We start from the raw sequence: 72,089 nt of genomic DNA on the forward strand, positions 1-72,089 counted from the left end.
CCAAGGGTTTTTCTTCGATGTGGCCGGGCAACATTATTCTGGCTGTAGCACAGGACTGCGCCGGGACGAGCGGCACCGAAGGTCTCATCACGCATCAGGCAGCGGTGGTGGCTCACGGGCGACACACATCGAAACCATTTGCATCAAAAAGCAAAGAAATATTTGGGACGTCCGCATTGTTGAGGCTCTTTCCTGCCCACTGAAGAAGAAGGATGAGAGCCCAGTCATTGAAGGCATCTGATGCGATTATATTAAGGACGATGGCGATGCTGAATCCATGGGAAGTGAGGGAATGTTCCAAAGGTTTTTCTTCGATGTGTCCGGGCAACATTGTTCGGGCTGTAGCATAGGACTGCGCAGGGACGAGCGGCACCGAAGTTCTGATAACACGTAAGGCTGCGGTGGTGGCTCACCGGTGGCGCACATCGTTGGCATTTGCATCGAGAGGCAAAGAAAGATTTCGGGACGTCAGCACTTTTGTTGCTATTTCGTGCCCACTGAAGAACGATGAGGGTCCAGTCTTTAAAGCCAGCTGAGCCAATGATGTCATGGACGATAGCCATGCTGAATCCATTGAAAGTTAGGGGACGTTCCAAAGGTTTTCCTTCGATGTGGCCCGGGCAACATTATTCTGGCTGTAGCACTGGACTGCGCAGGGGCGAGCGGCGTCAAAGGTCTGATCACGCATCAGGCTGCGTTGGTGGCTCACTAGTGCCGCACATCGATACCATTTGCATCGAAAAGCAAAGAAAGATTAGGGATGTCCGCATTGTAGTCGCTCTTTCCTGCCTACTGAAGAAGAACGATGAGGGTCTCATCTTTAAAGGTATCTCATCTAATGATGTCAGGGACGATGGCCATGCTGAATCCATGGGAAGTGAGGTGACGTTCCAAGGGTTGTCCATCGATGTGGGCGGACAACATTGTTCTGGCTTTAGCACTGGACTGCACAGTGGCGAACGGCACCAAAGGTCTAATGACGCATCAGGCTACGGTGGTGGCTCGCTGGTGTCGAACTTCGATACTATTTGCACCTAGAAGTACAGACAGATTTGTTACGTCTACACTGTAGCCGCTCTTTCCTGCGCACTGAAGAAGAACGATGAGAGCCCGGTCTTTAAAGGCAGCTCATTCGGTCATGTCATGCACGATGGCCATGCTGAATCCATAGGAAATGAGGGCACGTTTAAAGGATTTTCCTTCTTTGTGGCCGGGCCACATTTTTTCAGTTCATTTAATTTTATTGCCTTAAAGACCCACGAGGGTTATTACATAAGGGGTGGGTACATATATTTCGGTGAGCAAGTATTAACACGACACAACATGACTGGTAACATTACTGGCATAGTTGAATGAGCACGTGGCGGCTGCGATGTCATTGGGTAGGTTGTTCCAGTCTGCTGCTGTACGGGGGAAAAATGATGCGGCAAAGGTGGTAGTTCGGGGCCCGAGGTCGGGAAACTTGTAGCGGATAACGAGTGCGATGAGATATGCGGGCTGGAGGGACGATGTAGGGTGTGCGGCCTAGTGAACTATGGAAAAATTTATGAAACAAGCTAAGGCTGGCAATGCGGCGACGAAGTGATAAGGGCGATAAGTCGGATTCAGCTTTCAAAGCTGACACACTCATATCGTAAGAATATGAATAGATGAATCTGGCTGCTCTGTTTCGGACTGATTGTTGTGCATTTATAATGTAAGCTTGGTGCGAGTTCCAAATGGGTGGGGCATATTCTAATTTTGGTCCGACAAGGGATTTGTACGCTAATAACTTCACAGGTTTAGCGGCTTGGCGGAGATGAGGTCCTAAAGATCCAAGTGCTTTATTAGCGGGTGAAATGATGTTCGTAACGTGTGTACTCCAAGACAAGTCGCCACACAAGGTAGTGCCTAAGTACTTGTATGATAGAACCGGTTGTACAGGGACGTTAGCTATGACGTATGGGAAATGAAGTGGGTTGCGACGACGCAGGAAGGACAAGATTTTACATTTTTAGGGTTAAGTTCCATTAACCAATTGGCACACCATTCCTGAATGCGGTTAAGGTCGTCTTGAAAAGATGTTTGCTCAGAAGTGTTATTAACCTTGCGATAAATTACACAATCATCGGCGAACATTCCAATTTTACAAGAGACATGCGTTGGTAAATCGTTAATATAAATTAAAAACAGAAGCGGACCGAGGACAGACCCTTGCGGGACACCTGACGTTACTGGGATAGGATTGGAGTTGTGGTTGTTAACGGTGACGTACTGTGAGCGGTTATTCAAGAATTCTTCTATCCATTTAAAGATATTAGAGGGGAGGTTCAAATATGAAAGTTTTAGTAGTAAGCGTTTTCGAGGAACCTTGGCGAATGATTTTGCATAGTCCAGAAAAATATCATCGGTCTTTAGGTTAGAGTCAAGATTAGCATGCAAATGATGAATAAAAATGGCCAGCTGTGTTTCGCATGAGAAGCCTTTTCGAAAACCGTGTTGCGCAGAATGAAGGAAAGTTGTGTCAATCGAGGAAGCTTATGACATTGGAGTAGATGACGTGTTCCATGAGTTTGCAGGGTACACTGGTAAGGAAAACGGAACGGTAGTTGAGCGGTGAATCTTTTTTTTTTACCCGATTTGAAGACTGGAACGACCTTACCGCTTTTCAAATCGCGTGGTAGTTGACCTGATAACAGTGATTGTGAAAAAAGTAAGCATAAAAATTGCGCACAAATATCCTTGTTATTTTTCAAAATCTTTGAGTTAATATTGTCAATACCGGATAAAGATGAAATTTTCATGGTTTCAGTTAGGGACGAAATGCCAGATGACGTGAAGACAACTGGTGGCATATCATACTTTATCAGTGAGGGTGGTACTGAAAATGTGGCGGTATTTCAGTTTCTTTCGTAAATACGGTTAAGAAGGCAGAGTTAAACATAGTAGCGGACTCAGCATCAGTGAAAACTGTGCCTGACTCATCTGTGAGGGTTATTTCTGGTGCGTGATGCGGATTCATGACTTGCCACAACTTTCTGGGGTTACTAGTTAGCATATTCGGCAAGTCCCAGTGAAAAAAAGGTATGCTTGGCATTAGAAATAGCGGTGAGATATGATCTTTCAGCTTCGTGATATTTTACACATGCGCTATGCGTCCCCTGAGACTTGGCTGAACGGTAAAGATGCTTCTTTTTGTTCTCCAAACGTTTCAGTGTTTTAGTAAACCATGACTTTTATGAATTAGAGGGAAAACTAATTTGGGGGATGAATCTATTAGTTAGACTTTCTAGTTTGTCTTTGAACAGTAACCAATTTTCTTGAACACCGCGGGAATGAAAATGTGACGAGAAGACTTGAGAAAACGCGTTAAGCTCATCATTTATGGCGTTATAATTTCCTTTGTCATAAAGACGAATGGTTTTATGGTATTTACGGCGCCGGTTTGACGTAAGGAGAAGGTTAGCGTGAATTATTTTGTGGTCGCTTATTTATTGTAGGTATGTAATAGGCTGAATGCTGTCTGGGTGATTGGTTAATAAGAGATCTAAAATATTGGCACAGTTCTGTGTTACGCGGGTAGGTTCAAGTAAGGTTGAGGTTGTTGCAAAAATCTAGGAATTCTCTTGTTTCTCCATTGTTAGCTATAGATGCGGGCTGCTTATGCCAGTCAATATGCGGAAAATAAAAATTGCCGAAGAGGAAGATATGTGAATTAGGATGCTTTGTGCACAGTTGACTTAGTACGTTATGAAGCTGACGGGAAAAATCCTGGCTACTCTGTGGGTACCTATAACAAACGCCTAGTAAAACTGTGTTAGGTGCTGCGTGAAAGATTAGCTACAATATTTCTATGTCAGATGAATTTTATATTAGGGAATATGATAAATCTTCGCTGACGGCAATGAGTACGCCCCCTCCTCGTGAATCTTTACGGTCTTTCCGAAAAATTTGAAAGTTTGGTAGATCAGTCAGTATTTCGTTGTCTGTTATGTCAATGCACAGCCAAGCCTCAAATAGTATAAGTAGGTTGCTGCTTGATGACGAAACAAGGCTAGAAATAATTTCACGCTTAGGAATAGAACTACGAATATTAGTGTATATAACGGAGAGCGAGAGGCTAGACAAAGAAGCGTTCTTGGCACGGTTCCTAGACGGTTCACGATGAGGTGATTGCTAATCTGATTGTGAGGGCCGAGTAGCTATTTCCTTGACTGTTTGCGTGGTTTCATCGAACATGTAGCGCTTGGGACCAATATGTAATGTCTTAAAATTCAGAGCAAACATTGATGTCTTTTCTTTAGCGAACGCGACTAGGTGCTGTCGCGCGTTTCGTATTTTGAGGGAAAAGTCCTCGCCAACGCTGAAGTTAATTTCCTTAAACTGATGACCATTCGATAATATGGCATCTTTATTCTTAGATGAAGTAAACTTGACGATGATTGGACGAGTGCGGTTTGATTTGTAACGCCCAAGGCGATGGGCGCCTTCAATGTTCTCAGTGTTAATTGTTATACTCAAGTTCTGACAGCAATGGTTGATGACTGTTTCCTCAAAGCCTGTAAAATTTTCGGATGCTTTAGTATCGGGAATTCCATAGAATATAAGATTATTGTGGTGCGAACGATTTTCTGCATCCTCAATTCGCGCATCTAGAATGTCTAAATGTCCAGAAATCCAAGCACTCTTAGATTTCATTGCTTCGAAATCGGTTTGAAGATCTGAAAAAGCTTGGAAATGGGCCTCCTAGAGATGCAGAATTTCCGGAAATCTTGAGCAATCGGAAAAAAACCTGTTTTTTTCACGTTTTTTCCTGAAATTTCAGAAAAAATGGAAAAGAACAAATTTTCTTTAGCATACGGTAGTAGTTTATTGGCAAATGTCAAAAGCCATAACTCTCCTTATGTAAATAACAGGAGTGAAATGCTTTCTGCCTTTTCACAAAGGAATGCAGGGTTTAACAGATCGAAGGCAGACCAGAAGTATCACCGCGAACGCGTTCAGTTCTCTGTGAATCGGTGCGGCTTCCTAGGATTGTTACGGCACTTCAAACAAGGAACAAAGAACGCTGAAATGTCTCTTCTGTGGATATTTCGTCGTGGCTTCGACTATGGAAACATTGGTCGAGATGGTAAAACGATGAAGTTCTACCTCTTATTCAGAGTCAATATCACTGACTTCATCTGTAGCATTCTTCATTATGTTGAGATGTGCGTGTACAAAAACAAGCTTTTGCACCGTTTCATTACGCAGCCTGTTCCTACGCAGAGTATGAATGTTGGCCAAGTCGGACCAGTTCCGCTCACAAGCAGCTGATGATGGTGGAATCTGTAAAATGTTTCGAGTCAGAGGCATCACTGTTTTACTCGTGCAGATTCCCTCCCACCATGTTGAAGGAGGCACGTGGTTAGCCGAAGCCCATATTCCGGACCTTGACCATATGCTTGAATTCGTCCTGTATTCTGCCACATCGGAGTACACTTTTCCAACTTCGAGGTTCATGTGCGTACTGTGCTCCGAGATCCAGTGACAGCGGATCCCCGTATCCCGCCAACGGTCTCCCCGACCTTGAAGGGCATCCACACGTCGGAAATTGGCCGTACCATTGCAGAATTTGCTTCCACACGGCTTTATATGCGGACTTCCGCCACAGGTTCCACACGTGTACGGCGGAAAGTCAAGGTTGAACAATAACGGGAACCAAACCATGAGAAACCGCCCCCGAATGACGGAGCTACGCTAACGCTGGAGCTGACATTATGTGACGTCGATGGCGAGTGGCCAGCCGCCGTTTGGTGTTTCGGTATCATGTGCGACGTTTCGGTTTCGCGTTCAGTGTTTCCGTTTCACATTCAACGCTGGGTGTCGCCTAAGCTTTATTTCTGTACGTTTTCCCCGCGGAAATTTTGCCCAATTTTTCCAACTGCGCCGGAAAAAACGGGAAAAAACCTGTTTTTTTCCTGAATTTTCCCGTTTTTTTCCGCACTTCGCATCTCTAGGGCCTCCAGATTAGTCATTCGCTTAGCCAAGCCGGCTATGGCAACTTCAGTGGAATCGATCTGAGTTTTGAGGTCTTGTATTTCGAAAATGAGCTTGGTTTGAGCGGCGAATATATTTTTTAGTTCAGCGAGCACATCGTCGATAGTGTTAGGGCCTGGGTTAGATTCGACATCACCTGCCAAGAGCAGCAAGGCACAAAAAACATTGCCGCAATCAGCTGCAAGAAAAACGCAGCACTGCGGGTTCGGCAGCTGCGGTGGAACCTGCGTGCACCAGATGGGAGAACGTTTTGGATTTTGTGGCGAATGGACGTGCTTTTCGGTACTCCGTGGCGGCGACGAAATCATAAGTTTTTGTGGATGCTTTGAGCTTGCATCTGTTTTTTATTTGCTGATTTTTTGCCTTTAAATAGTAAGTGCGTGGTTTTCTTTTTCTTTCCTTTTTTTGTCTCGTATTTCGGGGGCGCGAGTGTGCTTCGTGTACATTTGATTTGCAGGATGGTTAGAGCGTCCTTTCGTGCCACGTGCTCCAACACGTGCAGCCGGATGGGACGTTGAGTGTTTGTAGTCTTTAAATGGTAGCTTGGAAGTGGCACGACAAAAAGCTATTAATGGTTTTACTGTGCGTGTTTTGGTAGGAAAGCGAGAGCGTGGCCGCGTGGTTGAGAGCGTGCGAGAGCGTGTCATACCTTCGGTCTCCGCGGCATTGATTGTTTTTTAAACAGTGGTTAGAGCTGCTTTGCGACATTTTGAGGATTTGGATCCTGTGCGTATCGGTCTTTGATAAGTGCACGTGCTCTGCATTGATATAGTATTATATTATTTGCATCAGTAGTAGCATTATTATAGGATTGCAGTATTTGCAAAAAGCCGTGCAATACATGGCGAGAAAGACGGGAAAGCAAGCAGTGCGCGGGGGGTCTCTCAAGGCAGATGAGGATACGGATGAGAATGGAGAGGGCATCGAATCAACCGCCACACAATGGGATGTCAATACTAGGCTGCATAAAATGGAGGCTTTCCAGGAAGAGCTTCTCAAACAGGTGCAAGAGCTCAAAAATGAGCTAAACAGGGAGCGTGATGCACAGAAGAGAGTTGAAAAGAGACTTGAAGCTGCCGAGGAAAACCTGAACAGGGCCAGGGGAGGTCCGCGAAATACGTGGAATGCATGCGGGGTGATGAAGGTTTAGCTGGAAAGAGCGGCACCTACCTTGAGGCCGCCACGCGGAAAGATTAGCAGGATGCGTTGTTGGGCAAGTTGGTTCATTGTAATAGGAAACATTGATTGCGCTTTCTAGACAATCACATGTAAGACGACAGGACAGGCGCAAACTAACAACTGAGGTTTATTCCAGAAAATACACTTATATATCACTTATAACACTTATATATGTTATGCTGCTGATACCCTGATGCGCCTGCGCTGGTATGGTCTGATATATAAGTGTTTTTTCTGGAATAAACCTCAGTTGTTAGTTTGCGCCTGTCCTGTCTTCTTACATGTGATTGTCTAGAAAGCGCAATCAATGTTTCCTATTACGCGGAAAGAGCAGGAGCCCAGGGGACAATGCCCCTTGTTGAGTCCGAATCACGCGGAAAAGGACAAAGGGAAGCAGAGCGAGGTAGGAGAATGTTTCATTAAAACTTCTTTCTGGGCGAGTTGGTGCATACTTGACATGAAAACTGTTTACAGCGCAAACACATGCAACCACAAAGTATAAGGGACAGGACACAAGCGCTGACTGTCAACTAACTTTTATTAACGAAAGACGGGTGCCTTATATAAGGGGAAAGGCAGAAGTGAAGGGGGAAGGGAGTGATACAATCGGGGAAAATGACGATGCGCATCGATGAACGAACGTGCCAGCATTCAACGCATTCAGACGCGAAGAAACAAGAAAACGAAAAAAAACGAAAAAAAGTAGACAAACACTAACAAAAGGCGAGGGATACTAAGATACAATGAAATCAGTAAGCAGCCGCTTCCAAAAAATTAAGCTCTGCCGCAAAAAGCGATACAGAAGGGGTGCTTACGCACTTGCTGCCATATTTGTGTATGTGGAACGCTTCCAAACTGACGCGCGCCGTCGCGTCGGCACTTTTGCAGAGAATCTTTGTCTCTCCCAAACGAGCCTCGCATCCTGTGCATCCAATCACATGCGCGACCAAATGTGCGTACTTGTCCTTTAAGTTGCTTAAATTTCGGGCATGTTCCCCCAAGCGTTCATTAATGCAGCGGCCGGTTTGGCCAACATAAGCCTTTCCACACTTCAAGGGAATGGCGTAGACCACTCCTGTGGCACACTTGATGAACGGCTTCTCATGTTTTAGCTGGCAACCTCTTTTTTTAGAGTTGCAGATGCGTGGGCACAACTGTGCCAGCTTGTTGGGTGCCGAAAAAACAAAGGAAACACCATGCCTGTTGGCTACCTTCTTAAGACTGTGCGAAGTCTTGTGCAGGTACGGCACAACCAAAGGCTTGTTGGTCTTCCGACGATCATCTTTTACTCGTGTTCCCAGTTTAGGCTTCTGGAAGAGGGTCTCAGCCACCGCAATCAAAACCGAATGGGGGAACCCCGCCGCCACAAGTCGGCTGGCCTGATTCTCAAAACTTGTCTGCATCAGGTGCGGGCACGACTTCTGAAGAGACGATTCCAAACAGTGCGACGCTATAGCTCTTTTTACAGTTTTGGAATGCGCTGAATCATATGGCAGCAAGTCCTTTTTTGCGCGAGGGAAGTAGCCCCAGCAAACGTGCTCTTCATCAAAGGTTAGTCTCAGGTCTAAAAACTGTAAGGCCTTTGCGTCAGGTAGTTCGTGGGTAAAATTTAGCCCAAGTGCATGCTTGTCAAATGCGTTTAAAACTTCACCTACTGTAGAGAGGTAGGTGAAGGCCGTCTGCTTTTTTTAAAAGCACTAAAAAGGTATCTACGTATCTAAAAACCTTTAAAACGAACCCCCCCAAAAAAGACCTACCTAAACATCTATCTACCTTTGCTAAAAAAGTATCGCAAAGAATTGGAGCCACGCAGGACCCAATGCAGATACCGTTGCGCTGCAAAAAAGGCAGGTTGTCATAAACAATAAAAGTAGATTTGAGGTAAAACTGCAATAACGATATAAAATTATCTACTGACAAGCCTGTTGAATTCCGGAATGACACTTCGCCGTTTGCTTCTACGCATTCTCTAACAGCCAACAAAAGCTGATCTTGAGGCACAGAATAAAACAAGTCCTGTACATCTACGGAAAAACCAAAGCCAATGTTGTCTGTGCTCTCAAGAAACAGCGCGACATCCGTAGATTTCTTTGTTAAGAACGGATCATCCAAAGCAAGCGTTTTGAGATGCTTTTGCAGAAACCGACTAACGTTAATTTGCCACGAACCTTCTTCACTAACGATAGTCCGGAATGGAATATCTGGTTTGTATCACTCCCTTCCCCCTTCACTTCTGCCTTTCCCCTTATATAAGGCACCCGTCTTCCGTTAATAAAAGTTAGTTGACAGTCAGCGCTTGTGTCCTGTCCCTTATACTTTGTGGTTGCATGTGTTTGCGCTGTAAACAGTTTTCATGTCAAGTATGCACCAACTCGCCCAGAAAGAAGTTTTAATGAAGTACCTTTCTTGTTCAGTGGGCCCTTCCTTCTGTGTCCTTCCCTCTTCTTGCATCACTGACCTTTTACTGACCCACATCGTGAACGCTACATGCCGGGCAAGGCGCTACGCCTTCTGTATCCGCAAGGGCCTCGTCCCAGATGAAGTAAGTGCTCTCTTTGGCCCTGTAAAACCGTCGTGGGGACACGTTAAAAGACTGTGCAGATTAATGCGGTCAGAACTGTGGCGGCAAGTTCGTCTGTTTCAAGATTGGCTTCGATTGCTTTGCTACGTTGACCACCCCGGATGGCTCGCCGCAAGAAAGCTAGCGTCACTGTTGAAAACAGCTGCTCAACTCACGGAGTACCATTGGAGGTGCCTTCTGAACATGTTGCTGTCTTGTCTAGGCAACAGGGACACTACACAAGGGAGTAAAAGAAGTGTAACCGTCCTTGGAAATGTTTCCCTGCCTGAGAATGTAACACGTCTCCTGCAGAAGGGCCCAAAATATGGTTTGGAGCCTGGTGTCTCAGCCCATGAGCTGATTGCAACGAACAGGAAATTGGCCATGAAAGCGAGAAATGAAGAGGACCGGGACCGCTGCCTTCTTGAGGGTGTAGACTGTCTGCGAAAGTGCTCACCAAACGTTCTTGACGCGCAGAATTATAGAAATGTGTTAAATGGTGTGGTTTCTTTGTTTAAAAGAAAGAACCTTATGCTTGTTCAAGCAGACAAAGAAACAGGGTTTGTTGTTCTACCAAAGGGAATGTTCAATGAAAAAGCGCAAGTGGCAATCAATAAGAATTTTGAGCCCATTAAGAAGAGTGCCGTTAGGGTCAAGACCAAGTTTATTAACTTCTGCAGGGAATTAAATCTTGACAAACTTGCGAGGGATATTGCTAATAGCAGAGGTAGTAGCCTAAACGCATTTTTTACAGCCAAGACCCACAAACCAGATATTCCATTCCGGACTAGCGTTAGTGAAGAAGGTTCGTGGCAAATTAACGTTAGTCGGTTTCTGCAAAAGCATCTCAAAACGCTTGCTTTGGATGATCCGTTCTTAACAAAGAAATCTACGGATGTCGCGCTGTTTCTTGAGAGCACAGACAACATTGGCTTTGGTTTTTCCGTAGATGTACAGGACTTGTTTTATTCTGTGCCTCAAGATCAGCTTTTGTTGGCTGTTAGAGAATGCGTAGAAGCAAACGGCGAAGTGTCATTCCGGAATTCAACAGGCTTGTCAGTAGATAATTTTATATCGTTATTGCAGTTTTACCTCAAATCTACTTTTATTGTTTATGACAACCTGCCTTTTTTGCAGCGCAACGGTATCTGCATTGGGTCCTGCGTGGCTCCAATTCTTTGCGATATTTTTTTAGCAAAGGTAGATAGATTTTTAGGTAGGTCTTTCTTGGGGGGGTTCGTTTTAAAGGTTTTTAGATACGTAGATGACGTTTTAGTGCTTTTAAAAAAGCAGACGGCCTTCACCTACCTCTCTACAGTAGGTGAAGTTTTAAACGCATTTGACAAGCATGCACTTGGGCTAAATTTTACCCACGAACTACCTGACGCAAACGCCTTACAGTTTTTAGACCTGAGACTAACCTTTGATGAAGAGCACGTTTGCTGGGGCTACTTCCCTCGCGCAAAAAAGGACTTGCTGCCATATGATTCAGCGCATTCCAAAACTGTAAAAAGAGCTATAGCGTCGCACTGTTTGGAATCGTCTCTTCAGAAGTCGTGCCCGCACCTGATGCAGACAAGTTTTGAGAATCAGGCCAGCCGACTTGTGGCGGCGGGGTTCCCCCATTCGGTTTTGATTGCGGTGGCTGAGACCCTCTTCCAGAAGCCTAAACTGGGAACACGAGTAAAAGATGACCGTCGGAAGACCGACAAGCCTTTGGTTGTGCCGTACCTGCACAAGACTTCGCACAGTCTTAAGAAGGTAGCCAACAGGCATGGTGTTTCCTTTGTTTTTTCGGCACCCAACAAGCTGGCACAGTTGTGCCCACGCATCTGCAACTCTAAAAAAAGAGGTTGCCAGCTAAAACATGAGAAGCCGTTCATCAAGTGTGCCACAGGAGTGGTCTACGCCATTCCCTTGAAGTGTGGAAAGCCTTATGTCGGCCAAACCGGCCGCTGCATTAATGGACGCTTGGGGGAACATGCCCGAAATTTAAGCAGCTTAAAGGACAAGTACGCACATTTGGTCGCGCATGTGATTGGATGCACAGGATGCGAGGCTCGTTTGGGAGAGACAAAGATTCTCTGCAAAAGTGCCGACGCGACGGCGCGCGTCAGTTTGGAAGCGTTCCACATACACAGATATGGCAGCAAGTGCGTAAGCACCCCTTCTGTATCGCTTTTTGCGGCAGAGCTTAATTTTTTGGAAGCGGCTGCTTACTGATTTCATTGTATCTTAGTATCCCTCGCCTTTTGTTAGTGTTTGTCTACTTTTTTTCGTTTTCTTGTTTCTTCGCGTCTGAATGCGTTGAATGCTGGCACGTTCGTTCATCGATGCGCATCGTCATTTTCCCCGATTGTATCACTCCCTTCCCCCTTCACTTCTGCCTTACCCCTTATATAAGGCACCCGTCTTCCGTTAATAAAAGTTAGTTGACAGTCAGCGCTTGTGTCCTGTCCCTTATACTTTGTGGTTGCATGTGTTTGCGCTGTAAACAGTTTTCATGTCAAGAAGGAGAGTGTGAAAGGGTGATTATCGCTGGTGACTCAAACCTGGCTTGGTGCTCAAAAGCAATTGTGGAAAGGGTGAAGGGCGACAAAAGAGTGGCGGTAGGGACATTTCCAGGGCAGACACTGGGTTCTGTCATGGAGCGAGCCAAAGAAAAGCTCGCGGAAAATGCCCACGTGCGCAACCTTGTCATAGTAGCAGGTGGGCTAAATGACGTCCTAAACAGGAAAGGGACTGGACTAGCCCAGCGCTTGGGGAAGGGGGTGGACGACTTGCGCGAGCTATCCCCTCAGGTGCAGATCGTGGTGTGCACGGCGCCGGAGGTGCCCGTACGTGACAGTCACGTACAAAGAGCCGTAAAGGCTGCTGAGGAGGCAGTATGAAAAATGAGCCGAGAGAAAGGCTTCGAGGTTGTCGAAGTAAACAGGGAAGTGAGAAGAAAAGTTGTGGTGGTTTTAAACTAGACGGTATCCACTTCAATTACAGGCTGGCACGAGAAGTGGGCTGGCGACTTGGTGGTCGCGCTGTTGCTTTTTAGGGGGCCCGCGGGCACTCAGGAGGTCATCATCATCATCATCAGCCTGGTTACGCCCACTGCAGGGCAAAGGCCTCTCCCACACTTCTCCAACTGCCCCGGTCATGTACTAATTGTGGCCATGTTGACCCTCCAAACTTCCTAATCTCATCTGCCCACCTAACTTTCTGTCGCCCCCTGCTACGCTTCCCTTCGCTCGGAATCCAGTCCGTAACCCTTAATGACCATCGGTTATCTTCCCTCCTCATTACATGTCCTGCCCATGCCCATTTCTTTTTCTTGATTTCAACTAAGATGTCATTAACGCGCGTTTGTTCCCTCACCCAATCTGCTCTTTTCTTATCACTTAATGTTACACCTATCATTCTTCTTTCCATAGCTCGTTGCGTCGTCCTCAATTTAAGTAGAACCCTTTTCGTAAGCCTCCAGGTTTCTGCCCCGTACGTGAGTACTGGTAAGACACAGCTGTTATAAACTTTTCTCTTGAGGGATAAGGGCAACCTGCTGTTCATGATCTCAGAATGCCTGCCAAACGCACCCCAGCCCATTCTTATTCTTCTGATTATTTCACTCTCATGATCCGGATCAGCAGTCACTACCTGTCCTAAGTAGATGTATTCCCTTACCACTTCCAGAGCCTCACTACCTATTGTAAACTGCTGTTCCCTTCCGAGACTGTTAAACAATACTTTAGTTTTCTGCAGATTAATTTTTAGACCCACCCTTCGGCTTTGCCTCTCCAGGTCAGTGAGCATGCATTGCAGTTGGTCCCCTGAGTTACTAAGCAAGACAATATCATCAGCGAAGCGCAAGTTACTAAGGTATTCTCCATTTACTCTTATCCCCAGTTTTTCCCAATCCAGGTCTCTGAATACCTCCTGTAAACATGCTGTGAATAGCATTGGAGAGATCGTATCTCCCTGCCTGACGCCTTTCTTTATAGGGATTTTGTTGCTTTCTTTATGGAGGACTACAGTGGCTGTGGAGCCGCTATAGATATCCTTCAGTATTTTTACGTATGGCTCATCTACACCCTGATTCCGCAATGCCTCCATGACTGCTGAGGCTTCGACTGAATCAAACGCTTTCTCATAATCAATGAAAGCAATATATAATGGTTGGTTATATTCCGCACATTTCTCTATCACCTGATTGATAGTGTGAATATTATCTATTGTTGAGTAGCCTTTACGGAATCCTGCCTGGTCCTTTGGTTGACGGAAGTCTAAGGTGTTCCTGATTCTATTTGCAATTACCTTAGTAAATACTTTGTAGGCAACGGACAGTAAGCTGATCGGCCTATAATTTTTCAAGTCTTTGGCGTCCCCTTTCTTATGGATTAGGATTATGTTAGCGTTCTTCCAAGATTCCGGTACGCTCGAGGTCATGAGGCATTGTGTATACAGGGTGGCCAGTTTTTCTAGAACAATCTGCCCACCGTCCTTCAACAAATCGGCTGTTACCTGATCCTCCCCAGCTGCCTTCCCTCTTTGCATAGCTCCCAAGGCTTTCCTTACTTCTTCCGGCGTTACTTGTGGGATTTCGAATTCCTCTAGACTATTCTCTCTTCCATTATCATCGTGGGCTCCACTCGTACTGTATAAATCTCTATAGAACTCCTCAGCCACTTGAACTATCTCATCCCTATTAGTAATGGTATTGCCGGCTTTGTCTCTTAACGCATACATCTGATTCTTGCCAATTCCTAGTTTCTTCTCTGCTTTTAGGCTTCCTCCGTTCCTGAGAGCTTGTTCAATTCTATCCATATTATACTTCCTTATGTCAGCTGTCTTACGCTTGTTGATTAACTTCGAAAGTTCTGCCAGTTCTATTCTAGCTGTAGGGTTAGAGGCTTTCATACATTGGCGTTTCTTGATCAGATCTTTCGTCTCCTCCGATAGCTTACTGGTATCCTGTCTAACAGAGTTACCGCCGACTTCTATTGCACACTCCTTAATGATGCCCACAAGATTGTCGTTCATTGCTTCATTACTAAGGTCCTCTTCCGGAGTTAAAGCCGAATACCTGTTCTGTAGTTTGATCTGGAATTCCTCTATTTTCCCTCTTACAGCTAACTCATTGATCGGCTTCTTATGTATCAGTTTCTTCCGTTCCCTCCTCAAGTCTAGGCTAATTCGAGTTCTTGCCATGCTGTGGTCACTGCAGCGCACCTTACCGAGCACGTCCACATCTTGTATGATGCCAGGGATAGCACAGAGTATTAGGTCTATTTCATTTCTAGTCTCGCCGTTCGGGCTCCTCCACGTCCACTTTCGGCTATCCCGCTTGCGGAAGAAGGTATTCATTATCCGCATATTATTCTGTTCCGCAAACTCTACTAATAACTCTCCCCTGCTATTCCTAGTGCCTATGCCGTATTCCCCCACTGCCTTGTCTCCAGCCTGCTTCTTGCCTACCTTGGCATTGAAATCGCCCATCAGTATAGTGTATTTTGTTTTCACGTCTTCATAGAAGCTTTCGACTTCCTGGTCATCATGACTGGATGTAGGAGACCTGTACAACCTTCATTTTGTACCTCTTATTAAGTTTCAGAACAAGACATGCCACCCTCTCGTTAATGCTATAGAATTCCTGTATGTTACCAGCTATATTCTTATTAATCAGGAATCCGACTCCTAGTTCTCGTCTCTCCGCTAAGCCCCGGTAGCACAGGACGTGCCCGCTTCTGAGCACTGTATAAGCTTCTTTTGGCCTCCTAACTTCACTGAGCGCTATTATATCCCATTTACTGCCCTCTAATTCTTCCAATAGCACTGCTAGACTCGCCTCACTAGATAACGTTCTAGGGTTAAGCGTTGCCAGGTTCATATTCCAATGGCGGCCTGTCCGGAGCCAGGTATTCTTAGCACCCTCTGCAGCGTCGCAGGTCTGACCGCCCCCGTGGTCAGTTGCTTCGCAGCTGCTGGGGACTGAGGGCCGGGGTTTGATTGTTGTGTTCATATCGGAGGCTGAGGCCAGGTTCTGCACCAGGGTGGCCAATCCTGCTCTGGTGAGGGAGTGCGTTACCGGTTCTGGTCACCGGGATCAGGCCACACTCCAGGCCTGTTTATGCAATTTTATCAACACGCGGATTTTTTTTTTAATCCGGTGGAAAATTGCGCGGAACCGGGATTCGAACCACGGACCTCTTGCACGCGAGGCGGGTGTTCTACCTCTACGCCACCGCTGCACAGTTCAGAGTAGATAGAAATGAAGAAGGTCCCCTAGGGGAGCATCAAAGGAGCATCGCCGTCGATAACAGAAAAAGGAGGAAAGCAAGAAAAAGAGCTCGCCATGCAATAGGCTACATAAACATGCAGGGCGCCAGAGGAAAGGAAAAGTGGGCAGAGATTGAGGAGAAGTTACATAGAGAACAAATAGGGGTATAGGCGGTTACAGAAACGCACCTTAGAGACTCAGAAGAGCCGCCAGTTATTGAGAATTATGTTTGAGAAGGGTGCAACAGAACTAAGTCGGAAAGAAATGGAGGGGGAGTCGGAATGCTCATCCTTCAGGGAGCCAAAGGGAAAGGAGTAAATTCCCAATGTCAAGAGCATCTTTGGTTATCAGGTACAATGAGTGGGAAAGAAACTTGGCTGGGCGTTACGTATTTGTGGACCGGAAAAAGTTGCACAGAGAAGAATAAAGAGTTAGTGGAATGCATAAGCGCTGATATTAAGGGTTGCGGGAATGGTGCTTAAATTGTCCTATTAGGTGACATGAATGCGCACATACAGGATTTAGATGGCTATACCGACAATAACGGGAAGTCAATGCCAGACCTTTGTGAGCAACGTAACTTCGTTATCGTGAATATAGGGCCAAAGTGTTAAGGACAGATTAGATTATGGGGTTTTACGTGCCAAAACCACTTTCTGATTATGAGGCACGCCGTAGTGGAGGAATTCGGAAATTTCGACCACCTGGGGTTCTTTAACGTGCACCTAAATCTAAGCACACGGGTGTTTTCGCATTTCGCCCCCATCGAAATGCGGCCGCCGTGGCCGGGATTCGATCCCGCGACCTCGTGCTCAGCAGCCCAGCACCATAGCCACTGAGCAACCACGGCGGGTATGTTAAGGACAGATCACGTGGGAAGTGGGAAACCGGCAATCGACCATTTATTACTGTCTGATGACACAAGGAATTCATGATAAGTTGAGAGAAATGGTTGTCGATGAGGAAGGGTTTAGCAGCATAAGGAGTGACCATAAACGCATCATTTTGAAAATGGGATATGTTGTTGGGAAAGAGAGCAAGGAGAGCAAAATGGCCCGTCCAAATTTTAGCGCTGAACAAATAGCAAATATAGTCACTAGAGTTGAGGAAGAACTTGGCAAATAGCCAAGTAAAAAGTGGGAATATGGTGAGCTTCTAAGTGTAATAACGACAGAAATACGGAAAGAGAAACAACATGTTCGTTGGAAAGGAAAAAGAGAAACCGAAAAGCTGGTGGAACATGGAGATACGAGAAGCGATCGCCGAACGGCAGAAAGAATCTCGAGAGCACAGGCAGGCAAAGAAGGCGCAGTTGCCACAGGATGAAGTAACTAGTAAATGGGAAGTATACCGGGACAAAAAGTCTATCGTTCAAATACTGGTGCAAGCAAAGTTAAAAAGGTGAAAGCGAACGTTGGTTGTCAGAAATACGTGAGAAAAAGAAGGCCGCACCTAGAATATTTTGGAACCACATAAAATTATTAGCCAGGAAGTCAACAACAATACAACAACATATCCTAGACGAAGATGAAAACAGACTGGAAGGACAAGCGGCAATAAATTACATGCTAAAAGTACCAGCTGAATCTTTCCAAGCCAATGCCGAGGTTGTATTTGAAGAAAAAAAGAGCATGAAGGAGACCCGGAAAGTAGCTGGTGCTGAGAAATTTAAACTGGAAGAAAGCGGAAGCGAAAATTCCTAAGCGCGCAGCCACAGAGCTAGACGAGGCTACCGTTAGGCTGATAAATGAACTAGGACCAAAAAGTAAGGTTGCTCTGGTGAAAGCAGTGGAAAAAACTTTAAAAGGTAGACGAATGCCAGACAGTTGGCAACAAAATAGAATGAATTTAATTTATGAAGGTAAAGTGAACAAAGACAGAATTCACTCGTGTGGACCGTTGACCATTACATCGGTAATATACAGGCTAGCAATGCAGGCAATCAAATTAAAGCTTCAGGCATGGGCAGAGAATAATCGCATTTTTGGAGAGCTACAGAATGGCTTCAGTATAGGTAGGCGTTTGGATGATAACTTGTTTGTTCTTACTCAGTGTATTCAAATATCAAAAGCAGGAAGCAGACCGTGGTATGTGGCTTTTTTAGACATTACAGGAGCCTACGACAACGTAGACCGCAACATTTTGTGGAATGTTCTGGAAGGGGAAGGCTTAGGTAACGAGTGTCTACAGCTTTTGAAAGAGATTTACCTAGAAAATGCCGTTTGCGTTGAATGGGAAGAGATGAGGAGCGAGGAGAAAGTTCATATCAACAAGGGACTGAGGCAGGGGTGCCCTTTATCCCCGCTGCTGTTTCTGATGTACATGGTGAGGATGGAGAGGGCGCTAGAAGAAAGTAATATCGGCTTCTATCTTTCATACAAACAGGCGGGTACAGTAGTAAAGCAGCAGCGTCCAGGTTTATTTTTTGTGGACGACATTGTGTTTCTAGGTGACAAGCAAAGTGATTTGCAACGTCTGGCTAATATCTGTGGACAGGAAGGCAACAATTCGGGTTGCAAATTTAGTGTTAGAAAATCAGGTGTTATGGTATTCAGTGAAAGCAGTGGACAGTGGAGATACAGGGCCAAGAAATACCTCGGGTAACTGAATATGAATACCTTGGTATATGGATAAACGAAGGCAATATATATATGGAAACACAGGAAAAAAACCATAACAGTAAAGGGGAAGAGAAATGCAGCCATAATGAAGAACAGAGCGCTATGGGGATACAATAGGTACGAGGTCCTCCGAGGTAAGTGGAAAGGTGTAATGGTTCCAGGACTTACTTTTGGAAATGCGGTTGTTTGCTTTAAATCAGTGGTACAATCAGGACTCGACGGGAACCAAAGGTCAGTGGGTCGCCTCGTATTGGGCGCTCACGGGAAGACTACCAATGAAGCGGTGCTGGCTGATATGGGCTGGACTAGATTGAAGTGAGGGAAGCTCGCAGTAAAATTGAGTATGAAGAACGGTTGAGGAATATGGAACAAAGTAAATGGGCTGGGAGAGTGCTCAGGTATCTGAACAGGAAAAAACATTGATTCACAGTGGAGGAAAATAACTACACTGTAAAAGATTTCCGTAATTATACAGAGGATTTCCGTGATTATACGGAGAACTGCAGGTAAATATACGGAAACTATGTCATATTTCAAAAACACGGCAAAATCTGCAGTTAATATACGGAAAGTGCTCTCCGTTTTCAGCTTTACGGACATTTTCACTGTAATCATATGTACGGCTATACACTGTTTTGGACGAAACAGACAGAATTCCGTATTTTTGTTATGCGAACATCCGTATTATTGTGAGAAAATTTAAGCTGTCTGAATGAGCGCTCGTACTCGTTAAGTTTCAGCTAACAATATTTTATTGAACACGCAAACTATACGCATTATGAAGATGCGTACAAAATGTGAGAGCTAGCCTTCTACCAAAAGCTGCAATAACATCGTATAAATATATATACGCATCTTCTATTGCGGTCGCAGTTTGCCGCGTATATGGACCTCGCTGATCATATGCGCAAATATATGCGTGTTCTCGCAATGTTCTCAAATTAAGCGCTTTGTAGTTAATAACACAGCATATATGTTTAAGTGAACAAAGAGCCGTGGACATACGTGCATACGTAAACAAGCTTGCAGCATTTTGGTGCTGGTGCACTGGGAATGACATTGGTGCTCTGTATACGCCAAAAATTGTGCGCACTCTAAATCAGTACCGAAACGCAGGGAGTGGTATGATGACCGTAACGGCGTTTATATTTTGCAACAAATGGTCTCGAAGGGGTCTGGCGGCCTATAGATCCAAGTACAACGGTCGGATGAAATTTTCGAATGCGGCAAGCAATTAACCCAAGTGTCAAAGGGCATTGCTGAACTGCAATGTAGATGGTTTAACTCATTCCCATAATATTTACAATATATCTCGTCTCTGACAATAACTGCCCATTCATTGAGACAAATCGATTACGCATAATCTTCACTGTTCATGTGTTAATTCTTGCGATAAGATGTAATCGGAAACATTTGGCGCTTCATCTTGAAACAAGACCGGTAAGCGCGCTCATTGTTGTACGGCAGAATAAAGAACACGAACATGCACCGACATGTGTGTAAACTACTGGAAGGTGACTGAAGATGAAGGACCTATTACCGTGCTAGTACTGTGTGTACTGTCAAAAAGAAGAAATAAATAATACGCAAAGAAAGAATGCCCAGTGCCGAGATGTAACGATTCAAGCTTTATTTCTTTTTGACCTAGAATGCAACACCATAAGTTCCATGTGCTTTATATATGGGTAATGTTATGAAACAACTCATTATTTACCCGTTCATTACATGCACCAACCAGCCCAAATTATCACTATACTAGAGATTATGGGCGCATCGCAGTGCATTGCTTTGCACTTCATTGCAGCACAGGGGTTTGCTAACCCCAGTAGCGATAAAGCCCCTCAATCTCCCAAAGTAGCGCCATTCGCTTCCCTCCTCCTCCGCTCGGCGCGGCCTCGACGGTGGCGCCGCCGGTGGTGGGCCTGCCGTAGCAGACGACGGCTAACACGCTACGGGAGGAAATCCGCACAAAAGTTCGTTCGAGCCCTGCGGAGAAGTTTTTTCAATCGAGATCTTTCTTCGTCAGTCGGTAACTGGCCTTTAGAATTTCGTGTTAGAATTGCGGAGGAAATAGAGAAAATGACCATTATTCAAGGCGTATTTAAGGCGTAAAGCGCGCGACGTTGAGAGTTCGTGTTGCCGAAACACGACGCAAGCACGCGGTGTACTCAAACACGCGCGTAATTACCAATGTTTCAGGTGTTGACAGCGTGAAAGTATGCGTACGTGGTTTCGTAGGTTCATTCACGTACCTGCAGGACACTTTTGTTCGGTCGGCGCGTGAGAGATTCCGGCTGTGTGCGGTCAGCAATGCCTGGCAACAGGGCCGTTTTTTCATTGCGGGGTGCTTTGGTAATCGTGACGATATCTTGTTTTTTTTTTTTTACAAGTACTGCTACAGGAGGGCACATGTAATGGCTAACGGAAGCCTCTGAAGAGCACGTAACATTACACTAATGCAGACGTCGCAGGGAGTGTTCGCATACAAAATTGGCTGTCCGCGATCTTATACCCCCGTGGCATGCACAGGCTTCGGCGAGCCCCATCTAGCGCTGGTTCTAGCTTTGGTGTTGCCGTTGCCGCTTTGGTGCCCTGACGGCGCCGTCAATAACACGAAATAATGACAAGTTGTTACACTAGTAAATAAAATTTATTGAAGAAATACAATCGCGCCGAGGCGCCAACTTCTAAAGCAGCACTAGCGCACGAGTATTATGAAACGCCAACGAGGAATTTACCGGCCCACGTACGACTCTACGATCAAAGTGCACGTTAAACATCCCCAGGCGAGCTAGATAGTTATCCGGAGCCATCCACTACGACCTCCATCCTAGCTTTAGTCGCTTCGGAACGTTAAAAACATTAATCACCACAAACCAAATCAATACATGCGGGCGTACATTCGAAGCTAAAAGACTTCATCGTAAGTAATAGTGAGCCTTGCAATAGCGTTGAGAATGTGCTAACTTTTGGTGGAGTTCAAAACCCACCCTGAATAAAGTCGCTTTTATGTCACAGGCCAGCTGCAGATGCGTGCATTTCACCGCAAGACGATACTACACGAAACAAAGAGAGCACATTCGAAAAAAGAAAGTCAAACAACGCGCTAAAAACCACGCAGAGCATGAACACCCACTTTTTCGAAGCGGAAGGCGTGAACTAGGCTCAAAATAAGAGGTTGTGAGTAGCCGTGGCCCTTACTTCACTAAGCCGTGCGCTCTTTGCCACTTCCTCGAAGTCAGCCCGCCCGATCCTGCGAATCCACACTTCTTTTTGCGTTGCGCCCGCCGCACGGCAAAGCAAAAAGCTTTTTGCCCTCGCTGTGTCTGTTGTGGCAACCGAAGGTGCAGCAGCATGGCATCGCAATTAAGTTCTCGGCCCTGCACATTCTATTACGCTAACGCACTCCGTCAGTCCGCCTGCCGTACTTTCGTCGCGCAGGCCCAACAATGGAGGTCGGCGCGCGCTGGAAAGAAAAAATATACAAAAGCGCGGCGCCTGCTCCACGCTGGAAAGAAAAAAATATACAAAAGCGCGGCGCCCGCTTCCACGTGACACAGATTGGCCAATGGGGGAGCGGAGGAGGCTGGGGCGACAGGAAGCGTGGAGGAGGACGCGCCAGGGTGAGCGGGGTGGCGGAAAGATCTAAGAATGGCGCTACTTTTGAAAGATTGAGGGGCTTTAAGTAGCGAACGCTTTGGTTGACCCTCCTGCCTTTCTGCTTATTGCATTCTCTCTCCCTTTGTATAAAACGCACTAATTTGTGGGAGAGAAAGCGTTCTCCTTTTTTATAAATCAATTAATTGTCAAGCAATTATATTGCAGTTCCAGCAACTAGAGCACAAATGCGAAAACGAAACCGATTCAGTTCTGTTCTCCGCGCTCACAGAGTGCGGCACCAGAGGGCAGCGCGCGCTGCGCGTCCGTTAGGAGTGGCAGGCCGAGCTGCACATGTGTGGGCAGCCGGAATTTTTCGTGTCGTGTTGTAAAAGTTGTTAATTTGCCGTAAATATCTCTTGATTGGTACTCAAGAGTGGAGCAAGACTCCAAGGAAGAGAGATTGACGCATCGGGAGCGAAGAACAGAAACGATGGATGGTTACGCTGCTTGGGTCTCGGCACGTTCGAATTGGCAAAGTTCCGAATTTGTCGCTGTGTTTTGTACGCTTGTGCGCTCGTCATTTGCCGTCATCGCGCGGAGATATTTGCGCTGGATGTCTTTCACTTCGTGTACAAAACTCTGCACGCTGCCGCATCGAAGAAGTTGTCCTGTGTTTGGGTGCACGTATGCGCTTGGACACGGATAGCCTGCTTGCTCTCAACGGGTGTTCAACAGTCTACGCGCACTTGTAACTTGCTCATGAGGTAAGCCCATTTTAATCTTATTTGGTTTGCATAACGTAGGTGTTAAAATGATGTGAGGTAAGCCGGTGTCGCGAACAGAAATATTGTTTCAAAAGACCACTATGCAACGTCTTGGAGCAAAAATGACGCATGAATGGGGAAAGGGATCACCCTATCTTTTCAGATCGGTTCCAGTCGTAGCGCGATCGGCTTGATCGTAACCTTTTGCTCACTCGCGTTAAAAGCGTAGAATAAAACTGCGTTCAGTTGCGCACTTGTATTGACGCTTGTATTGGCTTGAGAGCATACTGTATCCGATACAAGAACTTCTGTTAAAATACGGAAATAAACGTTCGAGGCAATAGCAGTCGCTCCCTACCTGTGATCGTTACTTTCTTGCTTGGGTGCACGTTTTAATTGTGACCAGAAAAACGTTCTTCGCTCTGGCTGTGCTGTGTTTCTTTGGGGCAACTTTTTGCGATGCAGCAAGACGTGTTGCTTCGAATGATGTCTCGGCAATCAAGGCATTCGTGTCAGTAAGCAAGCAGTAAACGGTGTATCAGTGCGAAAAAATTTGGACATACAAGAGAAGCGAATGGTATCATCATAGACTCTATTTTACAAATAATTCAGTTGTATTACTAAAGCGGAGAGTGGATATTTATTTATTTATTTATTTAGAAAATACTGCAGGCCTTGTAGTGGCCCTTGCAGGAGGGGCAGAAATACAGAAAAAGACAACAACAAGGAAATGCAAGAATACATGAGTAGCAAAACAGTAAGAGTAAAAAAAAACAGTAACAGTAAAAAAAAATTTAAACAATTTCAGAAACACTGCAACAAGACAAGATAAAAAGGAGCAAACAACACTTTTCAACTGTCGCTTGTTCAGCTTTCAACGCATTCAATGCTGTCTGTGTCAATAAGAAGCGATATGGGCAAGTTATTCCATTCGGTTATTGTGCGAGGAAACAAGGAATATTTAAAGGTGTTGGTCCTGGCAAAATACGGAGTTAATGACTTGGCGTGCCGGTGCCTTGTTAATCGCCCTGTTAGTGGTTGTATGTATTGCTGCGGATTAAGAGGTAGCCGATTATTCTGAAGCAGATAGAGGAACTTAATCCTTTCAATCTTCCTCCGCAATTTCAGTGTTTGTATATTATTCATTTTCATTAAGTTTGAGGGAGAGTCTGTTGGACGGTATTTAGAAAATATAAAGCGCACAGCTTTTCGCTGAATTTTTTCTAATGCATCGATGTTGCGTTTCGTGTGCGGGTCCCAAACAATTGCCGCATATTCTAGTGTAGGCCTTATAATAGTGTTGTAAGCCAACAGCTTGGTTTCTGGAGGTGCCAGAAAAACCCATAAGTGTAGAATTGCATGTGATTTTGATATTGGTCCTGAAGAGCACGGAATTCTTGTATAATGTGTTCGTGTGGAGTGTCTCTTTTCCTTAAATGTGTTAATGTCCAGTCGCACAACTGCGTGAAATCGTACCACGGGACCAACCATTCTGGTTTCTTGGCAACCTGGAGGACTTCGTGGGGAATTTCATAAGCCCGACAGTATTGCTCATACCGCAGTACAAGTGGCCTAATCATGTTTGGTTTATTTGTGTAGTGTAAGCGTGAGTTGCACTGTGCGACGATGTTGTAGCATATGTGTTGCGGTGATGACTGAATTCTGAGTACGTAAGAAAATGTGAGTAATGCTCTGCGCTGCTGTAATGAGGGTTCGTTACATTCAACATATAAACATTGAATAGGTGACATCTACTTACTGTGAAGTTCAAATGAGGTGTTACTGTTAGGGTGACTATATATAATTTATAGTTTAATTCTAATCTTGTATGAGGCAGACATAGTTTACCCACTTGGTTAAACAATAGAGATGTAATATCTATGTATACAAGTATTACTCATTCATTTATGCCATTTGGACAATGGCAGAAATGCATGGGTAATACTTGTGTACATAGACATTGCATCACTATTGTTTAACCAAGTGGTGCCCCTGCATGCTAAATTTTACAGGGCTATTATTAAGTAATGTCAACTTTTGTTGTAACATTAAGGCACCTTTCATATTATTACAGATTACCACCATTGTGTACCATCATAGTGTGATATTTACACTAAATGTATTTGACTTTGCTATAAAGCCCTGCACAGTGGTGCATCATGAAATTTTTTTCTATAGTTTCTGGCCGCAGAATGCACTTCACGTTATATTCTTGTTTGCAACAAGACTATAATGCAGGTTTCTCTCCTTATATTTTGTGGCACTTCAAACTGCGGCGAGCTAAACCACTGGGCAGCAATACTGGAATCGCTACTGCGTGTGAAGCTGTCTTCAAACACACACAAGGAATACATAATTGCTTTTTTAACGCAAAACAATGGAGACAAGAAAGATGACAGAACAAGGCGCTACTCTCAACTGATATCACTTTATTGCGTCCCTCCTTTGTAGACAGCTGAATCTAGAAGGACATGCGCTGTGAACACCATGTGCAGGAACCACCAACATCTGATCACAAGAGCACACTCATGCGAAAGAATCCAAAAAAAAACATATTGAGCACTGTACAAGGTTAAAGAAAGCACACTAATGCACTGTGACCCCAATGACTGTATGAAGAAAGCTTCCGATAACTCTCTGGCGGTGGTATCATGGCTCTTTTTCAAAATCGTAGTATCACAAAACATTGCGAACATAAGCGATCCATACCAACAGGCACAGGTTCCCATTTGGCTCAACATTGTAAAATATGGAAGTGCAAAGCCATGTTTCGTGATACTATGATTTTGAAAAAGTGCTGTGATACCACCACCCGAGAGTTATCGGAAGCTTTCTTCATACAGTCATTGGGGTCACAGTGCATTAGTGTGCCTTCTTTAACCTTGTGCGGTGCTCAATATGGCTTTTTGGATCCCGTCGCATGAGTGTGCTCTTGTGATCGGTTGTTCGTGGTCCCTGCACATGGTGCTCACTGCACATTTCTTCTAGATTCTACTATCTATAATGGAGTGACGCAATAAAGTGATGTCAGTTGAGAGTAGCTCCTTGTGCTGGGGGTCGTCCTTCTTGTGCTCATTGTTTTGCGCTAAACAAAGTATTTATGGATTCGCACCAACTAGCCCGCCAATACATTGTGTTGAACGCAAAGAAATGCGGCTTTGCCTTCTTTGACTGTGTTGCGGGCACTTCTGAAGTACTGTCTGTCCAATAACCTTGGTGGCATGGAAGTGCCGTCCACTTCTATGCGTTGCTTTCTGTTTTATTGTGGCATCACATCACATTATAATCATAATGTGTATGTACTTTTTCTAAGAGACCCATATTCCTATCCTTGTGTTATATTTGCTGTCGCATTATTTATGTGCAAATGACCAGTGCTCCAAGTTCCATTTTATTGCAAAGTAAACTACTGGTACCTAAACAGTTCTGTATATCAGAAAACCAAAGCCGAACTGCCGAACACTATCAAGCAGCAACCTTAGTGCAGTGTCAAGTAGTCAGATTTTATTGGTCATGCAGAGGCGCACAGCGTACCTCTTTATTACTTGCTGAACAATTAAGCTGTGTGAAAACCAAGTATTTATGTAGCTTCAACCACATGCTACTGGCCATTGTTCCTGCCCTCAGCAAATGTGGAAGATTATCACGGCATTTCATTTTCTAACTCTTTTTCCTTATTACAGTGGGATTACTGCATGTGTAAGTAGGAAACAGATCACATAGGCAATCAAAAGCCAACAATGTGTAAACTTGAAACATTGATTGTAAAGTTTGATGACCCAGAATAAGTAGAAATACACCATAAATGATTGACAATTAACTTTTACTTGACACAGGGCTAGAGCATACAGTAAGCATACTGTATGCTCATACGGTGTCACATCAATTTAAATTTTAGTGTAGCTTTACAGTGTACGCTTCTATTGTTGCATTCTGTCAGAGGGATGGTAATGTTTCGCGTGTCTAGCAACTAGACTGTCTATACACAGTAGTAAAAATGTGCGAACTGTATTTTTGAATGATTTGATAGAATGTGTAGAACAATAAAGCCATACAATCAACGCACAGTGATGTGACTTTCTCTGCACACGTTGCAGGTTCAAAAAAGTATGGTGGAAGCTGTTGCCAAGGTTCCGACCAGAAAAGACAGCCAGTATAAAAGGGTCCACACCACTTATCTCTACTACAGGGGATGGACAGCACATCGAGCACCCTCGACTGAAGCCAACCTTGTCCCGGAAGTTGGTGCTTCACAACTTTGCGGCAGCACTTCGTTTGCACGGATGTGTGGCATTTCTTCCCCTAACATGCCTGCCTGATGTGCCATAAGCTACCCAAGCAGTGTTTCGAGGTGTCCAGAATTTTTCCATTGCAGTGTCTACAGTGTCGCCAACATAAGTGGCGTGCAATGGAAACACTGGTAAATGAGAAAAAACTTGATGTAAGAGAACACTATCGTATACGGGTTCAGATTGTCATAAAAGCGCTTACCAGACATGTAGAGACCTCCTAAAATGTGAAAAACCGCAAAGTTTTTCGGCAGCAATATTATCTGATCGCATGCACTAGTTAGTCCACCATATGCCCTGCTTCCAGGACAAGCGCCTGCATGACACCGCATTTCCACTGGCTTCACCTGCATCCGGTGCGGTGTGCTGCATCCAGCGAAACATTAGAAATCAGTGGTGCACAGTGTTTTCTGTCCCCTTTCTCGACGCCTACCGAACACATGGTAAACTGTTTCCAAAGCAAAAAAAAAACAGAGGGAAAGGGCTCTGAACACATTGCATTTTAAAGTAGCTGGTACTGGGTAACGCAAGTACTGTGGCATAGTAGATTTGCACCAGGCAACCTGGGCGCCCAAAAAGGCTGCTGTTTACTTGCAAATGGCCAACGTATTGCGAGCATGTTGAAGTTCTTTTTTTATTCTGATCGCTTATTTAGCTAGTGGAGACAGCTTTCACAACTGGAGAAGAAGCCTTGGAAGCATGAAACACTTCACAAAACCAGCTTCAATATATCGTGTCTGCATCACAATTTCATGGCTGCATGAGTGAACCCCCTGGTTAACATGTAAGAGTGTTCACGATGTTTGCCATGCATTATCCACTTCATTTACAAGTCAACCCTATCTTGAGATTTAAGCTGATGTTGCGTTTAGAGAAAGTATAGCCGAGAGCCAGCTTTTGAGAATACAGATTGAGCTCGACAGATTAAACGCCAGAACAAGTCGTTGAGGATTTCAGATCAAGAATCTTCGAAGGCCAGTTCATTTAGTGGTGTTAATATTCTGCTCAAAGTTGTTGATTGTTACGTTCATATGGTGCCCAAGCATTGCGGTAACAACTTCACTTGGAGTACATAGCAAGGGTGTATTCGACGTAAGCTTCTGGCTTTCTTCTGTGTTTTCAAAAACTGGTTTCTTGTTCAGTTTAAATTTTCAAATTTTGCATTGTTTATTAGGTGTTGTGTCCTGTTTCCTTTTCCTGCAGCTTCTTAGTTAAACATCTGAATAGTGAACACAACTTGACCTTTTGCTTGATTTTCTAGATTACACGCCCTCGATGGAAAACAATTTCACTTCAAACAGCTTGTACCGTACTGAAAGAATAACTTGAAGCAGCCATAGCCACCAATAACACGCAAGAGATGATTATGAAAATTGTAATATTGTTTTTTGATCTACAGGGTGTCTTAACTATCGTGCACCAAGATTTAGAAATATGTAAATGCGATGTAACTAGACAAAATGAAGGTAATGTTGTTTGCCATCGCTTGGAGATACTCTGATTATTTTTTGCATTCTGCCTCATTACATAATTCTTAATTAGTTAATAAATATCTCAAATAATTAAATGAAATGTGTCAATGAAAAGTTGTAGAGCAATATGAAAGCGTCCTGATACACTTTTTTGTTACTGTTACTCACTGTGTGCTACATAAAAGTTTTTTTTCAAGGAATAAGCCTGCGAATACACAAAGTGTCTTGAGTGGCCAGTCATGTGTCAGTTTTGTGGTGCAAAGCCACGAATACAACTTAAATGGGTTCCTTTAAGAAAAAGACTTGGCTCAGAAAATTATCCTTCTTTATGCAGCCTGTGGAGACAAGGTTTCTTAGACTTGGCCATGGACCTCAAGGAAGATGCCGAGGCCACAGGCAGTTCCTCCAGTGATCGTGAAAAGGTCCCCTGGGGCACAAGTCTAATTTGGCACCCCTACCTTTCTCCTGCAGCTTTTCTGTCTACTTGGCTAACCAGGTGGGTCAATGATTGCAAAGGGAAAAAAGAATCAACAGCTTCAAACGTAGAACTTGCTCAAGCTCAATGAATTTTTGGTGTGAAGTTTTGCCCTTATCATTTATCAAAAAACGGGTAATAAGTATATGATATGGTCTTCATATGGACACCTCTTTCCCACAGAGAATTAGCAGTAAAAAAAGCAGCTTATGAAGGCTTGAATATTAGCTTGGATGATGTGGCATAGATAGGATAATGATTATGAATGTTTCTGGTGAAGGTAGCGGTAGTAGAGTGAATAATCAGTTTATATATAGATTAAAAGACATTTCGTTCCAATGGCAGAATTTTAAATCATCCCAAATAATTCTTGCGTTTGATAGTCTATGCACATTGAGTGACAGTGCTTCTTGATGCTTGCTTCGTGCTGACATCATTCTTATGCTGCATAATTCACCTGTTTAAATTCCCTATTTCTCCCGTTCAAGCAACTTTACATTCATCATAAGAAACCTCGTAGATGAGTTCCAGAAACTTGCTGATGAGATTAGGGGGCGGCGTGCACCCCAGGCTTAGATATGCATTCAAGAGCCTCATATCTTGCAAATGTTAGAAAATACTCCTGCTAAGCAAGTTCTTGGTGTCATACAAGGTTATTTGCGAATACGAATTTGCCTAAATTTAGCAAACAGTCAATCTAAAACATGTAAAGCAATATCGCTTACAATACACACACATTCCAACTGAACTAAATACAAATAAATATAGCACCAAATGCAGAATCATTGGCATGATGCCATTCTTTCAGTGGAATCTGTCCTGCGTTGTAAATCTGGAATCCTTTATAATCCAGACTACTAAATACCTCATGAGGGTTGTGACGTAAAATATGCATCTATTTATTCCTCGTTTTTTTTTTTACTTTAAGACCCGATAATGCTTAAACAGCAGTGAAAGAACTGAGATCACAGTACTTAATACTTTATATTGCTCCAGAAATCCGTTTCTCTGCCGATCGCAGCATTTGACACTAACAATTTTTTACAGAAAATGTGCGACAGAAGGCACACAACACTTAGGGTGGTGCTATTCACTTTGATTGTTTGGGAACGAAACCCATAATGTACATGTTATGGCCCTACGTGTCATTGCCTTTGAACAACAAAAAGGTAGGGGGTTTGCGTTTTGCGAAACTGCATGGAGGTTTTTACTGTGTGCAATTAAAATTAGAAACCTTCACAGCTGATACTAAATGCATTCTCCACAGCTTTAGGTTATACAGGTGCACTAGTTTACGCAGAACACACTCTTTTACCTCGTCACTGCCCACACTCTTAGGCAAAGTTACACCCTTTGGAGTGCCCCTTCTTCCACACAACGATAATCGTCATCTGCCTTGATGCGTTTCCTTTCTTTAACGCTGCGAGCCCTGTACTTCCCAGTAACGAACAGCATGCGCGTTATCAGCATGATAGCATTCCCGACAGGAAAGTAGCGGGCGTGGCGTTTTCAAGAAAGGAAACACATCAAAGCAGATAACAATTATTGTTGTGTGGCAGAAGGGGCACTCCAAAGGGTGTATCTGCCTAAGAGTGCAGGTGGTGATTCAGATTCTTCAAAGGTGTTTCATTGTATGGGATGGCACATCGCTCTTCACTTATTTGCAGAATATTGCATTCCAATTGTGTCATGAGATGAATCCATTAGAGAGCTTTAACTTGCCCTAAATTTATTACAGCTCTGTACTGGTAAACTGGCAGCAGCTGGCAGTGCTTGTGGAAAAACAATTGTAACTGCCATATTATATGTAACTGCTAGTGCACAGGCATCGGCAGCAGCAATGGTTAGGGTACACTTGTTTCTTCTATTCTGGGGTATGCATCCTCCACCAGAAAGTAGCTTTTTTTTTAGTCTTCCTCTTCTACCACATTAGAATGTGAAATGGGGCGTAATTTGTAGGGTATACTCTTGCATAAACTTCATGAGCATTTATTCTTATCTGTGCCACAGATCATTGTTGCTACGACTGTAAAAGCAGGGTGCCTGTTTACAGCACCAGTAGGGAACAATCTGTGAATCTTTAACGAACAGTAAGGATAATGAATAATCGAATAATTCTTAGTAATTTTCAACAAATTTAGCACTCTTTGCTTTCCACTGTGGTGTTTTTCAAACTCTAATGTTGGCACAAGGTTTGACTGCAGGATGTCATTTTGTGTGAAAGAGTGCACTTGTGCGCATAACACCTCATCGTCAACATTCTGCTGCACAGAATGTCATTAGCTTTCGTATGCATTGGTCACTATCGGCTGCTCCTTTGTTAGTTGAAATGTAGCATTTATGTAAAGCCTATTTGATATTCTAACAAAAAGCATTGTGCCCTCTTATCCCCTAATTCTCCTACATGATGCCTAGTTCTATAATAGCATGGTTGACACCATGAGAGTCAGTGTGGTTTATAATTGTGGGGTGGGGGGTGTACATTAACTTAAGTAACTTTTCCAGACGACTTGAATCAATATTGTGGAATGCTGTTTTTTTTTAATCACTGTTACCAAGTTTCACTTTGCTTGTGGCAACAAGAATAATGTAGTTCGCTAGCACTCCTGCCAACACATATAATGTGCAGGCATCTGTGTTGAAAAAAAGACCAGCTAATGGTTTCCCAGGAGCTAAGGTCCATTTAGACCATTAAATTTTGAGCTTACACCGGTGGAAATAACTGGTGAATGAAAGCACACCCAGGAGAACTGACCATAATATTTTCTTTCATTATAATAATGCTGAAGCTTTGAACTGCATTTGAACTGACTTGTTTAAACAATGACCCATTTCCTTGCTCAAGTAAGACAAAGGTTCCACAGGAAGACAGAAACTTGAAGCCGTCAACAGCAGCATGAATATAAACAGCGCTCGACGTTTTGCAATCTTGCACCTGGTTATCATATTGTCCATCCCATTTTTTTCCACAGGCTGTTCTTTACTGTTTTGTGGTCATACCCAGTGTAATTTTAATGTCCCTATTTTTTAATATTTGGTTAATATATCTTTTCTTCATCGGCTTCCAACAAAATATATATTCGTAATGTGCCTTCATTTACCATTTACAGTGATCTTAACCAGATGCATCTTGATACAAAATTTCTTTTCCTTAATTCTTCGTTTTCCTTTTCCAAAAGTGCAAACTGTTTATCTTGATACCTATTTTGTCTTCTGGGAAGATTAGGTCTACTGGATTAATGACTGCTTACATGTGTACATCGCTTTCTGTTTTGGTCACCCCTACTCTTAGCAAGTACTGACAGCAGTGCTCATACCCGCTCCATCACAATCACCACTGCTAAGCACACCCTTCCTTCCTTTATTTTAGCACTTTGGCTTCTCTTGACCTATTATATGCACCAGTTTCTTCTCCCCCAATGAGGCTAGGGGCCAGTGAGCTATGCACAATCCAAAACTACACAGCCAAGGAAAACGTTTGCTACCCTAATGACAAGCACCTATGTCGAAATGTTGGCTACAGCAACATCCCTTGTTCCAACAATGTTGGTCTACTTACATATTTTTCTAACACAGAAGTTACTGCTTTGTCGTGTTCTGTGATTATACTTTTTTGCCGCTTTCTTTAGGATGGATATTCACGAATACTATTTGTTTCTCCTAACAGCAGCAAGTTTATCCTTGCAAGCGTTTTGGGTCAAGAACAACTTTCACCAGGAAGAAGTGCAAGACGAGTGATTGAAAAAAATAAAGTTGCTTCTGTTATCTAAGAACTTGAGGACTGAAATGTTGCACCGTTTTGTATATATGCTATGCAGTGCATTCATATCACAAAGTGCAAAGTGTTTTATCTCTGCAGCCATGTCAGTGTGTTGGCAAGACAATTTTCTCAATGGTGACCTGCTGCTTTGTCTATGAGCTGCCTTCATGACATTTGCATTAAAGGCGATGTACTATCGTGGACAAAAGTACCCTGGAAGTGCGAGCGTTGACCAAATTGCATTTCTGTTCAAGACCGCTGAAAACAGTGGGTCACGTATGCACATTCCGAGCGCAGATGGTAGCACGGCTGATCCCAGCAAATAGTGCACCATAAAATTCGGTCGACTCTCGCACGTCCTGGGCAATTTGTCCCCGATGGCACATTCTTCGAACAATGGATATGCTCTGCATGATGAAATACGAGAAGCACCTGTACTTTAACGAATATAGCACAGATTTAGCACACGGAGTCTTTCGTTTTCTGAATACGGCAAGCACCTGTATTTTAACGGTTATAGTACAAATTCAGCATACAGTGTGTTCAGTTTTCTGAATACGAGAAGCACCGTACTTTAACGGTTATAGTACAGATTCAGAATACAGTCTTCCGTTTTCTAAATACAGAAGCACTCGTATCTTGTATTACGGTCTCTCTTTTACAGTTGTCCGTTCTACGGAAATGACCGTTTTTAATTTACGGAAGAGTGTTCGGTCACAAACTACCAACAAATTTCCTGTAAAGTAAGGCAAATTTTTTTTAGTGTAGGAAGCTTAGCAGCAAGTATGCGGCCTGTAGGTGGACAATACAGCAACAAAGAAGGTCAAGCAGAAAGTCAGAGACGCTGAAATGGGTGGCGGCAATGGAAAAGAAACCTGCCATGAGTAACTCTTAAGAGGAAAAAACAAAATCAGGAAAGAAACCATTTATGATAACTCAAAGGGCAGTTCATTACTTTTCGAAGAGAGATCGGGATGCTTTAGAACACGCACCTATAAAGCGAGATATAAGAAGGAAGAAGAAGCATGTGCTTGCTGCGCTAAAACTAAGGAAACGACGGAGCATGTTTTATTAGAGTGTGAAGACGTCTACCTAGCGGTTGATTTAGGCACCACTGGCCTCCTTGAAGCCCTTGGCTTCAGCGGGAGCAGTGGTAAAGCAGACATGTCCGCAATAGGCATTAGTAAGAGGCGATTGGAGGATTGGTGGAAGAAAAGTAGGGAAACGACAAAAGTCGGAGACGTAGAAAAGCACAGTTCGTACTAGGGGATCAGAAAATTTGGGCGTGGTAGTTCATAGGGTTTTTTTTTTCTTTTTTTCATTGGGTAACCTATGTAGGACATTAGGCAGTATAACAGCTTGGTGGCGCAACCCGCAGCCCCATTCCAAAGGGGACGCTCTTAACATCCATCCATCCTGCACTAAGAAATAGTTGCTAGTTTTTTTTTTTTTTTTTTTTTTTTGCGAACAGAGAGTACTTGTTACCAACCTGCATGATAAATACCTGAGGATTAGTGACTTGTGCGGTAGCCCAGCCACCGAGCCCACAGAGCGGCGAAGGTGGTTGTAGCACCTTTATATGGGCGGGTGATGACTGTTGTTATGCGGCTTTCCATTGAGCATCCAGGAATAGAAAACCGGGTAGTGGCGTTGTCGGATAGGATGAAGCGTTGATGTCGGGTGGAAGCAGGAATAGGATGCCGTTATCACAGCAGCTGGGTGCTGTAGTCGACACAGAGGCAGGGGAAAGCGCGAGGAGAGCAGCGAACAGCGCGTTGGCAGCGACTGCAAACGCCTGCATGATGAATACCAGAGGATTAGTGACTTGTGCGGGAGCACAGCCACTGAGCGCACCTGGCTGTAGCGTTCTGGCTGTAGTATTGTTCTGGCTGTAGCGCAGGACTGCGCAGGGCCAAGCGGCACCAAAGGTCTGATGACGCATCAGGCTGCAGTGGTGGCTCACCAGTGACGCACATCGATGCCATCTGCATCGAGAAGCAAATAAAGATTTGGGACGTCTACATTGTAGCCACTCTTTCCTGCCCACTGAAGAAGAACGATGAGAGCCCGGTTTTTAAAGGCAGCTGACGCGATGATGTCATCATCATCATTCGCCTGGCTACACACACTGCAGGGCAAAGGCCTCTCCCATACTCCTCCAACTGCCATGGTCATGTGCTAATTGTGGCCATGTTGTCCGTGCAAACCTCTTAATCTCATCCGTCCGCCTAACTTTTTGCCACCCCCTGCTATGCTTCCATTCTCTTAGACTATCGGCTATAATTTGGCTATATCTGTAGCGCAACTTCTCGACAACGCCTTTGTGATCGCGTAGCAGGTCGCGTAATTAGTAGGGATGGCGATCCACTTATTTCCTCTAGTCGTCGTCAGAAAAGGGCCAAGCCGGTCAAGGCCTACGCGAAAGAAAGGTTCGGAGGGAACTTCAATTGAATGGAGTTGTCCGACAGATGGCAGGACAGGTTTCTTCCGGCTTTGACACAATACGCAAGCTGCGACATAACGATGCGCAGAGCGGTAGAGACCCGGCCAGAAGAACCGGCGTCGTACGCGGTCGTCTGTACGCAAAACTCCAAGGTGTCCCGCCGTCGGTGCGTCGTGAAGTTGTTCGAGAACCACGGGTCGCAGATGACGAGAAAGGACAAGCAGCAATTCAGGGCCGTCAGGGTTGGTATTACGAAAATGCGGCATGCGCCGTCGGTGCTGCCAGACTACACTCCGGCGATGCTATACTGTAAGGATTCGTCGCGTTGTTCAGCGCCCATGTAGGCCATGTCAGTAACAGCCATCACGCAGGTCAGTGGAGCATGCGCAACAGGATCAGGAGGATCCACTGGGGGACGAGAGAGGCAGTCAGGGTCTTTATGCAGACCTCCAGACTTGAGTTTGACAATAAATGAAAATTTCTGGAGCCGCAAAGCGCAGCGACCAAGCCGGCATGTCGGGTCCCGGAGGGACGACAGCCAGCAGAGTGCGTGGTGTTCTGTAATGACCGAAAACGTGCGGCCGTACAAATATGACCGGAACTTGGCGAGAGCCCAAACTAAAGCCAAGCACTCCCGCTCGGTGATGGAGTAATTTCTCTCGGCGGATGAGAGCAGGCGGCTGCCGTAAGCTATCACGAACTCGGTACGATTCTGTTGTTTGGTGAGAACAATGCCGATGCCATGGCCGCTTGCGTCAATGTGGGCTTCGGTTGGCGCAGATAGATCAAAGTAGGCTAGTATGGGAGGGGTGGTCAAAAACCCGACGGCGAAAGTAAGAACACAGGCCGACGAAGCAGCGCACGTCGGAAGCAGAACGTGGCACAGGGAAGCTGCGTACGGCGCGAACTTTTTCCGAAACGCATCCTGTGTCCAACCACAGCATGCGTCAACGAGGTGTGCCAACACGATAATCTGACGACGCCCGAATTGACATTTCGTGGAGTTCAGTTGGAGGCCGGCTTTTCGGAAGACCGCTAGAATGGCAGCGAGTCGGGTAAGCTGCCTGCCGAACGTGGGAGAAAAAACAATAACGACGTCAATGTGACAAAGACAGGTAGTATATTTGTAGCCTCGCAGAAGAAAGTCCATCATACGTTCAAATATCGCAAGAGCATTGCATTGGCCAAAGGGCATGACTTTAAACTGGTATAAACCATTCCGAGCGATGAAGGCCGTCTTCTCGCGGTCCATTTCGTCAACAGAAATCTGCCAGTAACCAGATCGAAGATCGATTGACAAGACGTATTTAGCCCCGTGCAAGCAGTGTGTAGACGTCTCTTCGCGTGATCTTGTTTAAGTGGCGATAATCGACGCAAAAACGCCACTTCTGATTCTGTGATTCGACGTTCAGCATGCGATACACGATAGGGACGCCGACGAATAGGGTTCGCGTCTCCAGTGTTCATACGGTGGTAAACAACAGATGTTTGACCTAAAGGCCTGTCGCTGAAATCAAAGATATCCCTGTACCATTCGAGCAGGAGACCTATGTCTGTGGCCTGTGCAGAGGTGAGGTCAGGTGCAATCATTTCCGCGAAGTCATCCGTTACGAAACCAGAGCTGTGAGTTGAAATGGGCACTAATATACTACTCTCGGCATTCAGGCTCTCAATATCAAATTCGGAACTACTAGAAACGCTGCCCAAGATCAAGCCGGCCGCCAACACTTGATGCCACAGGCTGAAATTTAGAGGCATTAGAACGACGTCCTTATAAGTAACCGTGAACAGTGTATGCGGAACAGCAACGTTCTGGTACAAAAGCACGTTGACGATGGGGCGAAGCACATATTCACCCTCAGTAACCTATGGCTGGGCGGTCAAAGTGACGTAAATAAATGCCTCGGGTGACAGACGCACATCTGGAAGCGAGCACAAGTGCGGTGGCGTGGTGCTCGGAGCATCGGTGAGTTGAGGCAGTTGTAGCTGAAAAACGCCGGTTGCGCAGTGGATGAGGGCAGAATGATACGATAAAATATCCGATCCAAGGATAACGTCATGAGGGCAGTTGTCGATCACAGCAAAGAGAACAGAAGTAAGGCGGCCGTGTATACTTAAACGAGCAGTAAACATTCCAAGAACAACCATCACGCCGCCATCGGCCACACGAAGCAATCGGGCAGCTGACGGGGGAGGACCTTCTTTAAAGGTCTACGTAGGCTTGCACTCATCACAGATACGTGGGCTCCAGTGTCGATGAGTGCTTGGACAGGTACGCCGTCAATTTAACGTGAATTACATCTCTCTTTGTGGGCACAGACAGACGATTTGCTGCAGTAGTAGGCAATGCAGCACCACCTCCGAGGGCTACATATCTTGATTTTCCGAAAGGATGCGGCTTAAAGCCACAGGGGACGAAATGCGACGTAGCTGCGCCGACCGGCCCAGCGTACCGTCCTTTTTAACAGTCAGTTGTTCCGAAATATTTGGCTAGTTTCAATATTCGGACACACCGAATAATTCATTTTGGTACCTAATAATAGTTGGTATCTAATATTCGATTTTTCGAACTTCCAATATTCGTCCGCCCTTAATATATTTCCAATGTCAACTACAGGTAATCGTGAAGGGAATTACGGTCACTGATCAAGTCTGATGAATAATCTGACGTTTCGGAACCGCGTACGGGTTCCTTGTTCACTGAGTTGGACAGGAAATCGTCGTCACTTATAAAGCCAGAATGTGACGTAACGAACGTGCGTAAATGGCAGGCATAGTCCCTCGTGTCCGGTTCATCGCAGCTGGCGTCGATTGAATGATTAGAGATTCTAGCAGCCGTCGGGATGAGTGTTCTTTTCTTTGGCAACAACAGTGGCATTGTCCCAGTCAATCTTGTGATTATGTTCCTGCGCATGCTCGGCAATGGCGTTCGTCGTGTGACTTATTTTTTACGTCACGTTTATGTTCCTTGAGGCGTCTGGAGAACTTCCCTGTTTCACCAATATATACTTTGTGGCAATAAGCGCATGGTATCTTATACACAACTCCTGGGAATGATTCAACAGGTAACCTGTCTTTCACATTCATTAGCTGGTTCCGGAGCTTGCAGGTCTGGATGTGGGCAATGCGCAAGTCGTATTTTAAAAATACGCGCGACAGTGCCTCGCTAATTTGTTGGACGTAAGGAATGGCTGCACGTGCACTGATTGGCGTCTTAATCTCCGAGCTTGGCTCTAATATCCGCTTCTCGCTCCTGCTTATGAAACCACTAGGGTAGCCGTTGCGGGTTAGTTCACGGTGGATCGTCCGTAATTCCTTTTTCAGTGCATCGTCGCCTGAGCATACGCGTACGGCGCGTGTTATCAGGGACGACACTACGGACGTCTTGTGGCCGACAGGATGGCAAGAATTGAACTTGAGGTAACGACCTGTGTGCGTAGGCTTCCTGTATACCGAGAAGACGAGAGCGCCCCCATCCGGACGAACCAGTACATCCAAGAAAGGCAACGAGTTGTCCCTCTCGTGTTCAACAGTGAGTTGTATGTGTGCATTTGGGCGTTCAGGCAGTCCAGGAAGCGTTGGATGTCTTGCTTCTTCAAAACACAGAAGCAGTCATTCACGTAGCGACAAAAAACTTTAGGTACCGGGTTGAATGTGGCCAGCACCTTCTTTTCCAAGGCTTCCATTACTAGATTGGCCGTGGTGACCGATATTGACGCTCCCATTGCCATGCCATGCGTTTGCTGATAAAGGCTGCCACAATGAGAAAAATACGTGTTGCTTAGACAAAACCGCAGCAGCTCGCTAAGTTCGGGGACATCGAAGGGCGTGCGACAAGTAAGACCACTGTCTGCTTCTAGGGCGTCCACGTGGCTACTGCCCAATCCATTGGGACACTAGTGAAAAGCGATGTGACGTCGAACGGAACCATGGCGTCATCTTCACTCAACGTGATGTCCTTTATCTTTGTTACAAATGCGGATGAGTTTTCGACGTGCCTGAAGGCAGCCCGATAGTCGGTACAGCGGTGATTTGGTGAAGTCGTTACGTGATCAGGTAAACTTGCGTGACGTTCTGCATGTCATGTACGCTAATATCCTTAATGTACAAGACTGATTCATTTTGATCCTAAGTAGCATCATTACAACCCGTTCCGCCGGAACCTCCTTTAGCCGGTCCAATGTGAAGTTTCCTAACGTAGACCGCACGATTCGCATGAAGACTACTTGGCACCAAGTACCACAGCTCGTCGTTACCGTTGTACATTCACGGCGACAGCACGATTTCATTTGGGACGTGTACCACCCTGGCAGCATAAAAGACACTTGGAAGGAGGAAAGGAAGATGGCCTGCGTTTGGCTCCTGTTTCCTTTGTATTGTTACGAGCTGCATATTTCAAAGCCAAGGATAATGTTTAAACCAAAGATGAATTCGTAACGCAAGTATTGTTCGAAGAAACGTACAAAGCCCTACTTCCTTGGGCAAAATGGAGTGAATTCGGCTATTTTATTATTCTGCACTTTCCACTCAAAGGAAGCGATTTGGTGTCTGAGCGCACACGCTCGCATAATCGGCGTGCACTATAAAAAAACCGACGGGTCGGCATCACCAGCTAAGAACACTGCGCAGAGTTGCGGACGATAAACGTGCGAGAGCGTGGTGGCGAGGGCTACTCCGGCGGCAAGTCACCGGCAGAGAAACAATGCGCGCACGCAGCATGCCCGGCTTTTTCACGGTCCGGCGCGGAGAATGAAAACCCGGACGCGCGACGGTGACGCTCCGCTGAGTCCGCGTGCGACGCCGTGGCCGCTTCGGGCAGGGCAGCCCGTGATCGCGCGCCGTCTGCACGGTAGGAGCCATCCTGTCCTCCCATTGTGGGAGGCGCCATCTGCGGGACGCGATGCGCACCCGGATCCCACGGCGTGGGGGCGTTCGCACCCAGGCGTGGCGTCAGGAGGACAAACCAGCGGGCTGCGTCGCGACGCCACGCACCACGTCCAGCTGTACTTGACCCGTCACGTCACGTGACAATGCCGGTGTCGCTACCTGGCTTCAGGCACTGAAGCGGCATTGCAAGAACTCAAGACGAGTGCTTCCCGAATCTGCTTCCATCCGATACTCTTTAGAACAACGTGCCTATAGTTTTAGACGCAGTGCCTACTGTCTATTACAGTGAGAGAATTCGAAGATATTACGCAGTCAAAAAACTTCCACAGATGATTCCTTGCCTACTGAGTGCACATCATGTTATTAACAGCATAGTAGAAGAATGCTGATCAGTAGCGCTTCTTGAAAAAGAAGATACGCTTTCATCTCCTAAGGCTGCAGATGTAAATTTTGTTGATATTTTGTCACCTGTTCTCTTTCCAGAAGGGTGTTACATAGGTGTGCTGCGCGATTGCACGCAGAAGCAGTTCAATGCTATATTCATTATCATAGATGCTTTTTCATTTGCTGTTTTTTGAAGCTTTGTGACTCTATCGCTGCAATCAAGGTTTTGTAATTCTGTTTCTATTAGCACTTGTGAAACGTTGTTAGAATAGGGTACGGTGGGCTTTTTTGTATTATTTATATTTATATGTGTAATATGTGTGCTTCTTTTATTACCATATTGCTGAATGATGCAATAGCCCATTGTGCTGAGGGTTGTGCAACCTTACGGTGGGCTTTGGTACATTGCCAGGCATTTAGTTGCCTTTCTGCTACCACTTACATAACCACCGGATAAAAATCATTTGCATGTATGAACAGGTGAATGAATAAACTTCTGCCAAAACAACAATCACATTACGCTCCGTAGACACATCTATAGTGCATTTATAGTGCCGAGCTACAGAAGCCCACTGATCGCAGATTGCCCGGTCCTGTCAACTCTGTGAACTCTCAATAGATGTTTTTTGAAGCACGACAGAAAATTCTATATATATATTAAGCAGTGCCTGTTGTACTCATCATAATCATCATCAGCCTATCTTATGTCCACTGCAGGACGAAGGTATCTTCCTGCGATCTCCAATTACCCCGGTCTTGTGCCAACCGATTCCAACTAGCGCCCGCGAATTTCCTAATTTCATCGCTTCACCTAGCCTTCTGCCATCCTCGACTGCGCTTCCCTTCTCTTGGTATCCATTCTGTAACCCTAATGGTCCAACGGTTGTCGAACCTGCGCGTTACATGACCAGCCCAGCTCCATGTTTGCCTCTTAATGTCCATTAGAATATCGGCTATACCCGTTTGCTCGCTGGTACAAACCGCTCTCTTTCTGTCTCTTAACGTTATGCCAGTATTCTTCGTTCCAACGCTCCTTGCGTGATCCTTAACTTGTTCTCAAGCTTCTTTGTCAGTCTCCAAGTCTCTGGCCCATATGTCAGCACCGGTAAAATGCACTGATTTTACACCGTCCTTTTCAATGATAATCGCAAGTTTCCAATCAGGAGCTGGCACTGTTTGCCGTATGCGGTCCAACCAATTTGTGTTCTTCTATGAATTTCCTTCTCATGATCAGTGTTCTTGTTGATTAATTCACCTAGGTAAACGTACTCCTTCACCGACTCTAGAGGCGGACTGGTGATCCTGAATTCTTGTTCTCTTGCCCGGATATTTATCATTATCTTTGTCTTCTGCATATTAATCTTCAACCCCACTCTTACGCTCTCTCTCTCTTAAAGTCCTCAATCATTGGTTGCAAGTCGTCTGCAGTGTTGCTGAATTGAACCATGTCATCGGCAAACCGAAGGTTGCTGAGATATTCGCCGTCGATCCTAACTTATAAGCCTTCCCAGTTTAATAACTTGAATACTTCTTCCATGCACGCAGTGAATAGCATTGGAGAGATTGTGTCTCCCTCTCTAACCCCTTTCTTTATGGGTAGCTTCCTGCTTTTCTTGCGTACAATTAAGGTAGCTGTGGAATCTCTGTATATATTTTCCAATAGATTTATCTAAGGTATAAACTTGAATATGCGAGAAAACAAGTATAAACTTGAATATGCATCTCCCATCTGTAATCCGCATCATATTTATATCATAAATGCACTTGAGGCTGTGCAAAATCGTGCTACTAGGTTTATTCAATCTTCATATTCGTACGATATCAGCATTTCATCGATGAAAGCGGAATCTGGCTTGGAAACGCTTTCTTTCCGTCGACAGGTTGTCACACTCTCTCTTCCGTTCATTTTTTTTCAGCCCCCTAAATCACCCACCGTACATCACGCCCCCTTCATACATATCTCGTCGCGCCGGTCATCCGCTTCGAGTGGCACGCGCACGTGCCCGGACCACCACTTTTCAAGCATTATTTTTTATTCGAGCATCAAGGGACTGGAACGGCCTTCCACACGCCATCGCAGCCATCACAAGCCCATCTGCCTTTACTGAAGCTGTTGTCACCCATATCTCATGATGTACGCCTGTTTCTAATGTTTATTTTATTAACCACCCCTTATCTAATACCCTTCCAATGGGGTTTTTAAGGTAATAAAGTGAAGTGAAGTAAGCGGTCTGTACTGTTTGATTACGTAATGTCTCTATGACGGCTGGTATCTCTACTCGATCAAATGCCTTTTCGTAATCTATGAAAGCCATACAGAGAGGTTTATTGTACTCTGCAAATTTCGAGATTACCTGATTACTGGCATGGATGTAATCCATTGTAGAGTATCCCTTCCTGAAGCCAGCCTGTTCCCTTGGTTGACAAAAGTCAAGTATTGCCCTTATTCTATGCAAGGTTATTTTCGTGAATATTTTATATAATACTGGGAGTAAGCTAATGGGCCTATAGTTTTTCAATTCCTTAACGTCTCGCTTTTTGTGGATTAGTATAATGTTTGCATTACTCCCGTTTTCTGGGACCCTTGCATTCGATAGACACTGCCTATAGAAAGCCGCCAGTTTGCCAAGCATTATGTCTCCTCCATCTTTGATGAAATCTACTGTTATTCCATCGTCTCCTGCCGATTTCCCCTGATTTACGTCTTGCAAGACCCTTCTGACTTCATCGCTAGTTATAGGAGCAGTCTCTGCAACCTGTTCATTACTGCTTCCAATTGAGGTATCGTGGCTCCTCTGGGTACTGTACAGGTCAGTATAGAATTATTCCGCTGCTTTTACTATACCTTCGAGATTGCTGATGATATTACCCTGCTTATCTTTCAAGGCATACATCTTTGTTTGTCCTATGCCAAGTTTGCTTCTCACTGATTTCAGGCTGCGTCCATTTTTTACGGTTGTAGTTTCGAATATCACTTATTTTCACCTTGTTGATCTTATTTGACTGTTCCCCGTATTCTATCTTATCTCTGGAATTGGATACTTTCATTCTTTGTCGTTTCTTTATTAGGTCCTTTGTTACTTATGAGAGCTTGCCTGCTGGTTCCCTTGGTGCCTTGCCTCCCACTTCAATTGCTGGCTCTGAAACCAGTCTAGTTACGTCTTCATTCATTACCTCTATGATATCTTCATCTATCTGTTCTAAGGCTGCATATTTGTTGGCAAGTCTGCTTTTATCCTTACTGCCTCTCGGTTGGCCTGTTTCTTCTGGACCAATTTCACACTTTTTCTCTTCAAATTGAGGTGACTCCTAGGCCTCACTAATCTATGATCACACCACTTTACCTATCTGTTCTACATCCTGCACTATGCTGGTATCGGCAGAAAATATTAAATCAATTTCATTTCTTGTTTCATGATTAGGGCTTTTCCAGGTCCACTTTCTGTTGCTACGCTTCCTGACAAAGGCATTCATTATACGAAGCTTATTTCTGTCTGCGAATTCTATCAACATCTCTCCTCTATAATTCCTAGAATCGACGCCGTAGTTCCCAACCAACGGGGAGACCCTTACTATATATATATATATATATATATATATATATATATATATATATATATATATATATATATATATATATATATATATATATATATACATATATTGTGGGCATTAATAAGCTATACTTTGTCATATGTACATGATCATCATCATGTGGGGTTCATATGGGGTTCTTCATCGCTGGTGGGGCTCGCTCTTGTGTGATCCGTGCTTTGCGCGTGGTCGGTTCGCCGCATCTCCGACGCGTAATAAACGTCGTGATAACTGCTGCATCACAAGTGATGGAGTGTGCTTTACGGTCCACCGTCCTCTGACTCCCCGTTGAACCTCCTGGAGCGTCGATCAGGTCGCCGATTGTGCCAGCTGTCCGCCAGTATGTCGCAGGACGAGCCAACGGGCACTTCTACTTCAACCATATCGGCCTCGGCTACCCCAGCCTCTCCGTATTGGATTATCAGTGGGCACCAGCGTGATCCCCATCTGATTGCTGGACTTCGCGGTGAAGACGTCGAGGATTGGTTGGACGACTACGACCGAGTGAGTTCGGCTAACCGTTGGGACGACGCGTCCAAGCTACGTCACGTCGCCTTTTATCTCACACGAGTAGCGAAGACTTGGTTTTTCAACCATGAGGTTGATTTCACGAACTGGAGTGCTTTCAAACAGCAGCTCCGCCAAATCTTCGGCACACCGGCTGTTCGTTCCGCCCTCGCAAAAAAGACGCTCGACACTCGAAAGCAACAACTCGGGGAATCTTATACCTCGTACATCAAGGATGTGCTTGCTCTTTGTCGACGCGCGAACACGGCCATGACCGAATTAGACAGGGTTCGCCATATCCTCAAAGGCATCGGAGCAGTCGCTTTCAATGCCTTAGCCATCAAGAACCCTGCTACCGTCACTGATATCGTCGCTACCTGCCAACGCCTCGACGAACTCGAGTCAGTACGGTTGCAGCCAGACACCACTGCAACAACTACCACCGACGACCCCACGTTACGAGCGATGATCCGCGCAATAATTAGCGAAGAGCTACAGTATCTTGGCTTAGCCGCAGGGCCTATGCCTTCTCATGTATCGGATACCAATCTGCGAGACGTTGTCAAGGAGGAATTGGCGTCCATGGCTGGCGCAGCGTACACGGACCCTCTAACCCCTCGGGCCCCACCAACATACGCACAAGTAGCCGCCGTTACTCCAGTCATCGTTCCACCGATGCCTCAAAAACCAACGCCGGCCCACATGGCTTCCCTGACTACCAGCGCACCAACCCAAACCAGCTATCCGCAGTGGCGTCCTCCTCGTCCCATCTGCTACTACTGCGGCTATCGCGGCCATATAGCACGTTTTTGCCGCAAGCGCCAGCAAGACGAGCGTCGTGGATATGACGCATACGAACGGGATGACTTTTCGCCCGGAGCTAGCATCCAACGCCTAGGGAGCCTGCATGACCAACGCCGTCCTTATGCTCCACCGCGCAGCCGCTCTCCATCACCTACTGTAGCCTCCGAGACGGTTCCGACGTATCGTACTGCGAGACGCCGCTCGCCGTCACCCCTTCGCCGCTCTACGTCCCCACTTCGACCTGCTTCTCAATTCGCCGAGCGTCGTCCGGAAAACTGAATTATGCAGCTTTTGGAGGAAAAGCTGCATCGAACGACAGGACAGAAATTCCTCCATCGCGTCCGTACAATATGATATTGGTTATAGGGGAAGGTGTACAAGTGGAAGCTTTGATAGACACTGGTGCTAGTGTTTCAATTATTCACTGTGCATTGTGTTCGTGACTCCGAAAAGTTAAGACCCCCTATGATGGACCTACGTTACTCGCTGCTCAAGGGGCCGCCATTAGACCTATTGCCATGTGCACTGCTCGTATTTCCATTGACGGACTTCTGCATTACGTGCAATTTGCAGTGCTTAGTTCATGTGCCCAGCAGCTCATATTGGGATGGGATTTTCTTTCTACGGCCTCCGCCTCCATCTGCTGCCGGCAACGCGTTCTCCACATGACTGACACGACCTATTCACTTCATGTAAATGACGCACCACTTCACTTGCTTGCTGCAGAAGATACCGTGCTACCACCTCGCCATCAAAGCATTGTTACTATCACGTCTGATGTCATTGACTGCGGCGACGTGCTCGTATTACCATCTGCACGCTGTCTCGCAAGAGGGATAGCCTTTGCATCAGGGCTGGTTCAGTTTGATCATGGCTCTGCACTTCTCTGCGTTACAAACCCCACATCCGAAAAGATTCTCATACCTAAAGGCAGTACATTGGCTTGCGCCACTGAATTGGAGTCTACCTCTGTTGTTTCCTTTAAAGCAGCTTCCTCTGAAATTCCTTGCACTGGACAGACCGCATCTCCTTCAGCTCTTGCAGCTGCCATCAGTTACGGCCTGACACCTTCGCAGTCACAACAGTTGCTTGCTTTGCTCCAAAAACATGAAGCTTCGTTTGATGCGCATTCATCTTCGTTGGGAAAAACTTCGATTACGACGCATCGGATAGAGACAGATGGCACATCTATCGTGCGCCGTAGACCTTATCGCGTATCGCTAGCCGAGAGGAAAGTCATTGACGAGAACGTCACCGACATGCTCCAACGGAACATGATACGCCCCTCTGCTAGCCCTTGGTCATCCCCCGTTGTTCTGGTTCATAAAAAAGACGGCTCTGTCCGATTTTGTATCGACTACCGAGCACTTAACAAGATCACACGCAAGGACGTATACCCTATGCCGCGAATAGACGATGCTTTGGATTCGCTGCAGGGTGCCGAGTACTTCTCCAGTCTCGACCTGCGTTCTGGCTATTGGCAGATACCTATGCATGAGGACGATAAAGAGAAAACAGCATTTTCGACACCAGATAGGCTCTACGAGTTTAATGTCATGCCCTTCGGCCTCTGCAACGCGCCCGCAACGTTCGAGCGCATGATTGACACCGTTCTTCGTGGCCTGAAGTGGAAGACTTGCTTGTGCTATCTGGACGATATTGTTGTTTTCTCGTCAACCTTCTCTCAGCACCTGAAACGTCTGGATGAAGTTCTCACGTGCCTTGCCAACGCTGGACTTCAGCTAAACACTAAGAAATACCATTTTGCGAGCAAGACGATCAAGGTATTAGGTCACATTGGGAGCAAAGATGGCATTCGTCCAGATCCTGACAAGGTTGCGGCAGTTCAGCACTTCCCTCGTCCCGAAAAGACCAAAGATTTCCGCAGTTTCCTAGGCCTCGCTTCCTATTTTCGCCGATTCATACGAGACTTCGCCTCAATAGCGTCACCTCTGCACAAATTACTGGGTTCTAATGTTCCCTTTGTGTCGTCTCCCAAATGTGAATCAGCGTTCGCCCATCTAAAGCGCGCTCTCACATCTGAACCAGTACTTCGCCATTTTGCTGAAGCTGCTCCTACCCTCCTGCATACGGATGCTAGTGGTCACGGCATTGGTGGCATTCTCCTACAGCGAGACGACACTTTAGGTGAGAGGGTCGTCGCGTACGCAAGTCGCGTTCTCACAAACGCCGAAAAGAATTACACCATCACGGAGCAGGAATGCCTAGCTATCGTTTGGTCTGTGCAGAAGTTTCGACCTTATCTTCACGGCCGCCATTTCACCATAGTTACAGACCATCATGCATTATGCTGGCTTTCGACGCTGAAGAACTTGTCTGGACGACTTGGTCGGTGCATCCTTCGTCTGCAAGAATACGACTTTACTATTACCGACAAGTGCGGAAAAAAACACCAGGATGCAGACGCGCTTTCTCGCTGTCCGCTTCCTATGACACCAAGCAATGGACCTCCAACTATCAACCGTGAAAAGCTTACGCACGACCCCTCTTCACATGCTTTCTCGTTGGCCACTGTACAGGAGATGCCTACACACGACAACAGATTTTTCCAATCTCAGCAACTTGCAGAGTCTTACTGTCGGCGCATCATAGACCACCTTCAAGGAGCTTCGCGGCCGCCTAACGCTCGCCTTCGTCGATAGCTGACGCAATTTAAGATTGACAACCGCGTCCTGTACCGTCATGTCTATCACCCTGACGGTCAACGCTGGGTTCCTGTCCTGCCACGCTCTCTACGTGCTCATGTCCTGCAGGCTTCTCACGACGACATGACTGCTGGTCACCGTGGTTTCCAGAAAACCTATGACCGCATCAAAGGTCGCTTCTACTGGCCTGGCTTATCCGCCAGTGTAGCGAGGTATGTGGCTTCCTGCGCCCTATGTCAGCGTCGAAAGCTCCCTACATCAGCTCCAAGCGGACAACTGCAACCGGTTCCGTGTCCGTCGCAACCATTTGAAGTCGTTGGCATTGACCTGTATGGTCCTCTTCCTGTGACTCTCACCGGTAAACGATGGATTGTGACAGCCGTTGACCACTTGACACGCTACGCCGAAACAGCTTGTGTGAGTTCTGCCTCAGCGTCTGAAGTTGCTGCATTGGTACTTCAAGCCTTAATACTGCATCACGGTGCTCCTCGCGTCCTCCTGAGCGACCGTGGAAAAGCATTCCTCTCGAAACTAGTAGACGAAGTACTCAGAGCCCCCGGAACCACCCACAAGACTACCTCCAGTTACCATCCGCAAACCAACGGCCTAACGGAGCGATTTCATCGCCATACGCAGCACTCACTTTGGTGAGTGCTGCGTATGGCGCGGCCACGTGATCTGCGATGGGGGCAGAGTGCTAATGTCTTCGTGTGCGCAATATTTTCGCCGCGTAGTTCGCGTTGAATCGAGAGGCAGCACAAAGGTCAATTCGCTCGCTGCTGCTGTCTCGCTTTTTCATGCCTGCGTATTGACTGCGAGTTTCCGCGATCATCGGGTGAGATGTGTTCATGCTTGCTTGCGCGCGTGTGACACCATGCTTGTTGACTTAGTCAGTAAGCGAATGTTTATAAGTTTATACGGCTGATAAAACTACACTATCCTTACTTCATATATCTGGTGTACTAATTTGCTCTCGCAATCAATGCTTCGCCTTTCGGGCGAAAATGCGACATTTCTTATTCATAATATCTTTTTGCGATGCATGCGACCTGTCAATTAACCGTGGAAGCAGGTGGTATTCCTGTACTAGATGAGCTGTTTTTTTCCAGAGCAGCCACCGTTCTTTTTTGTTAAGTTTTACTGAAATCGCATTCTCTGCTGTGTTACTGTTGTGAGTCATGGCTCTGAAATCAAGCAGACGAACGTGCGACCTGACTATTTCAGCCGGTGAAACATAAAAAGTTACGCGTTCGTCTGATAAGTGGCGCTTTTATGGTTCCGTCTGAAGCACCTTTCTCACTTTTCTAAGCTCGATGAAATTGCCTAAGGTGTATCGGAATCTCAGCACACAGCTGTATCACACGACGCCCGGTTCGAAGCAGATGCCTCCGAACCCCAAGTGAAACAACCCGATGGTCGCCAGAATAACAGCGTTGTGATGAGTTCATCAAAACCAAGAGCTGGGCGAGTTGGTGTGGTTTCTTCATAACCAAGAAGTGCGCGAAAAAGATGTGGACGAGAAAGGGAGAAACGACAAACACGGGCGCTACTCGCAACTAACAGTTTATTTCCAAAGAAACAGAATAAGTAGAAAACTACACTGAAAGGAGAACAGCCACCCTCTCGAGTGTGCACTTTTGCCTATCTCTGTTTCATTTTTATTTCTTCATTGAAAGCTTATGTGTATACTGTACAGTTGACTATGCAATTAACGACTCCGGTTCTATCAATTTCTTTCCTGCATGTTTTCCGCCGATACATTAACGTTTCTTGCTTGTCTCGACTGCTGACTAGTAAATGTTTACATCATCATTGAATCCCCCCGCTTCTGGAACGTGCGCGTCCCCTGTGCGCACCCTTATCACCAAAGTGAATGAGACGCTCCTTGAGCAAATACGATTGGAGCAGTCGCTATACAATGCAGCTACATGTCCACGGAGCTGCACTCGTCTTTGCCACCGTCGAGGGACTCGGACATCATTCTCTTTCGCGGTTATATTCGCTTGACGCCGGTATCACTGATGAGTATGCGAGCTTATTTGTAACGTTTACTGCCAACAGGTTCTTAAGTGTTCAGTGTTTTTTATTGTTTGTTCTGACTTGCTCGCGTTATTGGTTACTCTAGTTTGTACATACGTGTCGGATTAAGCTGCTTTGTTAATTACTCTGAAGTTATGCAGAAGGCTGGGCCAGCCAAGCTCTTTATTTGCCGCGTTAACCTAGCCTTCCCCATCACAAACTGCGCACTATCCAGTTGTGAGAAATAAAGGCAATGTCAAAGGCGGAGATTCTCTGTTGATCCAGGCACTATTTCTCCGAATTCCTTCCACTACGCTAAACCCGAAAAAGTCGCCTTGCTCTTTCCACGCTGCTGCTTCCGTGATCGAACAGGGGTTGACGTGCTGGAAAATGAATAGACGAAGCGACGAATACGGTGAGCGATTGCCGCCGTACAAATCATTAGGCCAGACACGATCAATCAGCTGGGCAGAAACGGCTCATTAAAATATTCAAACATGCATGACCACTTCCACAGTTTCCTATATATATATATATATATATATACACACACACACTTCTGTTCTTGGGAGCTGAAGTAAACAGTTCACCACAATCGGACGTCCCCAAGAACCTAATTCGTCCTCTGAAAAGCGATGCGCAGAGCAAAGCCCAGAGGGGTCGTCTGCGATTTCAAGGGCCCTTCGTCAATATCATGCTTCACGAATATCTGCAATACGTAGGCTGCGTTTCTTCCTTCCGTTTTCTTCTTTTATATTTTTAAAGTGTCGCCCCCAATCTAACACTTTTTCTATATATATTGCTTTTCGAACTTCTTTTTTTTTCAACAGCACATACATAATTAGTTCCAAATTCCAAGCGGCGACTCTCTTGCAATGGAAAAAAAGAAAACAAACTGCAAGGCCTCGCTAAGAAAATATGCACCATTAGCTGCACCTAACGCTAAATAAGCGCTTCAGGGACGGAAGCACGAATTACCAAAGCCCATGTTGTCCGATGAGTGGATGAAATCGCCTCACTTGTACAACATACTGTTCTCACGAAACCTCAAGATAGGAAGGGTTCCAGGCACAATTTTACGTCTACGTCATGAAGTGGCGTACACGGCCAACTTTCTATATCTGATATGGAAAAGGTCGTCTTCATACTGCGCACATTGTGGCACCTCGGGCGCTTCCGTAGAACACGTTCTCATGGGGTTCCCACACTTTTACCAACAACGGGAGACACCAAGTGGTTGTCTTGATATCTTAGATAATCTTCACTTATAGACTGTTTTCTCCCTGTTCTCCTTCGGGTGCCGCCATATTTAATCACGTGGTTACGCTTGCACTGCTTGCGTCAACCTGCCTCTGCTGACCCTGTTCACTATCGCAGCGCATGATACAGTTAGGGTGCAGCAAACTGCTGTTTTGGTGGCTGTGGTCGACAATTTGTCACGAGTAAACCAAAGCTGCAGAGGAGATGCAAAGGTCGGATATTTAACCTTTCCGAGCTCATGATGCCTAGTGCTAAAGATGTGGGCCCAGCAGTGTGGTGGCAGGGCTAGAAACTATTACAACATGTAGGAGGGCATACTTTAATTCCCCTTCTGAATGAAATTCACTTGGCCCTAATCACTTCACATATAACGCTGGACATGTGGTAGCACTTCAGTGGCTTCCAGTACATAGCGCTATAAATCTTAATGAAAAGGCGGATGAGGTATCCCGCAAAGGCCACGGTCACATAAAATTCAAAAAAGTGTTTTTACCTAAAGGAGAGGCTGCAGCTTTGGGCGAACCAACATGCACTCAACGAAAGGCATATAAGATGGTCTTCCCCTTCAGGCAATTACAAGTTTTGATTCAACATATACCCAGAGTTGTTCCAATCAAGGCTACCACAATGTCTACTAACTTATCTGGGGAGCCTTTATCACCGCCGTCGGCTAAACGTGGCACACAGCAAGAATCTTCTTTTTCGCCATGGCGAGACTACAAGTGACAACTGCGGCGCCGCGGAATCTCTAGAGTACATCTTGCTTGAGTGTCCAGCTTAGAGAGACGAGCAACATAAATATACAAGTTAACATGGGAAACCTCGACCAAGGCCCCCTGACGTTGACACGGATTCTGAGTCCCTGGTCTTGCCCATTGAAATATCGCGAAGCCCTGGACTTCTTGTTCTTATATATGGATGCATGGGCTTAATCTGTAAAATATTACCATGTACGTCGTCTCATTAAGACTACGATTTTCTATTTTATTTTGCATTAACCGTCGAAGTTGAACAATAATTACCTACCTTCATCACCTCGGACGCTTACTTATCCTTATGTCCATACCTTCACAAGCCCTGGAACTTTTTTTTTTTCCTTTTTTTCTGTGCCCCCCCTTATTCTAGGGCCTTCTTCGTCCCATTCCCTGCAGAGTATCATGTAGGAGAAAATACGCTGTGTAATCACTCTGATTTTTCAATTAAACCCTTCAATTCTCTCTCTCCCTCTGAATTAAATCAAGGTCAACGTCTTCCACTAACATTTTCTTCTTCATTTCCCAACACTCTGAAACCGCAGATTGTCATATACTTTCATCAGTCACTAGGTCACTCGTCAGTCACTTATCACACAAGAGTGTGCCCATTTGCGATATATTTATTTTTGCCACGCTCCGAGCTCGGATCATAACTGTTTGCCAATTTTGATGTAGATTGTAAAAAATACTTGATTTTGATCGTCATTCATTCCCGTCGCCGCTTGTGGCGAAACGTTCAGCATCGAATTATCGCATACCACGTGTTCCAGCTAAGGTTATCCGAGGTGTAACACAAATAAGATTTAGAGAACACGATGCAAGCTGCAATTATAAGACCTACGATATTTGTTCGGCAGAGATTTGAGGACCGAACACCATAGGTCTTGAAATTGAATCTCGCGCCGTCCTTCTTTTTCAACATTTTCGTTTAACAGCTTGGCTAACGTTAGCTGTGACACCATATTTATGCGTAACCGAAGTAAACTGCTAATTGGTCAGCATACTCAGTGATGAGTGCGCTCATTTCTAATGTATGCACTGTTGAGTGGGCATGAGTGGGAGCTTGTGCAAGTTTGAGTGAGTGGGGATGCGCGTTAGCAGATTCCGTTCTCCCTCCCCCTCATCAAGAAAAATCGTGAGTGTAAATGAGTGTTGAACTTTGCCGTTTAAAAAAGCGATTGCCTGACCTTACTTTCCCTCCAAATCAAAACACGCTCTTTTTCCAGCCTACAGATGTTCATGAAGTGCATACAGTATTTTCTAGTTTTAAAAACTCGTCAGGCATTGATCCTGATGGGATACAAATAACACCCGTAAAATTTGTGCTACATAAAATCACTGGGCTACTTGCACACATATGCAACTTATGAATCTCAACCGGTGTTTTTCCTGCAAAGATGAAGAGTGCGAGAGCAACAGTACTATATAAGAAAGGCAACAAGCTAGATATAAATAATTACCGGCCCATATCTGTTCGCCCTATCTTTTCCAAAGCTTTAGAGAAAATAATATTTGTACGTTTAAACTCATTCTGTAATAAGCACAACTTAATTAGCGAATCTCAGTATGGGTTTCAAAAAGACAAGTCTACAGAGTTAGCCCTACTTCATCATAAAGAATATATCCTTACCGATTTCGAAAACAAGCTCATAACTCTCGGTTTATTTGTACATTTTAGTAAAGCGTTCGATTATATTAGCCACAATATTCTTTTTCATAAGCTCAATCGTTATGGAGTAAGAGGACTTCTTGAATTTATTAAGTCGTATTTTCAAAATAGACGCCAATATGTACAGATAAATAATTTCAGATCCCAAGAGAGGTTTATACTTTCTAGAGTACCTCAAGGCAGCATTCTAGGTCATTTGCTTTTTAATCTATATGTTAACGATATTGTAAATATTCATTTCAATGTAAATTTTTTAATTTACGCAGACGACACCAGTATATTTCTAACATCACGTTCTTATACCGAGCTTATCACAGCATCAAATGAAGTGCTCCTGAAACTTAGTACATGGTCTAAGCAAAACTGTTTATGTGTCAACCCAACCAAAACTAAAGCTATAATTTTTCGTCCGAAGGGAAGCACCTCCCCTTTACTACATGGCATAGCCTATAATAATGCTCCGATTGAATTTGTAGCACGCATCAAAATTCTAGGCATGTATATTTCTTCGTCGCTGCTATGGAATGATCATGTTAACTTTCTGACGCAAAGACTGAGTCGGATAACAGGTATAATAAGCCTTAACCGTTACCTTCTTCCTACATCAGTTAAAGTACTATTATACAACGCCTTATTCGCCTCTCATCTCAATTATTGCCCCTCGTATGGGGCACTACAACTGATACAAATTTAAACAAATTATTTTTATTACAGAAAAGGATAGTACGCGTCCTAGCAAATGTTCCGTACGATTCACACACCGAGCATTTATTTGACAAGCTTAAAATTATCACAGCTCACGAAATCTATAGGGGTAGACTTTTGCAGAAGCTTTATTACATGAACAGAAAAAACGATCTATCCCTTGTTAAATTATCATGTTTAGAAGAACGTGTCCCCTCACGTTTCACAAGAAACACAGAACCCTGGACTGAGCACCATTTTAGGACTAATTACAGCTCACAAATGCTAAAAAACAACTTACCAAGGATTTTAAATGCTTACAACAAATCTGGCATTGATATATATGCCCTTACCCCATCAGAATTTTCTCGACTAATTCAGTGTGACTAATATTAATGTTTATATGGCCAGCTGTTTCAGAAGTGCAGCTTAGATGAGTTTACAGCTTTTTGTTCACATTCATATTACATATATATATGTATATATTTTTTTCGTCTGTCATATGTGAAACGTTTTGTAACTTCATTACGCGCAACTACTCACTTTTCACTTAGCGCTTCTCATGCATTCTTGCAAAACTGTGTATTTTTGTACTGTTAAAAACACGCGGCAGCTCCGCGTTGCCCATGTCTTGTGGTCATAGGGGGCACGGTGTCTTTTCAAGCTGCACTTGCAGCTTTTCTTCCCTGTCTCCCCCAATCTGTTGGAAATAAAGATATATTCAATTCAATTCAAATAAGTGAATGTTCATCATCATCATCATCATCATCATCATCATCATCATCATCAGCCTGGTTACGCCCACTGCAGGGCAAAGGCCTCTCCCATACTTCTTCAACAACCTCGGTCATGTACTAATTGCGGTCATGTCATTCCTGCAAAGTTCTTAATCACATCCGCCCACCTAACTTTCTGCCGCCCCCTGCTATGCTTCCCTTCCCTTGGAATCCAGTCCGTAACCCTTAATGACCATCGGTTATCTTCCCTCCTCATTACATGTCCTGCCCTTTCCCATTTCATTTTCTTGATTTCAACTAAGATTTCATTAATTCGCGTTTGTTCCCTCACCCAATCTGCTCTTTTCTTACCCCTTAACGTTACACCCAGCATTCTTCTTTCCATAGCTTGTTGCGTCGTCCTCAATTTAAGTAGAACCCTTTTTGTAAGCCTCCAGGTTTCTGCCCCGTAGGTGAGTACTGGCAAGACACAGCTATTATACACTTTTCTCTTGAGGGATAATGGCAACCTGCTGTTCATGATCTGAGAATGCCTGCCAAACGCACCCCAGCCCATTCTTATTCTTCTGATTATTTCCGTCTCGTGATCCGGATCCGCCGTCACTACCTGCCCTAAGTAGATGTATTCCCTTACCACTTCCAGTGCCTCGCTACCATTGTAAATTGCTGTTCTCTTCCGAGACTGTTAAACATTACTTTAGTTTTCTGCAGATTAATTTTTAGACCCACCCTTCTGCTTTGCCTCTTCAGGTCAGTGAGCATGCATTGCAATTGGTCCCCTGAGAGAGAGAGAGAGAGAGGCAAGGGAAAGACAGGGAGGTTAACCAGAGATTATCTCCGGTTGGCTACACTGTAGTGGGGGAGGGGAAAGGGGATGCAATTGGTGAGAAAGAAAGAAGGATAAAAAAAAGGAAAAAAAACCCAAGCACACACACGCACGTACACACGAACTATTTCATGTGTACGTGCTGAGTTACTAAGCAAGGCAATATCATTAGCGAATCGCAAGTTACTAAGGTATTCTCCATTAACTCTTATCCCCAATTCTTCCCAATCCAGGTCTCTGAATACCTCCGGTAAACACGCTGTGAATAGCATCGGAGAGATCGTGTCTCCCTGCCTGACGCCTTTCTTTATTAGGATTTTGTTGCTGTCTTTATGGAGGACTACGGTGGCTGTGGAGTCGCTATAGATATCTTTCAGTATATTTACATACGGCTCGTCTATACCCTGATTCCGTAATGCCTCCATGACTGCTGAGGTTTCGACTAAATCAAGCGCTTTCTCGTAATCAATGAAAGCTATATATAAGGGTTGGTTATATTCTGCACATTTCTCTATCACCTGTTTGATAGTGTGAATATGATCTATTGTTGAGTAGCGTTTACGGAATCCTGCCTGGTCCTTTGCTTGACAGAAGTCTAAGGTGTTCCTGATTGTATTTGCGATTACCTTAGTAAATAGTTTGTAGGCAACTGACAGTAAGCTGATCAGTCTATAATTTTTCAAGTCTTTCTTATGGATTAGGATTATGTTAGCGTTCTTCCAAGATTCCGGTACGATTCCGGTTCCCTCTGCTGAAAGGCTGCTGTCTCGGATCACATGGACCCCCTTCAAGGTAGGAGCAACTTTGATTTGATGTGGTCTGTTAAAATTGGTGAAACTACTGTTTCACATCTCAGAACCTGGAGAGCTGTTTTGATTTCTGCAATTTGGTGAACGTGCTCCTGCTCGAGCTGAGCAGTAACCACACTTGAGCATACCTTCTCCGCAATTCGCGTATTAGAATAACACTTTCAGGCTACTTAAACATGTCCTCCATGCCAATAGATTTGTATCGTGCTTCACACACAACTATTCCTTGCAATGACAGCCAAGTAGCACTGCTAATGCACAAATGCAGCTCATTTTATGTGGTGGAGCCGCTAAAAACTTTCGGCAGTGAAAACAGCTTTTAAATTTTAGAAGCATTTGAGTATGGCGGCATTAGGCAGTTAAGATCATATGAACAGTCATTCCAAATGGTAGGCTATTGTAGCACACAACTGCACACACGGGCTACTTGAAAGTCGTTTGTTATGCCAATGGCAAGTTCATAACTTTAGAAAAAAATGTGAATGTAAAAATGCAACCAGAAAGGATATATGGTACTTGCCTATAACAGCACTGACCCTGGAGGGGTCAAGAGCCTCTTTTGCCCCTTGGTGTTATTTCCAAAGCCCAAATGGCCCATGAGCTCCTCCTCTGTGAACACATGGTGAAGCAAGGCCCTTGCAAACTTTCCTGGTCCTCCATGGCAGGCCATGGTAAGCTGTGCCAGGATAACTTTTTCAATGGGCACTCTTACAACCTATGTGAACCTGCATGTTTAAGTAAATGTTAGCAAAACAATTTTAAGCCTTTCAAGCACATTCACACAACAGCCCTACTACGAATAAATTACAAAAGTACCTGTTGCAAATCTAGAATGCTAAACTTGACTTCTTACAAGCTTCTTATGCTGTCTGGATGCAACATGTTTCAGAAAGACAATCCAGCACAAACAAGAATAATAAACCAATGTATCCAAACATCTAGCACTTGAAAAAGGGGAGTACCAGCGAAACACAAATGACACGCACACAAGGAAACGACATTAGACACGGACGGACGTTGGGACGGACCAGCGTTCGTACCTGTCTAACGCCTTTTCCGTGTGTGCGCGTCCTTTGTTTTGCTGGTACCCCCCCTGTTCAATTTCATCATGCACCAACTGGCCCAAGAGCTTGCACTAATGCACATCTAGTACTATTTATTGTGATTACCATTCTTAGGATACTTCATATTTTCAAGTGTTTGTCTCGATTGTCCCATCCAGTTGTGTCAATAGGTAGCCCATGGTCTAATGGGGAGATTGGGCTGCTATGTTGAGGGAAGAGTTCAAAATCAACCGTTGGAACAGCTTGGGTGACTAGGTATGCGACCCTGGGCATATGCCACTTTTCAATGAATCTCTTTCACGCTATCTTGGGCAGCTGCTGCTGCTTGTGTTGGCAAGCAGCATTAGGAGCTCGAAGAGGGACATGATTGTCGGTCATTACTAAGATTACCACAACACATCACGTTCGCTTGCTGTGCTCCAGAAGTAATATGTGAGATTCTACTCCACTGTATGAAATGTACATAAGCCGCAAGGACAGTATGTGCCAACCACCACCTCAATTAAATTAATCGACTCGCAAAGCACAGGCTGCACAAGATCACGGAGTGAACTCAGAAGTTTGTGGACAGTCAATTGATGTCCATGTCAGGGACCTCTAGGGAGACTCGGTCATTTCCTCGATGTGCATCATCGTGCCGTCACACATTTTATTACGATTCCGTCTGTCTCATTGTACCACCATTCTAATAGTCATCACGTATCACACAATTCAATATATAAATAGGCACTTATATCTACTGTTTATTTAATCTTTATGGAGAATACTTTGAGCTTCAGTTTTTGCAGAGATCATGAATTCTACAGCTTAAAGGAGCACTAAAGTAAAATTAAATTAATTAAATTCTGGCGTTTTAAGTGTCCAAACGACAATAGGATGTTTAAGCCTGTTTCACATGCAAGCGATTGAGCGAATGGTGCGAACAGCGGCTCGGCGCTGCGAAGCTTTTCGCGAGGTTTCGTTTCACATGCATTGCCGCCGCGCGTTTTCCGCCGCTGCGAATAGCAATGTTGCTGGCGAAAAACACAGGACTTTCAGCCAGTTTCGGTAGTTTGCGACTACCAACATAAGCATTGCTTTGTCCATGCCTCTCACATTTTTATTTTAAAAATGGATATCCTGCGCTTAGCAATTAACAATTCGTTGAAAAGCTCTCTTGGCATGTTGCCTGTACCACGCGTAGCAAGTAAATAAACATCGTCCTATGCGCAGGGTTTCCAGCACTAATCCTCCGCTGGTCACGTGTCGAGGTGGGCCGTTCGGAAGCGGTGCTGCCGCTCTGCCGCTGCGATGAAATTTCAACTTGCCCGAACCTTGCCGCTCCCGCCGCTAGTGCCGCCGCCGCCGCTCGAAACTGATTTCTGCGGCGCGGCGGCAGGATTCGCGAGCATTTTCGCTTGCATGTGAAACAGGCTTTAGGCACGCCATAGTGGGGAACTCTGGATTAATTTTTACCAAATCAAGCTGCAAGGTACATGGGCAGTTTTGTATTTCACCTCCATCAAAATGCAGCTGTTTGATCCTGTGACCTCGTGCTTAGCGGCGCTGTGCCAACACCCCTAAGCAACTATGGCAAGAAAGCACTAAAGAGAAAAATTATTTTAAATGTATCGTATCTGTAAATGACCTTCCTACAATTCAAGAGATTCACTCGTACCGTGACAAGAGGCTGAGTAAACTGTAAAAGCAGCAAGAGGAAAGGTTGGTGGCAGTGCTGCCATGAAGTTACCACACCCGCTTGCTGTGACGTCATGGATTTTGACGATGTCTGTTCAGGTGCAGCAATTTTTTTTTGCAAATAAAGATGTTCTTCATCGTATTCCAAAAACTCAAAATAAAAACCGTCAGGAACTTTTACTGAACCAATACAACCCAAGTTTCTAAAAATACTTGAAATCCACGATGTGACAATGAGATGTCAGCACGAAGATTTTGGGGCGATACTCAGAAAATTGAACTTTGAGCTTTATTTTCTCTAATAATCAAGCAACTACCAAGAAATTTACAGAAGTAGATATTTAAAATGATGCTTTATTTTAAATTCATTTAGGGTGTTATTAATGTCCCCTTAATGTAAAACAAGGAATGCTCTTGGCTGCGTAATAGGTTAACATGCATCACTGGTTCTCATTAAGGTAGGATTATCAGTATAGCAATGGGCATGCACTGGCTGCTCCAGAGGGGAGCCCTGCCACTTCCCCTCAACCTCCCAATTTCCAATTTTTTTATGAGCAGTCATGCAATTTCTGTATCCTAACGAGACATAATGCCAAGGAGATTCATGCCATGCTGGCTACAGTATGTGGTGACCGGCACTTCACACCGTCCAGCTCGGCATCAATCTTTTTGGAATTTGGACCTTGAAATACAGAAAGCCCTGATCACTGCTCGTTCTTCAGCCAACTTTCTCAAAGGGTGCTGCTGTTCTGGTTTGATACCTCTAGCAGTGCACTGCTGCATGACATATGTCATAATACCTTCGTTCTGGTAAAACTAGAAAGATGTACACTCATGTAGACCACTAATGTCCACACTAAGTTTCTGAACGCCCCTCTCATATCAGGCATATACCCTGAAGAAGGCACATTCTATCTTTAATATGTTCATAAGTGACACTGAAATTCACTCCCAGTCCCGGTGCAGTTGCAGTCTTTCAGGTGAGTGCTTAAAGGCACCATGTCTCGTAACGAAGGCACTCTGCACCAATTGATCACTGGAGCAAATGCCTTGCAGTTGCATCAGCAATGTTGTTTTTTCTGCTTCCTACAATACATTTTCACGGCATCACTGTATTTGATCATGGTGACGCTACAGAATGGATGGCCAAAGAATTCACCTTTAGCATTCCAGCTTGGGTGTCTCTCAGCTCATTTTGAATCTGAAAAAAGATTTCAGTATTAAAACGTGAAGCCACAATGCAGCAAAAGCGACAATCAAAAGAGCTACATGGACCATTAGGCGGACATAAATGGACGGATACAAATGACTAGTCATTGAATACACTAAAGTGTGGCCGCTCTTGCCAATGGCAGTGTGAGCTTGTCAAATAATTTACTTCACATTCCTCTCCTTATTTTAAAAATTATTTCCAGGCATCTACTGAACTGTTATAGCCACATATTAAAGGCAGCTCCTTCATATAAAACCACAGTGTTACATTCTTTTACTCCCCGTCTACCTGATGCTACTGAAGTTTTGCTTACTCTCAAAGAAAGAATTTCACAGAACTGCTCTTTCGACAATGCATTATTCCAAGCTTCCGGCAAAGCGTTGTCATTTAGTTCACAACGATGCGCTTCCCTTTCAATCTGTTCACTCTATAGTGCTCGGATTCAAAGCAAAAATAGCTTTTCGACATAACTAGCTACTTCTATGGTCACAAGAAACAATGCTCATTATTTATGTTTATGTTGCCGATAACGTATACATCCCGCCTCGAAACCCAGTGGGACGACAAGGCAGATATGCCAGGCATCCCGTTCCTTTACTGATTTTAAAACTTTGTTAAATCAATAAGTTAATGAAGTGCGAAAAGCTGCAATTTCACGAAATTACATCATTTTGAATGTTGTAGGACCTGGAGTGCCATGAAATCTGCCTTTCCGTGAATGCTAAGAGCGCCTACGCAAAGCCGTTTGGACGAAGCACTCGATAGCGTCGAACGAAGAAGATGAAAAAAGAAAGCTGAATGCGCGCGAACTGGTGGAAAACAAAACACACGCGGTTGGCAAGTCGTATAACTCGATGATTTCGCAGCAATCTGTGGCATCCCCCCTATTGTATCTCACGTATCGCACAGAATAACATGTACACCCTTGAAATTCTTTATTATTATTGCGCGACAGCCTCCTCTGTGTTTTCCGATCGTGCGAACATCGGCCGCACGGCGTGTCGGATAGCGGGCTTGAAGCACCGCGGAGTCACTCGTTCCTGAAGGGAACAGCGCAACAGAATACACTTTCGCCGATCCCACCACCCCCCGCTGCTACAAGCTCGCTCCCACGCCTTGTACTAGCGTGGCGCAAACGAAATATCTTCCGATTACAGCACAGATCGGATGGTTTCACGTCGCATTGTTTTGCGCTCATTAATAAGGCTAACTCAATCGGTGCTCGAACACCGTATCAGAAATCATGGCGTACAACATGCCCTGTTTTAGCTGGCACCACATAGCTGCACCACAAGCGGAGTGTAAAGTTAAACCAGGACAAAGCTCCATGTTATATACCACAAACTTAGTGCTGTACAACCAATTCTGGCAACGGAAGGATAGTACTAGGAATGAAAGCTAGAAAAGAGGCGCGCGGAAGACACGCACAAGCGCTGAAATCATTTCAGCACTTCCGTTCACCGCGTCGCAATGGACGAACAAGGGGAATCCGAAACACTCACTCACCCTTGATGTCGCTGAGTCGGAGGCGATCATGGCGATCTTCGAGGCAACAAGCCCATAAAAAGCGAGCAACACGCAGGAATATTCCAAACATGTCACAGCGAAGCACACAAAGAACGCAGAAAACGCACGAAGCTCTCAAGCAAACGGCGTGCACGAACTCGCCGGAATGTGCCAAGCATCAACAGCGCAAACGCGCAATTATACATGTACACTCATACAAATACACGCCTATATTATCATAAATTGTACCATTTGATAACAAATTTTGTAATTTCACGTTATTACTGAACAATTGTTGCGATTTGCAAGTGTGTGAAAGTTTTTTGCTTCTCTTCTTTGATGAACTACTTTCTTTAACGCGGTAATGCAGTGCACCGGCCGGAGCAAATGGGATGCGCGGGAAAAGGCGCCAAATTCAAACGTCGCAAACGCCGTGCTAATTTTTGCGCGCACAGTTTTCGTCATTTGGATTAAAAAAAAAAGTAATGCGTGCCGCAACCATGCGAACTGAACTATTGACCACAAAAGTACAGAAACGTCGCTGTTTGTGCTTCTTATTTCGACGTCATGGCAAACTGCAGGCGCTCTGTCGTCCCATTCTTTAAACACTTGCGCGTGTGCTTCTGCGCTGTGCGAGTTGTCACCGAGAACGTATAGCAGCGCAGATTGTGCTTGGCGGCCGAGCAGATTCCCAACACATTCGCCAGCACCCCGTCTAGGTCACAGAAAAGAATTTGGCCTCCATGTGAAATATGAGCACCATGTTGTACATATCCGCCAAGCTTTTGGTTTCGTTCTGTAGCGCACTAACGGGTAACATCTAAGCGAAACGCACTCTGTAAAAACGATGTTCACTCCTTTCTCCGCCGCACCCGCCGTGGTGGCATAGTGGCTGAGGTGTTGCGCTACTAACCCTAGTGCTTGGGATCTAATGCCGGCCGCGGCGGCTGCATTTCGATGGGGCTGAAATGCAAAAACGCCCGTGTACTGTGCGTTTGGTGCAGGTTAATGGACCCCAGATGGTCAAAATAAATATGGAGTTTCCTACTACGGTGCGGCTCATAATCAAACCGTGGTTTTGGCACGTGATACCCCAGACTTGAATTTTGTTAACGTTCTCCGCCACCTGCAATGCAATGCCGTTTCCTAACACACAGCCAGGGCACTGGCCCCGTATAATGGACGCCGATGGTAATGCAGGATGCATCCAATCATCGGTTGTTTATCACTGCTAGTAGGGACGTTTGTCTTCTCAAACTGCATATATACACACATATATATATATATATATATATATATATATATATATATATATATATATATATATATATATATATATATATATATATATATATGCAGGGTATTTCAGCTAACTTTAGGCTGAGTGTAAACTCTATGCCCTCTATGACGACGCGACTAAATGCATGTTGCTCCCTTTGGTATGTAGCGTGAAGCGCTATTTCTATATTTTGCTTCATTAGCTAATTCATCATCATCAGCCTAGCTACGCCCACTGCAGGGCAAAGGCCTCTCCCATACTTCTCCAACAACCCCGGTCATGTACTAATTGTGGGCATGTTGTCCCTGCAAACTTCTTAATCTCATCCGCCCACCTAACTTTCTGCCGCCCTCTGCTACGCTTTCCTTCCCTTGGAATCCATTCCGTAACTCTTAATGACCATCGGTTATCTTTCCTCCTCATTACGTGTCCTGCCCATGCCCATTTCTTTTTCTTGATTTCAACTAAGATATCATTAACTCGCGTTTGTTCCCTCACCCAATCTGCTCTTTTCTTATCCCTCAACGTTACACCTATCATTCTACTTTCCATAGCTCGTTGGGTCGTCCTCAATTTAAGTAGAACTCTTTTCGTAAGCCTCCAGGTTTCTGCCCCGTACGTGAGTACTGGTAAGACACAGCTGTTATAAACTTTTCTCTTGAGGGATAATGGCAACCTGCTGTTCATGATCTGAGAATGCCTGCCAAATGCACCCCAGCCCATTCTTATTCTTCTGATAATTTCAGTCTCATGATCCGGATCCGCAGTCACTACCTGTCCTAAGTAGATGTATTCCCTTCCTACTTCCAGTGCCTCATTACCTATTGTAAACTGCTGTTCCCTTCCAAGGCTGTTAAACATTACTTTAGGTTTCTGCAGATTAATTTTTAGACCCACCCTTCGGCTTTGCCTCTCCAGGTCAGTGAGCATGCATTGCAGTTGGTCCCCTGAGTTACTAAGCAAGGCAATATCATCAGCGAATCGCAAGTTACTAAGGCATTCTCCATTAACTCTTATCCCCAATTCTTCCCAATCCAGGTATCTGAATACCTCCTGTAAACACGCTGTGAATAGCATCGGAGAGATCGTATCTCCCTGCCTGACGCCTTTCTTTATTGGGATTTTGCTGCTTTCTATATGGAGGACTACGGTGGCTGTGGAGCCGCTATAGATATCTTTCAGTATTTTTACATATGGCTCGTCTACACCCTGATTCCGCAATGCCTCCATGACTGCTGATGTTTCGACTGAATCAAACGCTTTTTCGTAATCAATGAAAGCTATATATAAGGGTTCGTTATATTCCACACATTTCTCTATCACCTTATTGATGGTGTGAACATGGTCTATTGTTGAGTAGCCTTTACGGAATCCTGCCTGGTCCTTTGGTTGACGGAAGTCTAAGGTGTTCCTGATTCTATTTGCAATTACCTTAGTAAATACTTTGTAGGCAACGGACAGTAAACTGATCGGTCTATAATTTTATTAAGTATTTGGCGTCCCCTTTCTTATGGATTAGGATTATGTTAGCGTTTTTCCAAGATTCCGGTACGCTCGAAGTCCTCATGCATTGCGTATACAGGGTGGCCAGTTTCTCTAGAACAATCTGCCCACTATCCTTCAACAGATCTGCTGTTACCTGATCCTCCCCAGCTGCCTTCCCCCTATGCATAGCTCCCAAGGCTTTCTGTACTTCTTCCGGTGTTACCTGTGGGATTTCGAATTCCTCTAGACTATTCTCTCTTCCATTATCGTCGTGGGTGCCACTGGTACTGTATAAATCTCTATAGAACTCCTCAGCCACTTGAACTATCTCATCCATATTAGTAATGATATTGCCGGCTTTGTCTCTTAACGCATACATCTGATTCTTGCCAATTCCTAGTTTCTTCTTCACTGCTTTTAGGCTTCCTCCGTTCCTGAGAGCATGTTCAATTCTATCCATATTATACTTCCTTATGTCAGCTGTCTTACGCTTGTTGATTAACTTCGAAAGTTCTGCCAGTTCTATTCTAGCTGTAGGGTTAGAGGCTTTCATACATTGGCGTTTCTTGATCAGATCTTTCGTCTCCTGCGATAGCTTACTGGTATCCTGTCTAACGGAGTTACCACCGACTTCTATTGCACACTCCTTAATGATGCCCACAAGATTGTCGTTCATTGCTTCAACACTAAGGTCCTCTTCCTGAGTTAAAGCCGAATACCTGTTCTGTAGCTTGATCTGGAATTCCTCTATTTTCCCTCTTAGCGCTAACTCATTGATCGGCTTCTTATGCACCAGTTTCTTCCGTTCCCTCTTCAGGTCTAGGATAATTCGAGTTCTTACCATCCTATGGTCACTTCAGCGCACCTTGCTGAGCACGTCCACATCTTGTATGATGCCAGGGTTAGCGCAGAGTATGAAGTCTATTTCATTTCTAGTCTCGCCGTTCGGGCTCCTCCACGTCCACTTTCGGCTATCTCGCTTGCGAAAGAAGGTATTCATTATCCGCATATTATTCTGTTCCGCAAACTCTACTAATAACTCTCCCCTGCTATTCCTAGTGCCTATGCCATATTCCCCCACTGCCTTGTCTCCAGCCTGCTTGTTGCCCACCTTGGCATTGAAGTCGCCCATCAGTATACTGTATTTTGTTTTGACTTTACCCATCGCCGATTCCACGTCTTCATAGAAGCTTTCGACTTCCTGGTCATCATGACTGGATGTAGGGGCGTAGACCTGTATAACCTTCATTTTGTACCTCTTATTAAGTTTCACAACAAGTCCTGCCACCCTCTCGTTAATGCTATAGCATTCCTGTATGTTACCAGCTATGTTCTTATTAATCAGGAATCCGACTCCTAGTTCTTGTCTCTCCGCTAAGCCCCGGTAACACAGGACGTGCCCGCTTTTTAGCACTGTATATGCTTCTTTTGGCCTCCTAACTTCACTGAGCCCTATTATATCCCATTTACTGCCCTCTAATTCCTCCAATAGCACTGCTAGACTCGCCTCACTAGACAACGTTCTATATTAGTAATTAGTCAAGGATAATTAACCAACTTCTGAAGCAAGGAAGTTAGGAAAGAAATTCCAATTAGAAAGTTGCAGAGCAGTTGGCAACACGTCCGAATAAACAGTTTCTGTCTTTCTATCTGTTAAGTATTAGTGTTTTTCAGCTTACTGCGAATGCTCGCGAAATACAAAAAGCACCACGTGACATGCCCGCCTGCGATTCGTGATTGCACTGCTCCTAAGCCTTCTGCGCACAAACGAAAACATACCATTTAACCGGTGTCAACACCCGTCTGCTTATCACCATGATGAACCGCAGCGAGGGAAGCACGTCGCCGGCGTCAATACCACAGCCAAGGCCTTCGTCACTGCCCGGTCGCCTTTTAAGCGGCAACACACCCTGCTCGATGGTATGCTCGTTTGGGAGCGCTGCAAGCACGGCGCGCAAGCGGGTATGTCAGGTGATATTTTTTGTATCTCGTGGGCATCCGCAGTAAGCTGAAAAACACTAACACTTAATAGACAGAAAGTTAGAAATTGCCTAATCGGACGTTTTGCAAAGTGCTCTAGCACTTTCTAATTGGAATTTTCCGCCTAACTTTGTTCCTTCAGAATGGCTAATTTTCTTGCCTAATTAACTACTTAGGAAAAATACAAGAATAGCGTGACACGTACAAGAGTGAGCAACATGCATTTGGTCGCATCTTCTTATGGTGCATCGGCATATATTTAAACTCTGAGTAAAGTTAGCTGAAACACGTGTATATACGTCTATGGTTCAACTAACGTGAGACAACACCCTGTATATATACAATGGTGATCAAGGGATCAGTAAAGCAACATATACGTGCAAAAGACGCACACATACATATGTGCGTGTTTTTCACACGTACTTCGAAACTCAATATTGATCGTGACTCAATGTTATTCAACAATAAGTTAACAGCATTTAGTCAACGACTTCATTGTTGGAAACTACTCAACAATGGTTCAATACTCCATACTATTCAACAATATGCCAAGAGAATTTAGTCAACGACTTTATTTTTGAAAACTACTCAACATTGGCTCAATAATACTCAATACCGTTCAACAATATATCAACAGAATATAGTCAACGACTTTAGTGTTGGAAACTACTCAACAATGGCTCAATAATACTCAATACTATTCAACAATATTCCAACAAAATTTAGTCAACGACTTTTTTGTTGTGGACTGCCCAACAACTTTATTGCTGAATTATTGCTCTGTGGTTTCAATAATTGTTGAGGTATTGTTGAAAGGATATTGAGTCAACAATTCGTCAACAATATGCCAACAACATTTCAACAGTCATTTTCATAAGGGTTAAGCCTTTCGGTGCTAATGTAAGTCGTGATCGGATGGTCTTGAGCCAATATAATGGTCCCTGCTGTTGAGGCGCTCCGCGGAAAGCCTAGGCAAACGCTTGCGGCCTGTGCTTTCACTCTCTGAAGTTCTCCAAAATTTCACTTGCATGTTTTAGGAAGCACGGGAGAGCTGTAGCGTAGGAATCCGATTAAAAGTGCTCGATACAACTGTAGCATGGAGCCCACTGACGATCCCCATGTCTTGCCGGCGATGAACTTGAAGACGTGAACAATAAATGTGAGCTTCTTCTTCAAGTGGGCAACCTGAGGACTCCAAGAGGGGTCTCGGTCAACAATGATGCCCCAAAAAACCGATAATTTCTCTTGTAGGAGATAGGCTGGCCATTGATGCATGCTAGGTAACGAGTCATCGATTTTCCCATGAAAGCGACTAACGCACATTTTTCTGTTGAGATGGTAAGGCCTTGTGTGAGAAGATAGTCAGATGCCTGTGTTGCTGCTTTCTGTAGCCTTGCGCGAACCTGCAGGCGAGTGACCGCTGATGTCCAAATGCAGATGTCGTCGGCGTAGATTGAGAGACTCGCTGTTTCCGGTAGGGATTCGACCAGCCCAAGAAGCGCGATGTTGAAAATAGGGTGAGGAAATTATGGCAGGTAAAAAAAGAACCGGCTGCTTCATTTGAGGTGAACAAAACAAGTAACATTATTTCGATAGTGATACCCGTTGCCGAGCTAGTTCGGAGGAGCACAGGGTTGCCCGTTGACGAAAAGAATGAGGCTAAAGTTGGCAGTTTCTTCATACTCCCCCCGGAATAAGCTTCAGGTCATTCGTCCATGTATTCCATGGGGTACAACAGTTGAATCGGTCTTCTCAACGTGGTTCTATTAGGCATGCGCACCATGCAAGCTCTGATTCTTCCCTCTCGTCCGAGAAGAACTTCTGCCACTTTTCCAGTTTTCCAGAGTTGCCTCGGTAGAGTTCCTTTCTTCAGTGCGCTTGACGAATTTGGCACAGCGAAATGTGCTGATCGGAGACTCGTCAGGTACTCCTTTTGCCAGCGACGCCAAAAGTGGTCGACCATTCTTTGTCAATAGTGCCAACGACGAGTGAGTTGACCAGGGAGCTGAGCCACCTCTGTAGTGGAACCACTGTCAGGAAGAGTGGCCAGTCGTTTTCCCACTAGAAAGTGCGATGGTGCTAGAGGTTCGGGTTCGCTCGCCTCCGTGTAGACGTAGCTCAAGGGTCTAGAGTTGATGAAAGCTTCGATTTCAATTAGGACTGTCGTGAGCTCCTCGAAGTTGCAGTAGCTGTTTCCCAAGACCTTCTTCAACGAAGTTTTTTACGGACCGAATCATTCTTTCCCAGGATCCTCCCTACCAAGCAGCTTTCTCAGCTATAAATTTCCAGAGGAGCTGGTGGCTTGTGAAGAAGTTGTGAATATCTTCTCATCTTATTGTAGTCCATAGTCGCCTTAGATACTTAGAAGTGCGCTGGAATGTCCTGGCGTTGTCAGAAAAGATCACTCGACAAACTCCTCTTCCCGAGATAAATCTTCGGAAGGCCATCAGGAAGTTTGAGGTGGAGATGTCGGTCACCAATTCAAGGTGTATTGCCCGAGTCACTGCACACGTGAAAATAACGATGTAAGACTTCCGGCTATTTTCTTGGTAGGATAACCGGCCAGCAAAATCTACACCGGTAACGTCAAAGGGTGGAGCTTGTGTCACCCTCTCACGAGGCAGAGGAGCGACTGGCTCAGTAGCAGCTCGGCTGTTGAAACGGTTGCAAGTCGCGCATTTCTTAGGCGCCTTTTTCGCCATTTGCCTTCTCCGCACGATCCAGTACAGTTCGCTCAGTTCGCTAAGAGCCTCCAGTGCGCCGGCATGCAAGAGACAGCGGTGCGTTGCGCTTATCGTTAGCTCTGGGAAGGGATGTCTCGACGGTAGGATAACAGGATGCTTCACGTTGTAGTACAACTTGGCTGCACTGGGCCTTCCTCCAACTTTCAGCACTCCATCGTTGTAGTAGATGACGTTGAGATCACGTATCGGAGAATCGCTTGGCATGCGTGTAGAACGGCGAAGACACTGGAGTTCCTCTTGGAAGGCCTCGAATTGCACTTGAGGAATCAAACAAATATCTGCCTTTTGAACTTCCTCTGTTGTAATATGTCCCTCGTATTTTGGCCGGGCTCCTTGGCGTGGTGGAAAAATCGTAAAACCCAGGCTGTCACTCGAACCAGTTTAGAGAGGGAGCTATACTTCTGCAGAGGCAAGACAGATTCCTTTACAGCCACGTTGTGGACGCGAAGCGTTCTTCTTTCCTCCTCTGCGATGATCATGTCAGCGGTGCCTTCATGCCTTGGCGAGCAAGTAGATGGCTGAGAAAGCCAAGCAGGTCCATTCCACCAAAGTGAACTCGACTTGAGTGCCTGAGGTGCGACTCCCCTTGTCAAAATGTCGGCTGGATTTTCGATCCCAGAACATTTATTCCGGAGGTCTGGATCCGTTCGTCGCGGAATTTCCAACACTCTGTTGGTGAAAAAGGGTTTCCATTGTTGTGCGGACCTCGCATCCAATGCAGCGCAATAAATGAAACAGTCTACAGATACCATTTGGCTATGGGAAGGCTCAGTGACCACTGCAAATATTCCCTCAGTCGAGCACCTATCATCATGCCCATCAATTCCAGTCTTGGAAGAGAAATTCTCTTAATTGGTGCTACTCGGGACTTTGAGAGGACCAGAGTAATATTTGCTTCCTTGACCTCCGGGATGCGCAAATATACAACTGTGCCGTCAGCTTTGGGGCTGCCATCTGTGAAGATGTGTACCTTCCAGCTATCCTTGGGTAAGCTAGCATATCGTCTTGGCACTGTTATGTCCGTTAAATGGTGTAGCTGAGTGTGTTACTGCGTCCAAGCTGCTTTGACTTCTTCAGGCAGAGGGGCGTCCCACTCAATACCCAATTCCCACAGTGTTTGAAACATCAACTTGATTGTAGCTGGGACCGGAGAAATGAGACCAAGTGGATCATGTATACGAGCTGATGCCTGAGGAATGAATCGTTTGGTGTTGCTGTTTCGGTCTAGGAAATCTAAGATGGCCTCCATAGAAAATGCTAGGTGATCTCTGTCCTTATCCCATACAAGTCCGAGGAACCGTGAGACACTTGTAGGACATCCCACGTAGCCAAGGGCGCATCCGATTCCTTCGTCATTGAACAGCTGCTGGAGCTTCTTGGAATTTGAATTCCACTTGTGCAGTGTCATGCTTGCTCGATTCATGACATCTAGTGCCCCTCGGTAGAAATCTGTAGCCTCGTCCACTGTGTTCGCTCCTGTTATGAGGTCGTGCCCGTAAAGGCTCTCGCTGACGGTTTTTCTTATTTCTGGATAATCTCCTGTCGTGGACAGATGGTGGCGCATGGTGGCTGCGAGGAGGAAGGGACTACCTCTCACGCCAAAAGGGACACGAGTCATTTTCCAGACCTCAAGAGGGGGCTCTGGGTCTTCCTTCGTTGGAAGATGTCCATACTAAATAAACCGGAGGGCATCGCGATCCGCCGGTTGCACCGAAATTTGCAGAACTGCCTTTTCATTGTCGGCACTTTATCCAAGACGATGAATTCTGAAGTTCAGCAACACCTTAAGCAAATGTGGATTCAAGTTCGGTCCTGGTTGTAAGGCTTCGTTCAGAGATATGCAACCTGCATCGTGAGAAGATGCGTCAAATACGACTCTAATCTTGGTCGAAACGCCGTCAGGTATAAAAACTGCATGATAAGGCATGTAGTATAATCTGCTTACATCGGTGTTGGTTTCTTGCGATGGAAGTCGTTCTGCACACCCTTGTTGCAGGTACTGATGGATAGCCTCGTCATACTTGATCAGTATCGTCTCATCTTTCAATAACTTCTTCGTGAGATTAGTCAAGTGCTTCTTTGCAACAGCTTTGTTGT

The 72,089-nt window shown here is 45.1% G+C and overlaps 1 long non-coding RNA gene across 1 annotated transcript; it reads left to right on the forward strand.

Moving 5' to 3' along the window:
- The first annotated feature begins 28,171 nt into the window (after window positions 1-28,171).
- LOC126517430 (uncharacterized) lies at window positions 28,172-33,013 on the forward strand. The gene is made up of 2 exons (XR_008609773.2): window positions 28,172-29,173; window positions 32,908-33,013. It is a non-coding gene; the product is annotated as an uncharacterized lncRNA (long non-coding RNA).
- Window positions 33,014-72,089: the final 39,076 nt, after the last annotated feature.

The sequence above is a fragment of the Dermacentor andersoni genome, chromosome 11, assembly GCF_023375885.2.
Source record: "Dermacentor andersoni chromosome 11, qqDerAnde1_hic_scaffold, whole genome shotgun sequence".
NCBI classification, from domain to species: domain Eukaryota; kingdom Metazoa; phylum Arthropoda; class Arachnida; order Ixodida; family Ixodidae; genus Dermacentor; species Dermacentor andersoni.